The sequence below is a fragment of the Pollicipes pollicipes genome, unplaced genomic scaffold (genome assembly GCF_011947565.3).
Source record: "Pollicipes pollicipes isolate AB1234 unplaced genomic scaffold, Ppol_2.1 Scaffold_4740;HRSCAF=5597_pilon_pilon_pilon, whole genome shotgun sequence".
NCBI classification, from domain to species: domain Eukaryota; kingdom Metazoa; phylum Arthropoda; class Thecostraca; order Pollicipedomorpha; family Pollicipedidae; genus Pollicipes; species Pollicipes pollicipes.
In genome coordinates, this window is record NW_023596545.1 from 40,169,466 (window position 1) to 40,241,554 (window position 72,089).

The 72,089-nt window shown below is 48.4% G+C and overlaps 3 long non-coding RNA genes across 3 annotated transcripts; all 3 read left to right on the plus strand.

Annotated features, from left to right (window-relative positions):
• The first annotated feature begins 6,418 nt into the window (after nucleotides 1-6,418).
• LOC119099344 (uncharacterized) lies at nucleotides 6,419-29,415 on the plus strand. Its single transcript, XR_005094350.1, has 3 exons — nucleotides 6,419-6,525; nucleotides 27,095-27,701; nucleotides 29,253-29,415. It is a non-coding gene; the product is annotated as an uncharacterized LOC119099344 (long non-coding RNA).
• An 8,943-nt stretch (nucleotides 29,416-38,358) lies between these two features.
• Nucleotides 38,359-42,269, plus strand: LOC119098433 (uncharacterized). The gene is made up of 3 exons (XR_005094228.1): nucleotides 38,359-38,528; nucleotides 40,496-40,556; nucleotides 40,850-42,269. It is a non-coding gene; the product is annotated as an uncharacterized LOC119098433 (long non-coding RNA).
• Nucleotides 42,270-55,049: 12,780 nt separating this feature from the next.
• On the plus strand, nucleotides 55,050-58,557 carry LOC119099298 (uncharacterized). Its single transcript, XR_005094336.1, has 3 exons — nucleotides 55,050-55,165; nucleotides 55,702-55,776; nucleotides 58,040-58,557. It is a non-coding gene; the product is annotated as an uncharacterized LOC119099298 (long non-coding RNA).
• Nucleotides 58,558-72,089: the final 13,532 nt, after the last annotated feature.

The window sequence follows — 72,089 nt, forward strand, 5'->3', positions numbered from 1 at the left end:
GAGTCATTTCTGTAGCTTAGCTCACTGTTGCAGGCTGCTCATAAATGCATTAGTGTGGGAGTAGGTAATGTGTTTCTTGGGCTGCACAAAGTAGATGACATGATGCTGGGTGGCATACTGATATGAGTGTGGTAAGTTTGTGAGTGTCATTGGCCAATACAAGAAAATATTGATTTCCTGCCAGCCAAAGTTTCCCGCTAGTAAAAATTTGCATATAACACTGCTTATGTGACAGATTTGGCAGTGCTGACTGCGCAACTCTTGTGTTTCAAGTGTTATGGCTTGTGCTGTAGCTATAAAGCCTATGAGTCCCGCACATATCATTTTTCCAACGGAGTCCATCTTCCTCCTCGCCCTCAAAGCTGTCTCGCGCCCACCATGGCTCGTGACATTCGCCATCCATACGCAGAGTACCTGCTTTTTTCTTCTTGTTTTGTTCAGTTCGCCTCAAAAGCGCAGTTTTCGCCCATAATCCGTTCCTTGATTCGAACTAAGCGGGATCGAACTATCGACCGTTAATCCGACGTAAAGCCGGTTTCGCCCATGTAAACGCCCCTCGCCGAGAGGGTTAACGTCGCATGATCCGTTCCGATCTTAATTCGAATTATCCTCGGCTGCCCATGTAAACCGGGTAAATGTGGAAAGGAAAGAGCGGGAGTGATGCGGATTCATCAAATTGATGAGTTGGAGTTGTGAGTTGGAGTTGGAGCGTGTGTGTATTGAACCACAACTCGCAGGAGTTGTGGTTATGACCACACTCCAGTGTGTCTTGTCATGCCATGCAGGGCCGCCGGCCGGAGCTGTCGGACCATGCAGTATCGTCATCAGCCGCTGTTGAGTGTCAGACCGCGCGTGACGACCGGCACCAAGGCCACTGTCGGCGGGCCTTCATAAGCAGTCGGTTGCGACTAGAGCTGCCACTCTTTGACCTTTCGAACACCCACACCCCCCTGTATCCAAATTTGAAAACCCTCACGCACCCCGCATGGCAAGCCTTCCCCAAAAAGCCCGCAGGCTTGTAGGAAATTTTCATACAAAAAAGAAGCTACTTATCTGCACAAAAAATATATAATAAGATGTCGCATTGATCATTTTTGCTGTAGGTGTGCAATGCATGACATGTCATGAGTAGATAATCCATGACATGACGTAGCTTCAGGAGTAGAATATCATAGCTTAATAAGTTTCCAACGTACGGTTAATATAACTACCCGACTTTACATTCTGAGAGGGTGAAATCTCAACACAATGGTGAGAACCATTCTAAAACAGCCCGGTATTAGAGTTAGATTGTGCCATGGGAAAATTCTGCTATCCAATTAATAGGCTTCAGTTCCAGCCCCAATCAAAAAAGTTTAGCCGCTTGTCCCTGTTTAGCTCAGTGAAAGCAGTTTTGCAAAACTACGCTCATGAATTGTGCATACCATTAATAAAATAAATCACAGATCACAGGCAAACACACACTGGTTTACAGGCATAGGCGTATGAAGAACGTTTGAAAAATTGGGGGGGGGGGGGGCAAGCTCAGGGTGCTTCAGAAACTTTTCTGGAAAGCAAGTCCGATGACCGGGGTGAGGGTAGAGATGCAGTTTGCCATCACTCTTTTTTCAAAGGTCATGGCCGCTATGCTAGGCTAGATTTACATCTAAAGCTGTTTTTACTGGTGCCCATTAGACGCATAACTGTCATTCGGCAAATAAGGCTACCCAGCCTCCCAAAATCATTCGTCCATTTTAACATTGTCGTTTCTGGGGAGGCGAAATCCCTCTAGCGGGTAAGCATTTTGGAGGCATCTGCCTCCACAGAGTGGATGCCAAAACACGACCTGGACATAGGATAGTGGGAATTCGAAGTGAATTGATGGCTCACAACGTGCCAGACTTTTCATGCGCCTTGATTTCGCTGGCTTCTTTCAAAAGATAAGACTTGTGCAGCATTCTAGGCGGAAACAAATTCGGAAGCTTGAAATTGCCAAAAAAATGTGAAAAGACCGTAAAACTGGAGATTCTCTTTTAAGAACCACATAATGAAGGCCTGTCTGTCGTAGGTTTATTATCTGGACCCTGCTTCCGTCCGCCGTCGGCGGCCACTACCCCAGCCCGGTGTCCCCCGCATGACTGACTGTGAACTGATCGCATGGCTGCTTTGTCGCATATTTCTGGATCAGCATTACTATCAATTGGTGTGTGAAGCATTTGTTGGACACCTGTATCAGTATTTTTCCCCCAATTATCTTCCCTCACACCACACCACAGCAGAAAAATAGCCTCCGGGAAGCTGCCTACCTTAGGTATGAATCGGCCCAACGGACATTTAACTGCCCATCATTCAACGTGGACGACTTTATAAACCGATGAAATTCAGAACCTTTGTCAGAATTTTCATCTGGATCCTACAGACATTAAGAACTTCGCGAAAATAAACTAGACCGATATGTCTGATCAAAATTTGAAGATAAAAATTTGATTGCAAATCAAATGGTCCACAACGTGTATTAACAGACCAAGCCATGCTTGCCTGGAAATGTTCACTATTCGGTCAGAATCTATAGCGATACAATTCATGCCACGCGCTTTCAACATGCGCGCCCTCAAATCTAAACAACAAAAACCTCCACACCAGGCGCTGCAGTCTCCATAGTCCACGTGGCGTTAGCCCAGCGGTTTACTTGTAGCCTTGGCCTACTGGTGGACGAAAATGATCACACTTATGAAATAATTACCTTTTAACACATTACCAGATTAGTAATACAAGTTACGTGACGTAAACCGCGGGCGTTGCAGTCTCCGTAGGCTGCGCTGCATCGGCCTAGCAGCTAATACTGAGCCGTGGCTAACGTTTGGACGAAAATGATGACGCCTCTGGAAGCTGTATTCTTGAACGCTTTATGACATCACATCTTACATTTAGAAGGCAGTCTGGGCTCATATTTCACGTGTGCGATTTTTAGACTGATCATAAGAACGGATTGGCCCTTAAAGCACTGCGTAATGCAGCTGGTATCTGGTGGTAGAACTGGAAGAGTAAGGGTAGATTCTCTATTTTTCGTGTATCTGTAACTATTGATCGGTCCAGAAGACAGATTAACATGGCGCCCGCCGTCTGGTGACACAGTGGCCGACGCCGTTCGGTTTTACGGAAGCTGCAACCCAGACCATCGCTGTCCCTGCTCTCGAGGTTGCGGGCGGGCATGTTCAAACCTTTTGATGCACTTTTCACTAATCCATTCCGAAAAAATGAACGTTCTTAGGCAAACATGGGATGGCCTTGTTTGTTTTCTTTAAAATTCATTTCGACCTACTCTATTCAACAATAATGAGACCTACACTGTACTCCTTTTTTATATAATGAGACCCCTTATTTCCCTCCGGGCAAGGGGCCCCTTACGTAGAACACCAGGGGTACATTGCCGTTTCCGATCAAGGACTTAAGAGCCACTCCGCCTAGTCGCGAAGTGTCATCTGGCTGTCGTTCTAGCGACAGGGAGCAGGATCTCCTGGTCCATCCGGAGGCCAGATGAAGGATATATCATCACATTGTTCAGAAGACCCCCTACACAGAAGGCCTTTTGACTCGCGCAGTTGGCCCTGGATCAGCACAGGAACCCTCGCTGACGCAAAAACATCCCTGATCGCAGTAGGTGGTTCAATAATTGTCACATAGACTCCGGTTTCTTGTTTTTGTGTTCTCTGGACATATTGAGGACTCCCTGAACGTAGATTGTCGATAAAATGGGGGCCCAAGTTTGTATTAGCATAGCTAATCCATGCTCGTCTTAAAACGTTTGGAATTCAGTCAGAATTGATCACTATAAAACTATGTACCATGGTTTGAGCATGTGCGCCCACAAGTCAGTGCAACAGCCTCGATACCCGGCGTTGCAGTCTCTTTTGGCCGCGTGGCGTCGGCTCTGTGGCTGTAACACTAAGATGTGGCCAATGGGCAACCGAAAAAGATGACGCATCTTGAGAAGGATGGCTAATCTAGGTTATCTAGTTTTTTACTAGATAAATCGGTTTTAAACTAGATAAATCGGCCCATATGTTGAATGTAGTGCAAAAGTAAGCCTCACACAGCCTTAATCTCAAAGGGGGGGGGGGGGCAGTTAATTCCGCTTGTAACAGCCATTACATGACTACGGCTCATTCTATCCGCTTCGAAGCCATCATTTTGATGTTGCCGATTTATTGTACGTAAAACCTGAATGAAAGTGAAACAATAATAACCCCAAAATACATGCGACCTGGTATGATGACCAATACATCTAATGACCTGAAACAATAATAACGTAACAGTTTAAGCCAATACAGTTACTCACACTTTGCGGACGCGTCCCTGGCGCATCGTGGTCTGGTCACATTCTGAGCGATCGCCACAAGAGCCGCTCACCTTCAAAACGCCCCGCTGCGCTAGGAACGCCAGCACGAGCGCCATCTCCCGCCACCATCTCGCACCACAAACGGCGCCCTTCATGTTGTGCGCCATCTATCACTGAAGTGATGTCGCCTACAAACGGCAGCCACACTGCTGGCTTAACACCTTTAAAAAACACCTCCAAAATTGGGGGTTCATGGCCTCCCTGACTCCCCGCCCTGCTCCTACAACCATGTTTACAGGTACATCTGATGGATACCACTACACAGTACATGTTCAAACAGTGGACACCACTCAATATCTGGATTGAACTGAGAGCTTGGTCCCGTATTGCAAGTCCAATACATGCCTGTGAAATCCACGAAAGCAAACCAGCCCAGTTTTCAGCAGCTTGGGCCATATCCGCGAACTCGTATTGTCACACAGAAATGTTGTCTTTTGTTCGCATTTCGCAAAGGTCTTGCCAACGATTGAGCATGCAAACATACGATATTTTTGTTCGGAGGTGCTTTGAGTACTCTTGACAGTGGAAACAGCAGCTTATGCTCTTTATGACGCTTAAAACATATTTTCATCACTCACGGGCGGTCCTAGGCACCCAAACTGACCCATTGTTGTTGCTGCGCATTTCAGTCTCCCCCGATCGAGTCAAAGAAGATTCTGCACCTCCAGGAAGGATCCAATGTGACGTGTGACAAAATATTTGTCGTCGGGGTCACTGCAAGCACCAAGCGACATGATATGTGGGTATGACGTCATGAGTGACGTCGCCAGCAAAGTTTCTGCGTCGTGCGGGACGCTGCGAATACACCCCAAATACCACGCTTACTTTCTGTTGCTCACCACGTGACATGACAATACTGAGGTCAGTTGGGATTCTGGTGAGCAGCGTCAGACAACAGAGTGCATTGAAAGGAAGCACTACGTGGGGGGGGGGGGGGACGATAAGCTTCCGTCGTAGCCCATCTTTCGCATCCCTTTTCCAGTCGTGGGCAGTGTGTCACGCGGCGCTGTTGATGGCTGCAGACAGGGTCATTTTCATTCCCCAATTCTCACCGATGATTTGCTGTTCTTTCCAGTGTATATGTGTAAAGAAAATCAAATGTGCTCGGGCCAAACACCCTGGCAAACGCACAAAGTTCACACAGTGGTACATGTGGACATTGCCATAAAAAGAACGCTACCGACGTTCCTTTCTCTTCAATTTTACAACACCTTATGTTGTAAACCGTTTGGTAAAAAAGAACGGCACAAGAAATACGTCACAAAAAAGCAAGCAATGGGACTGCTTGAGTTTATAAAACTTTTTGAGAGACAATTTCTGGCGCAGCATTGCGCCATAATTGTAAAGAAACGACAAATTTAACGTCACATATTAACGTCACCCTACCCTGACGTCGACTGCGGCACGACACTCGTGCATTTCGAATGATATTTCAGCCATTTAAGATTGGAAATGAAAGCAAGAATGCTCCAATATTGTCCCCACCATGTTTTAATACAGTCTTTGACATCTCGTTTCTTATGTTCCATTGTAGGGAGAGCATTGGTAAGGCGCCTCCTTACCTTGTACATTACTAGGGCATGTGGGCACGTACGGAAGGCAGCAATAACAAAATAAATGCAGGCCAATTCTTGTCGCCATATGGTGCACCTTTCTTGCCTGCCTCAGTTCCAGAACTGTGCCAACATACTGTCAACACAAAAATGAGCTGACGCAAATATGAATAGGCAGGCTGACTAACGAAAGCAACGCACTTGGTTTGGATAGCATCGTGGAAAGGACCATTCCCAGATGAAACAATGTGCTTGTTTTAAAGTCCGCGCTCAACTTAGAACTAATTGCTTCTTTTCTGGGAATAATGGATTATCGACCAAATGTCATCGGGTGGTGAAGGTTTGGTGTCGATCTGTGCCATAGGCTGGGAACATGGGGTTGTCAACAGGCTTTGTCGATCATTTAGTCCCGGCCCCGCTTGCTCATGCCCACGTGGCGTGGCCTTGGGCTGCATCAGCGCTCGCCAATGCGCAGTTCATTCCAAGGAGAGCGGCTTCAGGGAGTGGACGCTGCCGCGCTGCTGGTGAAGAAGAGCTGAGCGAGCGCCGAGTGACGAGTTGTGGAAGAGCTGGGCCAGCCGCAGAGCAGAGCTGGTATGTACGGGCATCATCCGTGCGTGTGCGGGCCTCGACCTCAGGGGCGTCCGGTCGGGACGGGGCTGCTGAGGCAGGCGCGCCTGAGAACGGGCGCCCGACGGCTGCGGCGCTCCTCGGTGACAGTGCCCAGTGTTTTCTGGTGAAGCCGAAACACTACTTCGTGTCCAGCTTTAGCAGTGGTATTTGTACGACGCCTTGGATGCTGTCAATCAACATGTTCATACACCATGAAGTATATATTTGCGAATTAAAAACTTGTTCCTTTGTCCTATTGACATTGTAAGCGTTCAAGTTATGTGCGGCACGTTTCATTAAGTTCGTTCATGAGCCCAGTTTTTTTGTCCAGGCTTTCACGGCAAACTGAAGCGTTAGTGTGCCAGAGACGGGCGAGCACTTTCTCAGTCTTTTTGCGCAACCAATATGAACAAACGCCGGTGACTTGTTTCGCGCACTCGGAAGAGAGTGCATCCAGACATGCCGCAGCTCCTGTATCTCAGGTGGTTTGGCGTCGGACTCTGGGACCAATCTGTGCCAGATCTGTGTGATCGCGTCTCAACAAGGCGTCGCAACAGGTCACTAGCTGGCAGCTGGCCAAGACCCGCAGCGGCTGAAACAGCGGCCATCGTGCCATGGCACTGCGTAGCGTAAGATATGGTGAAAGTCAGCAGCACACGGAGTCGCGTCCGCCGCCATGAACTCTTAAGACTCCGGCTTAGTGAGTCGATCTGTTGTGTGGATTAACTAGACTTGAACGCAGACCATTGGAAAAGAAAGATCGATTTGGCCTCGACTTGATCTCGAATAAATCCGTCTCCGACTCGGTCTCAAGAAATACGGAAAACTGGAACACGGGCAAAATGGGCGTCTCATTGAAGCTTCAGAATGGCTTAACGGTGCATTTGAATAGCGGACTGCGTGCTGTCTAAGCGGCAGTTTAGTTTGATGTAGAGTTGAGTTGGGTTGAGAGAGCAGAGTTGGGCTGTTTTGATTGGGTTGATCGTTGTTTCACATGGTTACGATAAGGGCTGACTGATTTGGATGGGGCTGAATCACTTTACAATCAGGCGTCATAGCAAAGGGACACAGCCACTAGAGCTTCGTGAAGGTTGTTAGCACGTGCCTGCAATTCGAAAGCTATTCCACTGCTGGCTGGGCGAGACAAGAGGTAGAGGTGCTGCCATCTATGAGGTGCTGCCCCCTATGCCACAATGTAGTGCGTTCAGGTCGGTTTGGGAGTAAGCCTGAAGCTTGCTCCCCGATTTCCCTTTTGGTAATCTCTGTGCCTGCTAATCTGCCATGATAAAGGGCTCTTAGGCCAAAAATAGCAGCCACATCAATAAACCACAGCCTCCGAATTTCCCTAAGATCAATTGAACCACTCTGAGCACTGTTCGGCAAACGGGCGGCAAAGCGTTAAGCAGGCGCTTGCTGAGGATCGGGATCGCTAGCAAGATGAGGAAGTTAGTAAGTAAGCTATCGGATATTAAGGCGCGTCGGCCGCATGTGTGCACAAATGTTCAGTTTTGCCTTTTGGGAAGTCCGGTGCCCATGTAAAAATGAAATATAACGCTACGCGAAAATAAATCATCATCAGTTGCTGGCGGAACGAAAAGATCAGCTATTTTTTCTGGAATGAAACAGTAAGGATACATTCGAATTTCGATCCAAGTATATCAAGCCTACCGTTGAAGCTATTAAATTTGTGAGAGATGCTGCCAGCTTTTCAAAATACGGCGCTGAAGAAGATTTAACGACCGCGGGGCTTAAAATCAGCGCGTTTAGTGCATTTTGGCCGCTGCAAAAGTCCAACTACTAAAAAGTGCGGATGCACCCTTTCAACCAAAGAGGCTCTGCCACATTCATCCAGCGGCAAAGGGTGTCGGTTATCTTGTGCTATTCTTGCATTGTTCATGCCATAGGAAGTTCGTTTTCAAATGTTAAAGAGAATGTTTCACATTTGAAGATATTGAGAAAGCATCAGACATGACGGGGAAAGCTGACTTGTAACCGATGGCAATGTTTCAAGGTTCAAAAACGACCCTAAGCAGCAAAATCTGAAGCCTTAAAAAATTCGTCCCCTTACGTTAACGTTTGATGCCATTGTGGAATCGCTTTGTGGCAACAGTAATACCTGGCAGCATCTGGCAGCCGGACCTAGAGAATATCTCGAAACGCACGAAAAATGACGCCAACCGGCCATTCTCATCGCGAGCGCTGTGTTGGGTGGCGGATTAGTGGATGGGTTGTCTGTGGATTTTTTGTCTTGGTACTGGTCGTAAAAAATGCTTTGGTGGACCGTTTGACATAGATAACGTGGCGTTCGCTAGCTTTTATGGCAGATTATTAATATCAAGGCACGATATACTGTAAAGACTGCCATATAGAGTCATGAAACCCTTACCGGCAAGTGTCAAGGACTGTTGAGGATGTCAGTACTGTATTGGCGACGTATCCCTGCCTGCAGTGCTATAGTCCCGACATTGATATCATGTAAGGTGCACAGTAGTAGTTCTTTATTATTTCTTACGACGTCACTGGTAGAAATGTGAAAATTTTGCTTCCTTTACTTCTCACGACATCACAAGGATTCACAAGCTACTTAAGATGACAACATTGAAAACCAAGCAGGTGTTCGTAATAACACGTGTCCTGCCTCCTGCTGATGACGTCACTTGGACGAATGAATCAGTCATCAGTTGAAAACTTCCAGTGAGACACGTTTTTCGGCTGTGTTTTTTCCGCTGCTCACGACGTTCCGGGAGACTGTTGCGGTGAACGTGCATGTACCCACGTACTTGTGGTTTGCATTCTCATGGTAATGCCATTTGAAAAAAGTATAAGAAATGAGTTGCGTTTTACCTGCTGCTCATGACGTCACGCGACACGAGTTATGGTCTTCGTTTCGTATCACTAGGAACCTCATAATGGCGAAAACCACCTTTCCCAGCAGGCTTCCTTAAGAAACTACTGCAAGGAGGTACGCGTGATCCATGAACAAACCGCATTCAGGCATGTCCACACTGAGTTGCCAATGAGGCCGGAGAAAGGCATGAACTGACCCGACGTTTTCGGCTACTGGCAATATCTGTCTTTAACAAACATTTCAAAATAGTGTCCATCGGTGGAACCACCGACGGACACCATTTTGACACCATTTAGATGGCAATGGTTTCTCGTAGACCTGAAACGCGGGTTCCGTGAGTGTCATGGCACCTCACCATTAGACACTTTCTGAGAATGCAGAGCATTAGCGTTATGGCAATGGATTGGAAGAACCGACTACAATATGACTACGAGCACTCTTGCTCTCTGGAGCGTTCCTCCGCCTATGTTTCGGGTGCCAACGCCAAACCTTGTATTACATTTGTAGCCCAACTCTTCAATTCATCTTCCGGCCGTATGCCACGAACTCTCCAATTTCAATGCGTGACGTTGCTTCGCTGCGTTTGGAAACGACTGTAGGGCGCTTAAAATCATTCCTGAACAAAATGCCTCTTAGGTGAGTTCATTTCGAGTTCATAATATGGTCACTGATGGACATAATCGTAGTTTTTATCTTTCGGCCGTAAGACTTATACACCCATTTCAAACTTGCCGATATAGTGGTCTTTAGTGGTGTTGTTAGTCTGAACAAGATGTCGTTCCATTAAGGCAATCCAGAATTGCCAATAGAGTCGTTTATAGACATAAGCGGACTCTACATTTCGGCCGCCAGCATCATCTCATTTCAAACATGTCTACATTTTCAATAGGTGCTATCATCAGCGAATACCTTTTTAAAAGTGTTTATAAGCAATCAAGATGTGCAATCCTCGGCAGATTTCAACTGCACGTCACCACGGACTACGTGACACATACGCGCAGCGTACATTGAGGCCGCCGCAGTACCTAGTCGTCTGCGAGCATGAACAATTGTTATTTTGCAGCTATAGGCATATATCTCCCATCAAGCGTGTTTATCTGACAAATAAAGGCCAATGGTTGCACATGGTGAAGCAGAGTAATTAAGATATGAAAATGTGCCTAAGGCTCCTATGCTGAGGAAGAATCGTGTGCGACGGTATCCCCGCTTTCTGAGGATGTAGAGCATTGCAGTTATGGAATTTGAAGGGAAGGATCGCCAACAATATTACTAAGGGCACCCTCCATTTCTGAAACGTTCTTCCGTATCTGTTGCGTAAGCCAGCGGAAGACCTTTTATCACATTTGCATCTAAACTCTTCAACTTAACCTACGGACGCCTGCTTCGAAATCTCCATTTGCACTGCATGACATAGCTTCGTTGCATTTGGAGACTACTGCAAGGTGCTCCAAACGATTCCTGAACATTATGCCACTAGCGTGACCTGGGCTATGGGATCCATTTTAGAAATAGGGACATGGCTGGGGCCTGCGACTTACATTGACTGGGGCCCCTTGACTCACCTAGCGGCCTACTGTGTCGGCCAAGAACTCACCGTGACGTACAGTGAGACACCTTTTCATGGTATATGCCTAAAGCCGTATACACACATTGTTGCAGGCTTGCGTGGGAATAGGTGTTGCACCGGCCCAAATACACGCTGTCGTTTTGTGTCTTATAAGCCGTGGCACTCCCCGGCTATAATCGGCCGAGGCTAGAATGTTGTTATTGCCCTGACCACGATGCTCGAGTTTCACATCACCACATACGTCATGGTATCGGCGTATAGCCGCATACAAAGCGTGTTTCAGTCTCGCATACGTTTACATATTGCGTCGGCTTCAACTCACGTTGTTGTGCCCAGTAGGCCGTGGTGCTCCCCGAGCGCGACCTACTAATGATAGAATATTTAAATTTCCCTATTAAACAAAAATGGTTTCCGGTTATGATCGCACTGATAAAACTAAACTGCAGCGTTTGATGTGGACATACCATGCTGGCGGCCGAAACGTAAAGAGCCGTGTTTTAAGCCTATCACCGGCGCTATTGGTAACTCTCGCTCTATTGTGTGGTTGTTGGGATGTGTACCGCTTTTCTGCCTGGCATATATGACCGTTGGATATTATTTTTCAGGTAAACATACTTTTCACGGTATGAGCATTTAGCCGCGTGCGCGCCGTGTTTCACACTCGAGGGCTCGTGTGGGTATTGCGTAGGCCTTAACGCACGCTCTGGCTATGTGCCCAAGGGGCCGTGGTACTGCCTGTGAAAAGCCAACCGGGGCTAGGATATTTCAGATGCCGTTTAAATAGCTTTATAATGATGTCCACTTGCCATTGTACCGATGGAAACTATACTGACACGTTTGAAATGGACAGATTATACTGGCGGCCGAAACGTAAGGAGTTCCCATTACGACTATCATCGGCCCTATTGGTAACCCCGAGTGGGCACACCCGACTGACATTTGTTCAGGAAAGATGGGTCCACTGTCTCCATGATGATAGCGACAATGTATGCATAGTTTTAAAATGGCGTTGCTAGTGATATCATCAATTTTAACTATGCTGCCACGTTTGAAATGGACAGAATGGTAGCGGCCGAAAAGTAAAGAGTCTGCTTATGCCTATCAACGGCCACTATTGATAAAATCGATTGGACTGATTTCAGTGCAAGTTTAGGCATCAATCATTTGGACCTCCATTACTTTCTAAATGTAGCAAAGTTAGGTCATGCAGTCACATTGGACATTTCGTGGCAGGCTGTCGAAATGGAAATGGGTATTGGTTCGAAGTGGTGAGTTGGCGACCGGCGCTACCAGCCGGATATGAACTTTCTTATTCATTCTCCTGTACTGACGTAGCGTTTTCTCCGTTTTGCAATGTGCGACCGACGCGTTTTCTGGTATATACACATCACCGCATACAAGCCTGGTATCAGGCTCGCAGGCGGTTAGGTATTACGTTGGCCTTAACGCACGCTGTGGCTTTGTGCCCAATAGGTCATGGTGGGCCCCCAGAAATAATCTCTCGAGGCTACAATACTTTCAGGGTCCTGACCATAATACATCAACGTTCAGATAAACAAACGTTCTATGGTACATTCTATAGCGAAAACAAGCGAGTTTCGGCTGGCCGGCTGTCAGGTCTGACGTCGGATAACTGGGCACATGGCACGCTGCTCCTGTTTGCCCAGTTAACACCGCTGGTTCCCGGGAATGGCCTGCTAATAAGAATATATGAATTGTCATTTAGACAGTTTTGGAATAGTGTCGGCTAGTGATTTCACTGATGGAAACTGAACTGACACGCTTGAAATCGGCAGATAATGCTGACGGCCGAATCGTAGAGTCCGCTCATAGCTATCACCGGCCCTATTGTTAGCTCTGCTTTTCTTGTGTGCTTGTTGGGATGTGTGCTTCGTTTCAACATGTCATTTGTGACCGTTGAACTTGATTTTTCAGGTAAACATACAGTTCATGGTAAATACGTTTAGCCGCATACACACTGTGTTTCACGCTCGATGGCTTGTGTGGGTATTGCGTAGGCCTTAACGCACGCTCTGGTTATGTGCCCAAGGGGCCGTGGTACTGCCCGTGAAAAGCTAACCGGGGCTAGAATGTTTCAGACGCCATTTAAACAGCTTTAGAATGATGTCCACTAGTCGTTGCACCGATGGAAACTATGCTGACACGTTTGAAATGGGTAGATAGTACTGGCGGCCGAAACGTAAACAGTCCGCTCATGGCTATCACCGGCCCTATTGGTAACTCGGAGTGGACTTAGCTCAATGACGTCGTGTCCAGGAATCATTTGGAGCAACTTGCAGTAGTTTACAAATACTGTTTATAAAACCTATGTCATACAGTGAAATTGGAGGCTGTGCGGGAGACGGCGGGAAGGTAAATGGAAGAGCTTGGCTGGAAAGGCAATATGTGGACTGGCACTGCCTGCCGAGAGCTTGGCAGAGGAACGGCTCAGAAAGAGGTGTCGCCCATACTCATTTTGCATTTATTTTTTTCCACTTGTTTCCATAGGGTATATCTCAACGATGTTGGAAGGGGAGGGGACGGGGTGCCATGAAACGTAGAGATCCCACGGTTCTACGCTTGCAGCCCAAAAGGCTCAACGTGATTGATTTCTCCGTCCCAAATGTGATGGCTTCTCTTTCATGTCATGCGTGACTATTACACTAGATTTTTCAAACAAACACACGTTTCATGACATCCACATATAGCTGAACCTTGTGTCATGCTCACAGGCGGTTAGGTATTGCGTCAGCCTGAACGTACGCTGTGGGTTTGTGCAGTGTTGGTCCGCGGTAATAATCTGCCGCGCGATGCATATTGCATTTGTTCTCTTAGCATTTTTAGATAATTTCATCATCATTCCAGATTTCAGCATCATTAAACTCCGGGAATTAATTTCTCATGTTTATAAATATTTACGGCCACCCATTAAATAATGAAATGTACGTGGATGTTTATCTGCCCATTAGTATAGTATCAGCGTGTAGTGATATACATATATATATATATATATATATATATATATATATATATGTATATATATATGTAAATATATATATATATATATATATATATATATATATATATATATATATGTATATATATATATATATATAAACTTTTCCAAATGGGTCCAAATGATTGGGGGACAGCTTAGTCGACTCTGAATTTCCTCCGGTGCAGTCGTTCGAGGACACCATTTAAAACTGTTTTGGGGTAAATTAGATGTATATATAAAATATAAAAGATACTATGAATAAAATATAAATGTAATATAAATATAATATAAAATAAAATGAATATGAAATAAATATAAAGTGTAAAAAATGATGTATATATGTATATATAAAAAGCACTAAGCAAAAAAACATTTCCAGACGGGTGTGCCACATACTTATGTATGTAAATGCATTTCGTTACTCAATGAACATGTAGCTACGTCATGCATTAAACTTTGCGTCCAGGAGTGGTCTAGTGCTGACCTAAAAGGTCATCGTAGCTCAAGTGAATTAAATTCCGGATAGAAGCGTTCCCGTTAGCGAACGGCGCCATCACTGTGCTCTTGTGAAACTTTTCGAAAATGCCTCTTTTTGCTGTGTCATGCACTTTATGTTATTGCTGCATTACGTATTAGCAATGATGCATCATAACAAGCTAATTGTTATGTTGTTGGTAATTGCAGTCATGGCAGGCGATATATTCGCTTCCCTCCATATTTGCTTGCTCCTTACTTAACCTCACCTAGATCCCGCCTCTAAAGACCAACCCATGCCTCAAGTCGCGATCTGCCCGCGGTCCGGTGCCGACCAAGGCCCTAGAACAGACGGTATAACCGTCCGGTCAAATTCCGCTGCTTCGACTGATGACGTCACAAGTGTAATCGGCACGCAATGGCCAACGGCGGATGCATGCCTTCCGCCGTTTGTTTGGCTTTTTGAAACGGTTCCAAGACTGGTAGGCGTTAAATATCTTTGGTTGGATCATAACAGACTATTTCTTCTCCGAATAGGCCATAATATCGGCTGCAAAGTTTATTAATAATTAATTGGCTGGCGTCCCAGCCGTGCGCTTCGGTCTGGAAAGCCGGGAGACAAAACTCTCACAAAGCTTTTTCGGGAATTCATTGCCTAAGTTGGAAATATATATGCAAACAGAAAGAGTCAATGGGCGTATCTAAAAGACACAACAATTAAAAATCATGCTGACATGAAAGGTCCAGGTCAGGGCAAAGGCCTGCAGACCCCCGTTACGTGTTTTCAGGGGCTGGGTCAATTGAGGCGTTTCATTTCCTCAAGACGTGTATACTCTTTGGCTAAATGAAGATCCTGTGTCACGAACATGCAGATGCACGATGGGGTCAGGTCAAGGTCATTCCATGACTGTGATAATTTGATAATTTACCGCGATAATTTGATGTATTCATGCGATCTATGATTCAACATATTTTCACGTCTATTTTGATCCCGTTATGCAGCTTAAACGTCAGCTACCATTTTTCCAGGTCATAACATAGTCAAGATGTAGGTAGGATGTCAAGATGAGGTCATACGAGGCCAACATGACACGCAGTATGCTAGTAATGTCATGCATGTTTCTGGATTGCTTATCCCACAGAAATCCAATATAACCACTTTTAATCTTGTATCAGGTTATCTTAGTGCCTGAAGAGATAAAAACATGTTGTTTGTTACAGTTTACTCCGGCCTTTGAAAGGCATTCAATAGCCATGTGCAGGTAAGGAAATTGATTTTGAACCTGCTGCCTAAAAAGCTACCACTCTGTTCATGTCTTGTTTGAAATGCAGATTTTATAAGTTGCGAAGGGGTAGCAGTTTCAATTCGCCAGCAATAGAGAAAAGCAAACTTTTTTGTAACAATTAGGCAATGCCTAGTGCACAGCTCACCTTTATGTATGCATGAATAACACACTCCAGCATGATTTCCTCAATACTAGGGGCAGCCATACAATGTCTTTATTCTAAATATCAATGACAATGGTACATAAGTAAAAGACCTGGTCACAGCATCTCTTTTCTATACAGCACGCACAGTTCTCACTATTGGTGGCTTGAGGCACAGATGGTTGCCAATATCATTCAACAGCAACACAGTCTTCTGACAGTTCTTCTCACTGTAGGGACTGCAGACACCCCTCTTTCCGTGTCTCCCTCTTAGGTACCTGTCTCTGAAAATTTCATTGCAGGTCCCTGGCATATCTAAGCAAAAAAGTAGAGTGCTATAGTTACCATCAGCTTTCAAGGGAAGATCTGCTCGTTATGATACCTTTGATATAATTGGAATCACACAGCAAGTTATTAAGCATGCAGTGGAACAGCTGCAAAAATTCCATATCTTTTCATATCTTCTGGTCACTTTCGTGGAAATTATTTCTTCATCACATAATGTGCATACGTGCACTCATATACATAAGAAAGATAATGTGATGATGGAAAATTGACGTGACATGGGACCCAGTCCCCAACAACCATAATATATAATCAGATGGGATTGCAACCCAATCCTATCCATAAATATTCACGGCATTATAATGTCTGCTAGCTGTCATTTATGTTATGCTAATATTTCATGCCTCAAAATGATATCAGACAAGACATAAAAAGAGGCTAGTTATCTGAGCAGTGGCAGGATTAATTGAAGAGATGCATCAGCTTTACAACATAATATCAATAGTATGGTATATTTTGTACCACCAGGTTCATACATGTCTTCACACATGCAGCTATGGAAACACAACACACACAATCGAGCATAGTGCAAGACAGCAGGCAAAGCACTCAACTCCCTGCAACTAGCGGCCCAACGCCGCCTTGCACTAAAATCATGGAGAAAACCCCGTGCCTTTAACATTACCGACAGGTTTACATATGGCTACCCCACACACAAACAGCATCGTGCACAATACCCTTTTTTAGCTTTCGTGCATACCACACAAAACCTTCAAACACATCATAACTAAATCCAACAAGCTCTTCCTCAAACCCCCACAAAACATCAAAAATATGAACTGAGAAATAGCAAGTGGTACGCAGCGACGCGAGTCAAGGTTGGTGAAATTATTTTTCTCTTCCACGCCAGGCATTTAGCACTTAACAAAAAGGAACCTATGGCGATACACAGGGATGACAGGGGGCTGGGTGCCGACTGGATTTGACGCTTTTGAAACTCCTCCCGCCCCACCAATTAGAACATCTTCATCCACGCGCCAAAGTGCACGCACTTGACGACAGGCGAGTTGGCGCGAACGAAAATAGCGCGAACGATCAGCTGATCGGCCAAGGCCATCATTCGCCAGATTATAGCGTAGGCTATAATCTGTATAGCAACAGCAAAAGCAAAAAATCAATAGCATGTACCATATAGCAACAGCATAGGCCAGATTACGGTGAACCCGGCATCGAATGAGACCGAGGGATGTATAACAATGATACAGGAATGTATCATGTGGATGAGATAGCAAAACTTTTGCATAAGCACAGTTCGCTCCACTGTTTTACGAAGTCTTCAGAAATGGAGGAAGCGGCACCGTATGCTCAGGGCAAGGGCAGCAGAGAGAAGTTTTGTGGTACTTATTGCAAATTCTCTTGAAATAGAATGCGCGATAGAGTAGGCCTCAGGCGTCTAGCAGCGGACCGTATGTAGCAACAACGCGTCAAATGCCAGAGTATTATGATACTGTCGGCATTAAGCATGATGCGCCACAAAAGAGGGAGCGCATGGTGCGTGTACGTTCATTTTGAGGAAGCGTGTGCTTAGAGACTGGGTGAGGAGAGGGCAGAGACACCATAGGCCAGTGCACGCATGTCTCGTGCTGAAGAGGCACCAGTTGTCTAAGACGTAGAAATAACACTGGAATATGCAGAGGTGATTTTCAGCCATAGACCCAAACGGTACGCAATCAGATCCGCCCGGAAAAACTTGCATACAGGGGCTCATGCATGGAGGCAAATGACGAATGACGAAAAATGACTAGTTACGCATGGAGGCGGTGAAGCGTGCATTGTCAAGCGACCTCGGATAAAGTTCTTAACCTCAATTTGATTTGTGTTAGGTAATTGCGAGTCCAGATGGCGCGTCACGTGTCTAGTAGCCTATGCACAACCGAGCATCGGAATGACGAAAATGGCTGTACAGCTGAGGTCTGACGAATCGCCAAGTATATGGTATTGCTCGTTGTGTACTGTTGATAAACTTTTATGGTGTTGATAGCCCGTTAATGGCTGGACTGCCGTTATGGAGCATTTTACTTTTCAGCACCTTCTGACTTCCAACGCAACGGCAGCAGAGATGAGGTCAGCCAATTGACAACATTGCGAAGATCATTAGCGTGATGTGTGATGGGGCATACAGAGACGTATGGTCCGTGTTAGGTCCAGAGCAACATGAGAACACCATTGCCACTGACCACTTACAACGCTCAAAACCGTATTGCACCAACGCACTGCGAAGCAAGCGTGCAAGTTCTGCGAGATTCGTCTGTCATAAAAATAACACTTTGGCTAGGTATATAGGCATACGTATATATATTAATGGGTGGCCGCAAATCTTCATAAACATGAGAAATAAATTCACAGAGTTTAATGATGATGAAATCATTAAAAAATGCTTGGAGAACAAATGCAATATGCATCGCTCGCCAGATTACTACCGCGTGCCAACACTGTTTATTGGGCACAAGCCCACAGCGTACGTTCAGGCCGACGCAAAACCTAACCGCCCGTGAGCATGACACAAGGTTCGCACACAGTTATATGGGAATATCATGAAATATGTGTTTTTTTGACAAATATAATGTAATAGTCACGGATGCCATGAAAGAGAAGCCATCACACTTGAGACGGGGAAATCGATCACGTTGTGCCTTTTGGGCTACAAGCGTAGAAACGTGGGATCTCTACGTTTCATGGCACCCCGTCCCCTCCCCTTCCAAGTTCGTTGAGATTTACCCTATGGAAACCAATGGGAAAATTAAATGCAAAATGGGTGTAGGCGACACCTCTTTCTGAGCCGTTCCTCCGCCCACGTCTCGGCAGACAGCGCCAGTCCACATATTGCCTTTCCAGCCAAGCTCTTCCATTCACCCTCCGGCCGTCTCCCGCACAGCCTCCAATTTCACTGTACGTCATAGATTGTATAAAAAAGCATTTGTAAACTACTGCAAGTTGCTCCAAATGATTCCTTGACACAACGTCATTGTGCTAAGTCCACTCCGAAATACCAATATAGTGATAGCCATGAGCGGACTCTTTCGTTTCGGCCGTCAGTACTATCTACCCATTTCAAACGTGTCAGTTTACCTTCCATCGGTGCAACGACTAACGAACATTATTCTAAAGCTGTTTAAATAATATCTGAAACATTCTAGCCCCGGTTAGCTTTTCACGGGCAGTACCACGGCCCCTTGGGCACATAACCAGAGCGTGCGTTAAGGCCTACGCAATACCCACACAAGCCATCGAGCGTGAAACACAGTGTGTATGCGGCTAAACGTATTTACCATGAACTGTATGTTTACCTGAAAAATCAAGTTCAACGGTCACAAATGACATGTTGAAACGAAGCACACATCCCAACAAGCACACAAGAAAAGCAGAGCTAACAATAGGGCCGGTGATAGCTATGAGCGGACTCTACGATTCGGCCGTCAGCATTATCTGCCGATTTCAAGCGTGTCAGCTCAGTTTCCATCAGTGAAATCACTAGTCGACACTATTCCAAAACTGTCTAAACGACAATTCATATATTCTTGTTAGCAGGTCATTCCCGGGGACCAGCGGTGTTAACTGGTCAAATAGGAGCAGCGTGCCATGTGCCCAGTTGTCCGACGTCAGACATAACAGCCTGCCAGCCGAAACGCGCTTGTTTTCGCTGTACAATGTACCATAGAACGTGTGTTTATCTGAACGTTCATGTACCATCGTCACGACCCTGAAAGCATTGTAGCCTCGAGAGATTATTTCTGGGGGCCCACCATGACCTATTGGGCACAAAGCCACAGCGTGCGTTAAGGCCAACGCAATACCTAACCGCCTGCGAGCCTGATACAGGGTTTGTACGCGGTGATGTGTATATACCATAAAATGCATTGGTCGCACATTACAAAACAAAGAAAACGCTACGTCAGTACGGGAAAATGAATAAGAAAATCCCCTTCCAGCTGGCAGCGCCGGTCGCCAACTCACCACTTCGAACCAATACTCATTTCCATTACGACCGCCTGCCATGAAATGTCCAATGTGACTTCATAGCCTAACTTTTCTGCCTTTAGAAAGCAATAGAGGTCCAAATGATTCATGACTAAACTTGCACTTAAATCAGTCCAATCGATGTTGCCAACAGTGGCCGTTGATAGGCATAAGCAGACTCTTTACGTTTCGGCGGCTACCATTGTCTGCCCATTTCGAACGGGCCAATATAGTTTAAATCGATGATATCACTAGCAACACCATTTCAAAACTATGCATATCGTTTTGCTATCATCATGGAGACAATGGACCCATCCTTCCTGAGCAAAATGTCATTCGGGTGTGTCCACTCGGAGTTACCAATGGGGCCAATGGCAGGCGTAAGGCGAACTCCTTACGTTTCGGCCGCCAATATAGTTTGTCCATTTCAAAAGTGTCAACATAGTTTCCACCGGTGCAACGACTGGTGGACATCATTTTAAAGCTGCTTAAACGGCGTCTGAAATATTCTAGCCCCGGCTAGCTTTTCACGGGCAGTACCATGGCCTCTAGAGCACATAGCCAGAGCGTGCGTTAAGGCCTACGCAATACCCACACGCCTTCGAACGTGAAACACGGTGTACATACGGCGAAATGTATATACCATGAAAGGTATGTTTACCTGAAAAATCCAGTCCAACGGTCATATATGACACGCAGAAAAGCGGTATACATCCAACAACCAAGCGGTACACATCCAAGGACGTTTCAGAAAGGAAGGGCGCCCCCAGTCATATTGTTGACGATTCTTCCCATCAAATTCCATAACTTGAATGTTCTGCATTCTCAGAAAGTGGGGATGCCATTGCACTGGAACCTTCCTCGGCATAGGAGCCATAGGCACATTTCATAGGATATCTTAATCCCTCTGCTTCACCATGTGCAGCCATTGCCCTTCATTTGTCAGATAAACACGCTTGATGGGAGATATATGTCTATAGCTGCAAAACAACAATTGTTCATGCTCGCAGGCGATTAGGTTACTGTGTCGGCTTCGATGTACGCTGTGTGTATGTGCCACATAGTCCGTGGTGGTGTGCAGCAGTAATCTGCCGAGGATTGCACATCTTGATTGCTTATAAATACTTTTAAAAGGTATCCGCTGATGATAGCACCGATGAAAAATGTACTGATATGTTTGAAATGATGAGATGATGCTGGCGGCCTAAATGTAGAGTCCGCTTATGCCTATGAACGACTCTATTGGTAATTCGGGATTGGCCTACTCAAATGGCATTTTGCTCAGGAATGCTAAGATCGTTTTCTCTACGATATGAGAGAAAATATCTGCATATTCTTATAATGGTGCTGCTAATGGTTGCATCTATTGCAACTATATTGGCACGTTTGAAATGGTTGGATAAGGTGGACGACCGAAAGATAAAAGTACGGTTTTGCCCATCAACGACCATATCATTGCCCCGAAGCGGACTCACTTAAAAGGCATTTTGTTCAGGAATGATTTTAAACACCTTGCAGTCGTTTCCAATCGCAGCAAAGCAATATTACACACTGAAATTGGAGAGTTCATAGCGGACTACCGGGAGGTAAATTGAAGAGTTGGGCTGCAAATGTAATACAAGATCTGGCGTTGGCACCCGAAACATAGACGGAGGGGCGTCTCAGAAAGTGAGGGTGCTCATAGTCGTGTTGTGGTCGACTCTTCCCATCCATTGCCCTAAAACTAATGCTCTAAATTCTCAAAAAGTGGTTAATGGTGGGGGCGCCATGACACTCACGGAACCTGCGTTTCAAGTCTAGGAGAAACTATTGCCGATTAAATCGTGTGAAAATGGTGTCCGCCAGTGGTTGCACCGATGCACACTATTTTGGAATGTTTGTTAGAGACAGATAATGCCAGTAGCGGAAATCGTTGAGTTAGTTCATGCCTTTCTCCGGCCCGTTTGGCCACTCAGTGTGGACATGCCTGAGTGCGGTTGGTTCATGAATCACTTGGACCTCATTGCAGTAGTTTCTTAAGGAAGCCTGCTGGGAAAAGTGCTTTTTCGCCATTATGAGGTTCCCTAGTGATACGAAACGAAGACCATAACTCGTGTACGTGACGTCATGAGCAGCAGGTAAAACGTAGCTCATTTTTTGCTTCATTTATTTTTCAAATGGCGTCACCATAGGAATATAAGCGACGAGTACGTAGGTAGATGCAAGTACACCGTAGCAGTCTCCCGGAATGCCGTGAGCAGCGGGATAACACAGCCGAAAAACGTTTCCCACTGGAGGTTTCCAACTGATGATTCAGTCATTCGTCTCAGTGACATCGTCAGCAGGATATAGGACACGTGTTGCTACGAGCACCTGCTTGGATTTTAATGTTGTCATCATAAAGAGCTCGCGAGTCCTTGTGATGCCGTGAGAAGTAAAGTAAGCCAGACTTTCACATTTCTTCCAGTAACGTCATGAGGAGCACCAAACTTGTCGTTGGGAAGATTTACCCGGCATGGCAGCGGCGTTTCGTCAACTGATTAGCCGGTCCTCATTACAGACGTGTTGACGCTTTTCCCTCCGCAAAGCATTGTCGGCCGCAAGGTAAAGAGCACGGGGCATTCTCACCGGTGTTAGTAATTTGGCGTTGTTAAATCAGCTGTTACCAGTCATTTATAAATAATAAGCTGCTATCTCATAGGTTTGACATAGAGTAGTCAACCAGTGTGGTACATTGTGTAATGGCACGGGTCAACAGTGTCATCGTGGCACTACTTCAGTGCTGTACTGTGGCATGGTATAATGAACGCTGATATATTTTTGTACTGCAACCCCTGCTGCTTCCATAATAACTTCCATCATGCAAAGATGGGTCAAGTGCGCATTACTGGATTAACTTCGTATTTGACATGACATACCAAATACACATGATACAATTTACAAATCACTTTCAACGGAGCGCACAACCAATATGTGATATCACCTGCTCAGCCTGTTTTAAGAATCCACAAAACTTAAATGATAAATATGCAAACACGACTTCCGCTTCCACAGCCATGCACCATGCTGCAGCCATCAGGCTGCTTCGCTCGAAAATAAAAAGATAAAATTCCATGTATTGAGCTGGCATTGCAAGTCTGCTAATGTTGAACAAGGCTGGAGGCAAGACAAGTGCATGTAGTTATGGTTAGATGGGCAAAACGCAGGGAAGTGATGAAGCTGCCAGTGCACACAAGGCTCATGTTAAAGATATTATTATGTGCTATCCAAGAAACCAACAGCAATACTTTTCCATCTTTCTCAGCACCCAGCATCTTGCAGAAGTTGCAGTGACTATGAAATTGATAACTCACAAGCAATACTTGCCTGCATACAAAATTTGTCGAGACATTAGTATGTGCATCCATAATAATACAACACTATAGTTTCAAGATTTTTAAGGGAAAGACAATTTTGCAAAGCCTTATCATGTGAGCTTTTACCAAGCATGTGCATTAATGAGCCGTGCAGATCACCCCTACTGCCAAAATGAATTGCTAATACAATGACATGCAATGGATCAATTACATGCTGTAATACCTCAATAGGTTCAAAATGTTGGTAAGATCATAATGAAGTAGCAAATTGCGTTTGTACGCCCCTGCACCAAAGGTGCTAATGTTTCTTTCAGTTTGCCCCCATCACTACGTTGTCATGTTCAAACGCAAACATAAAAATGGAGGCAGGTAACGGTATATTGCATTCTATTGGGAGTCAGAAGACTTAAAAAATACCAAAAGAACTGTCAGAAGTACAAACCTCTCGCGTACATTCCCATCATATCAAGATCAATACAAGCCACTGGCACGTACCCCCAGTGATCACACCCATTTCAAGCCTCTGATTCACATTTCGTCATCCAATAATTGTGCTCCCACACCTGCGCAGCTCGCGGGACTATCAAAGTGCAAGATTTCCCACAATTTCCGCACAGGTTTTCGGTTATAACACCGCATTTCACTGTGAGGTCCCTTCAAAACAAAGTCTCGACGGGGTTTCATGGTAATGCAGCCCAATAGATTGTGCTGGTAGGACACAGTTTTTGTGTTCAAGGTTAAACTTTGCCGCACAACACGTGTTAAATAATTAACAAAATATATACCTAAGATAGCTGTAATGTTTTCCTAATTTTACAACGTCATGCTAATCCACAAACCCGTGTAAGGTTCTTTTCTCCGGTGTACAATGCGTCAACCAAGCCGTCTGTAAGAAATACGCCAGTAGAGGAAGAAAAAGCACCAGCAGGAGAAAAAAGACAGATTTTCTGTCGCATCTTCTTTTTTATAACATTCGGGGAGTATGATTTTTTCGGCGCCGTACTTTTTTGCAGACAGTGGCGTTTTTTATAACATTGACCTATCCCTAGAAATAAGGAAAATTAAAAAAATCACGACGAGTGCCGCACAACCCGAAAATGCTCACGCTTACGTCCGCGGCGCACATTCAGGAGCGAAATTTTACTAACTGCCAATCACCTCCCGCGCATTGTATCATACGTGCCGCATTATCGCATTTACGGATGTATAAGCGGCCGTGCTGTTTTGACCATAGGCAGCAAACAGCCTGTAATATAACGGCGACCACATGACGTTTCTATGACGACATCAATGCCATGGCGACTTTCAAATAGTCTCCCAATAAACCTTTTCACACTTTTGCGGGCGAGTAATTCAGGAACTCAAGATGTTGGGTCTTAAAAAGGACATGGCCGTGAATTGCGTCGAGGACTTCAAGATGGCTATTTCAGTTCAAAACCCCATATAAAGAAGGAGCATTCCCTTTAAATATCGTCAAAGGGCACACTTTTTCGTTGAGAGAGGGACCTCCCGTGCGCCCACCCGGCCGTCGCTAGCTCCCCGAATGGGACATTATATATTCGTCAGGCAAATGAGGTAATAATTGTGATTATAGAACGTGCCCGCATCCTGGTAGCCATTTCGATGAAGGCTTACGATTACAGTACCATATATATATATATATATATATATATATATATATATATATATATGTATATAATTTTTGACTTTACAATGGCATTTTGCGGAACCTGCATCACAAGCCGACATTACATGTAACAACAAATTTCCGTAAGTACCGGCTTACGCTCCATGCCTGCGACAGATCTAGGCACGAAACCTGTTTCAGACGAGTTTCTTCTTTCGTCCTGTATACAAAGCATATCAAGTCGACTGCGCTGAAGGAGGGGCAAATAAATGCCCCATGGACAAATTCATGCCTTAGACAGGCAGTTTCCCGAAAGTTTAATTTTTACTGAGTGTGGTGTAAGGGATAATTTCGCAAATAGGAACTGTAGCGGGCACGCCATCTGCTGTACACACCAATAATCAGCGATGCTCGTCCATAAGCTTGCAGTAAAGCAGTCACGCGATTAGTCAGCAGTCAGTTATTCGGGGGACAGCCAGTCTAGGCAGTGCCCGCCGACGGTGGACGGGAGCAGAGCTCGGACGAGGAAAATCCGAAAGGAGTGCGTTCAATCTCTGACTGGTTTTCACAGGCAGAACTCCAGTTATATGGCTTTAAGGCCAAGACGTTTTGGTCACCTTGCCTTTGCCAGGTAGTATTTCAAGATTCCGAATTTGTTTTTACCCAAAATGCTTCGACAAGAACCGGTCTCTTGAAACCAGTCGGCGAAGCCCAGGCACACGGAAACTTTGACGCGCCATAGGCTGTTAATTCGAATTTAAACAAATTATCACCTGCCTTTGACCTGGCCGTATTGCGGTAACTGTGGAGGCTGTCACCTTTCAATTACACAAAATGCCTAACTGCTCGTGGAATTTCACCTGCCCAAGGGAAACGATGTTGAAACGGAGAAATATTTGTTAAAACTGGTTGATCTTATTTGTCGATGGTATAGGTGAGCAGATGGTAATGGTATATACCGATAATGGAGGTGTGTGTGTGTGTGTGTGTGTGTGCGTGCGTGCGTGCGTGCGTGCGTGCGTGCGTGCGTGCGTGCGTGCGTGCGTGTGTGTGTGTTCTTTTTTAAAGGGCCCTGCATGCGTTGGTCATGCACGCAGGTGTTTCCTGAATAGGGATGAGGTCGTTGGTGTGCCGATTCATATATGTCTGGCGTGCGTCCCACTAAACTGATTAATGTTACCTTACCTATCCTATCAATTTAACCTGATTAGTTAATAAACTAGAAATGCGATATGGCTGTTTTCTACCCACGTCTAAATTGAACCTTAACTGATCTTTTCACAGAAACAAGGTGGCATGCTACAGTCGGTCAGGCGCCATTCTGAGATCCAAGCCCAAGTGTTTCCGTTTGCAGCGTGTGTAGTGCGGCCGCTGTGTCTGCATTTGGAGAAAACCCTTCTTATAGCAGCGTCGGGACAAAAACTCACAAAAGAAAACTAAACAAGAAAAAACTCCAAGCTTTAGACAAAACTCTTTTACGTTTAATTGTATTTGTAAAACCCGTCCTTCTACCTTTTTACGTATAAGTGGGAGACCAAAAGGCAACAAGTTGCCTTTTTCTCTATTGTTCACCTAGTCTTTTACCTTTTTGTCTTTCACCCCTGTGGCATTTTCAATTTGACTTGTATGTTTTCGACTTTTTGCACTCCACTTTATCATAGTTGACTGTTTGTCCTCTTAGTTCTTGACTTGAAGTTTTTTGTCCGCTAGTCATCCTCCCTCCGGTCGCCTGGCTTACCTCCCAGGAAATATTCCTCAAGTATGCTCTGACCCTGTCCTAACCCCCACTTTCTGAAGCGTTCCCACGTCATTGATGCTTACCGCTGACTAAATCCGCTTGACAAAGGAACATAAACTGAGGTGTCTGTTACCACATCTGCCTCTCACCCTTCATTCTTCTGTCATGATCCTATGCACATATGCAACGTGTTTTGTATTTTGTCCGCAATGAGCATGACATCCTTCGTTTCAGAACCCTTACCATGGCTGCCTCATCAGATATGACGCCGCTGGATCAACACATCGAGCCGTTCGACCCTGACTCGAGCTCGTGGGCAGAGTGGGAGGAACGCCTGGAACTGTTCTTCGAGTACAGTGGCATCACTGACGAGAGGAAGAAAAAAGTCGCATTCCTAACGGCATGTGGCAGAAAGGCATACGCTGTTCTTCGCTGTCTGATTGCACCTCAGAAGCCGATGGACGTACCTCTTGCAGAGTTGCTTCTGGTTATGCAATGTCAGGAGGATTCCACCCTTTCAGTCACCAACAGCCGGCGCAAGTTCGGCTCGTGTGTCCGTCGCGCTGGCCAACAAGTCGCTGACTACGCTGCTGTTCTCCGCCAAAATGCTGGCGACTGCTGTTTTGGAGATACCCTCGGGGACAGGTTGCTGGAACAGCTCATTTTCGGAATAGCAGATGATCAAATGCAGAGAAGACTGCTGTCTGAGAAGAATCTAAGTTTCAGCAGCGCCGTTGCCATTTGCCGCACTATGGAGGCGTCGAACTCAGATGACCAAGTGACGATCAGTGACCATTCATCCGAGATCGCAACTTGGCCAGACTCGGAGAGCACCAACTGGGTAAGCTAACCCTGTTGACGCAGCACGTGGTCGCACCATCAGTGCTGCCGTTGTCAGTGAAAGAAAATACTATTTTTCATTTCTTTATGTCCGAACCTTCTCAATGAACGTAATTCTGAGATCAGAACCTATGCTCAGCAGCGCGTGTAACCATGATCTCACCAGCCGGTGGAAAAATTTAGGGTCAACGGCATAATTTGGTGGCGAAGTTCAACGTGCCACTACACTGCGTACGTTCCGTCCTGTGGCCTCTTGTGCGGCTGTTTTCACAAGCCGAGGGCAATCCAAGTCAGTGACAAATAGCAAACGTGTAAAGCGACCCGACCCCACCCCACCATGGGTCGGTGAGTCAAACCGTAGGCGCTCAAGCCAACTGAGCAGTCGCCACGGACTTTTAATGTTTGTTATACTGCTCATCATATGCTGTACTTTTACAGCTGTAAGCTGAAGTCAAATCAGACCGTTGAACTCAGTTTAAAGGCTCTACTGGCTGAGAACCAATGAATCGGCGTTTCGCAGCATATGATTAGCTTTATGGGCTCGGGATTTGCGTGTAGAGTGCATTTCCAAGGCATGAAGAGGCTTTACGCTAAGCATTCCTATTGCTGACAACACCCTCGTTGGCATGCCAGGCAACGATTGTTTTAGGTTGAGTCCTAAAAATTAAATGAAACCCACCTTCCAGCGCCATTAACTGCAATAACCGTTATGCTAATGGTGGTACAAGTGTCATTCAAGACCGTGCCAGGTTATGTTTCCAAAACTGCCTTGTATTTAGAGTACGATTATCCACGATGCTGAGTATGGTAGGGAAATCTTGGCTGGTATTGACCTGAGCCGCTGAGAATGCGGGTATGGATGCGTCATTATTGCTTCATATATCCGTCCTGGGACCTGGGCATGGATGGCCCACTTCACGCCAGTGAAAAATATGTTCAACTTCGCCATGGTGGCTCATTTCCAACGCACCACTATGCCCTTACGATGAACATCTCATGGTGACTGGCTGCTCAGCACTTTGTACCATCTCGAGGATTAGGAGTTCTCAGAAACAACCTTTCAATCGGTGGATTACGTACCAGGCCAACCATAGGTAGGGCAAAAATAGGCGACGAGTTTTTTCGGAACGTTGTGAAATTCGGGGTTCCATCGGTGGTACATTCCCTTCGCACAGACTGAATCTACGTAAGACATTAAACATTAACTCTTCGTGATCAACATCGCCGAGCATCGCCAAAATGTGACCCACAAGGTTGCTGTTATTTCACACTGGAAAGAAGCTAATGTGGCCGTTCATTGCATTGGCATTGTAGTGGCATTCACAGTGGTATGCTTTGAATGAAACTTTTCGAGGGTGTTCGGACCAAATCTTCAACAATTCTTAACGTTTAATTTCATACACGAGTCAAAGGACTCGCTGAAATTTGTGGAGAAGTGGACGATATGTGCAAGTAGGGAAGCCTTAAGACATCTTATCAACACAAATTGGATGATAACTTCGGGCTGCTCCTCTGCAAACGCAGCAAATTATATTTATCTATTGCATTGCAGACATGTGATGAGGGCGAGATGGGGATGGAGGGCCTGTCAGCCGAGCTGGACGCCTCGAGGAAGGCGTGTGCCAACTACAGTACTGAGTTACTCTGGGTGAAGGCTGCATATGAGGAGTCACAGCAGCAGCTCAACTGCATCCGCCGCGAGAACATGGTCCTGTCCGGCAAGAACGAGGTAGACTCGCCGACTCACAGACTGATGTTGTCTGGTGTTCAAAACCTCTGGATCTGGTGAAGGCTTCCGCTGCCCATTTTCTCCCGTGTCTCTGGCGAAGCAAATATTGTCTGACACATGAGAACACCTGTCCTGATTTTGCTAACTGTGATCTGCTGTAGCTGTGTGTCGGGAAGCTATTATCAGCCATCACGACATGCCGTTGGAGGCAATATGCTGGTCTGCCGTTATGCTGCCGTTCTCTGCTGTTAACTATAACTTTCGGAAGCTCAACTTTGGCTCTATTGACGACAACCATCTTTAGCTAGAACGGCCAGAAGTCGTATAACCTCGGCAATTGAAGTCAATTTGAAACGATGGCACGCGCTGAGCCGCAACGAAATAATTTTATCTTGTTGACTTACATCGGGCTTCTTTGCTTACCCTCTCAATCCTCGGATTGTCGGAAAACAGGAGGCGGTCCAGCGCTACCAGGCCGAGATCGGCGAAACAGCGGCGCGCCTGGAGGAGGAGGTCCGGGTGAAGACCGAGCTCCAGGCGCAGTTGGACGCCTCAGAGCGAGCCAGGGACGCTCTTGGCGTCCAGCTAGAGGAGAGCAGAGCTCTGCTGGAGCGGGCCGAAAGCAGCCGGCACCAGGTAGGCACGAGGCCGCGGGTCAGAGTGAGTTCACAGGAGATCAGTGAATATTGACCGATAAATCTGCGCGACGTCGCCAGAAGATAAACCTAGGTGCTTGAAAACATCAGTTGTTAGTGGGCAGAACCAACTGCTCTGCAGGCAAGCAAGAAGTTAAATGAGGACGTGTTTTGGTACGTAGAGAAAATAGTTCACTGCTGTGGAATTCCAGTATAATGTTGTGGAAGCTCAGAAAGGCTCATCGGTGTAAGTGTGCTAGCTGTCATTTGTGTAATGGTTTTTCAGTTCAATTGCTTGATCTGGACCTAGTTTCATAAACCTCCGTAAAAACGGCCTAACGAATGTCGACCAACTTTGGGCACGGAACGCGAGGGCGGGGCCACACTGGTGAGACTTCTATGAGGCAAGCTACTTCTACTAACGAAAGCTACTGGGCGATTGTGCAGGACAAACTTCTCAAGAGTTAGGGGTGCATCTGACATGTGCCCTTCCCCTAAGAAAAATGAGGGCTATGGCTGCTTTCCAAAAACCCAAATTGTCTCCCAAATCTTAAAATTTATCTTCCCAGCGACTACGATTCTCAGCAGCGTGACGACCTAGACGCATGAATAGCGTTAGTGAAACTTAGGAGTCGGTTCATTAGTGATGATGGGGACGATGATGACGATGGAGTTTCAGGGCGCGCCGACTACTGAGGACATTTCGCGCCCACAATCTGTTCACTGTTTGGCATTAATAAATCCACTAATTGCACAGGAACCCCAGTTCGACTATCGGGTTCGCGGCTGAAACAGGACGAAGGGCCCCGTTCGGCATTTGGGTCATTCCGTTTTCACTTATTGACCCGTTTGATTTGCGTGTCACGTATCGCTTTTCGTTGCCAGACGCCCCGACCAACGCAAGAGGTCTTCTGATATTCGCAGTTTCGTTCCACTTCCTGTTCTGTAAATGTGCCCCCGGCTGCATCGGGATTGCTTACCGACAAAGGATGCCCTGGTAGGCGCTGTCCGCCCTGACCGATACCACTGGCCCTTAATTCTTTCCGGATCCCCGATTAATGCAAGAGGCCTTCACTGACATTCGCGCGTCCCGATGTTGTTTGGCTTCACTTCTGTTCCCTGGCGAAGCTGGATCTGGCCGGTGATCTGGACACGCCAAATGAGACTTGTGACGTCACTGCCATCCCTGGATGAAGATGGACTTGGCTTTTGCTAAAGACACCCCGGCTGATAAATGTGACGTCACTGCTGTGTTTAGAAAGCATGTGCATTCGCTGCGAAGAAATGTCTTATTGATTTTCACAAACTATTATTTTGTAACCTCCATTTTCCTCGTGGCATGCACGTTTTTTAAACTTGTGGTTTCAGAATGAAACATTCAGGTCAGATGGTTTTCTCGACTTCAATTTAAGCTCATCCAATCGTGATTTGTACCCCGCCCCCTTCCCAATCCCAGAAAATTGATAGCACCCATTCTATGCGGATCTGTACCAGACCAGAAGGCGGGAAAAATAATCGTTATGACATATGATGATATGCCATTGATGACGTCATTACTTCCCATGTGGAATTGGACTTGACTGGCAATAAAGGCGCGCTGACCGTTATATATGTGACGTCACTACTGTGTCCAGTTTAAGGTGGGCCTCGCCAGTAGTAAGAACAAGACCACCTCACCTGAGGAGTGTAAAGTCAGTGCTGTCACCAGATGGAGCCGATCCCCTTCAGTATAAGGACACGCTCTCGGAGATGTGTGACGTCACGGTTGCCCCCAGGCGGAGCTGGACCTGGCCAGTAGCAAGGGCGAGCTATCTGCGATGCAGGCCACCAGCCACGCAGCCAGTATCGCCAGGCAGGAGCTTGAGAGTGAGGTGCAGTCACTCCGAGCTGAGCTCGAAAGAGCTCTGCGCCGGGCGGCTGAAAGCAGGGACGCGGTGGATCAAGCCGAGGCCACTGCTGCAAGGTCGGTTGCTATGCAGCGAAATGGTAGCCGTGGTAACGTCCTAGTTGATGTGAGCGACCGTATCGCCAGTTCTCGAGCACTTCCTGGAAGCAGTTTTATGCTTACGGAAGACGCTACGGCCGATAGATTGTGGGTTAACATGTGTGAGGCCCACTTGCTTGAGAGCTTCAAGCCTGTATGGTGATTTATGCCTGCATTATAATGTTAATTGCCTGGTCGTGCTGATTTGACCTTCTTGCTTTATTTCTGACGTGTGAGGCCATGAGACAAGTTAGAGTTTTAGGTGTTGTAGTTTTGCGTCGTGGTGATAAACACCAGAAGGTCAAGCGCCGTATGGTCTGGGCTCGACCAGCTTTGCATGTCAGTGCACTTGATGCGGTCTGGTTAGTGTGATGAGCGATCGCCGCCAAAAAACCCGAATCAAGCACATGAGCGCTGACAGGCTTCAAAACATTTTACACATTGTCACCGAGATCAACCGCCGTGAAAGATCTGCGATATCAAGCCAGCAGTCTATCAATTCCTGAGCAAATTATCGTACCAGTTTCAACGGAATGTCGCGTGGTCTTGCACGCACCCGTAGTGGCGAGTTGGCATCTGGCATCTGCGTAAGCGACATCTGAGCATTCATTCGTGACGTCACCTGCGCATGCGTGTCTCCGCCCGGCTTGGCGCTGTCAAAGAAATTCAGGGGCGTGCTCGGGACGGTCAGCCATCGGGCAATGGGCGGTCGCGCGGGTACGAGTGGATGTGGTATCACGGTAGGTTTCCATGAGCGATGGCTGTTTCGAGATCAAGACGGCATCGGTCGGGCCGAAATAAGCCGTTTGTTGCGGAGGGTGGTGCACGAGCAGAAGTTCAAAAGTGGGTCTCACTTGGGAATGCAGATGCTCGTGTAACTTCACTGTGAATGAGCGACGTGCGGCCCAAGAAAGCGGTGGGTTATATGAAACAGGTCTGGAACGAAACGTGGATATCAGTGGTAGCCATTGCTATCATCAGTCGGTGCTGGAAATGTAAACAAGAAGTGAAATAATGCGAACACGAAGGAGAAAGGCGTACTAGTATGGACTTAATACTAAGGAAAAGGAAACTCTAAATTACCCCCGCTGTCACGGTACAGGTGGCAGAGCTACTTAAGTCGGCTGACCGGTCAGCCATCACACGCTTCATCGGGGATGCCACGCCCATATGCTTAGTGAGGAGGGTACTTGACATCACTTCAATGTAGCTCAATGCTTTCCAGTTTAGCGGGAATTTTGGGAAGTGGTGGGCAACCGGCCAGTCGTCACCGCCGATGTGATACATATCATGTAACAGCACTTGTAACTGAACTGATCTGGAGCCGATCTGAAGTCAGTGCGTATCGAATGACCTGAATGAGTGCAAAGCGTAAGTGCTATGGCGTTCCTTGCATACAGCCCGAATCAACCAGACCAGCCATGTGATGGCATGACAGTGGCGAGATAGCAATGTTCCTTTCGGCACGTTCACCAGGCAAGAAATTGTCCTCGACTTCAACCATCAAAGGGACTGTTTGCAAACCTAACTCCAGCCATGTGGTCTTCAACCAGCTTTGCCTCGTTAAATGCATTTGGGTTGCAGCATAAAGCGTGGTCGATATGCAGTGGTCAATTGCCGACGACATATTCGGCGTAAGACGTGATATTTGTTGAGCTCCAGAGGTGCATTCGAATACCAAAAGTCTAAATCTGCGTTTTGCTCTATGTTTAACAGCTGCGCGTACTGCATTTTAAATTTCAAACGAACGCAATGTAATGTGCAAAGAATATACAACACGATAGATTCTCGCTCGTTGCTGCGACATATGATGCATCTCTTTGATGCACACAACTTCTGGATATTTGCTTTTCCTGTCAATGAAACTGGTCCATTTTAGACAACTGCTAGTATAAGATGCATGCATCAAGCTTAAGCATTTTGCTGACGGGGCATGTGCGCTATGATGGTGTGCTATTGTGAATCATGATTGGTCACTCTGCATCTGAACATCGTCGTAGTGCTTTGTCTCACCACCCGACATCATTACGTCACATGGTATGTTGTGACGTCACTACAGGCTGGCTGACGAGCAGCGCATCGAGCGGAAGCGATCTTTGGGCCTTACGAAGCGGTGGAAGTTCCTGGTGGCGCAGGCCATGATGCAGGTAGGTGTCTCCGACGGCCTCTGTTGTAAAGAGACTCGGATCAAACTGACACCAGGTCAGCATTCCGGTGAGGTCAGTAAGGAACAGTGATACTTTGGGTCGGTTATCGATAAGCAATGGCTATGGTTATGAACGGTTATCAACAAGCAAGTAAATGGTTTGATGGTCATCATGGTTATGGTCATGGCTATCAATAAGCAAGCAAACTTGCACAGGCGGTGTGACCTTGAATAAAGTGTGGCTGTCGTATGCACGGGCAAACTATTGAATTGACCGCAAATCATGACACGTGAGGTGAAAGCATCAAATCGCCTGCCAGTGATGTTGAAAAGCCATTTGAATACTGACAGGTTTGCGTCATTGTATGGGAGAAATGGGACGTCCCAGGAACATGACACAAATTGTGCGGGGACTGACTTTTAGCACGTGAGGAGCCAGGAAGAAGACGAAAGTATCCAAGTAGGCTGCGACGAAATCGCTATGTAGCCGACATTTTGCTACCATTACATTAAATTTGCATGACGTTGCGCACACCTGGACTTCATGATACGTGGACCCGGGATCGATTGCCGCGTCGGCCATCTTTCCGTTGAGTGGAGGGAAATCGTTTTACCTTTGTAGTTTCACTGAAACTCGGACTGGATTTGGGTCAACGAACCGCAGTTTCAGATCTACGTCAAGTCAGCGAGCTGGTTGTTCAGTTTGCATAATAATGTTAGCACAGAGATGTCTACATGGTTAGGCAGCTGAGCGAGAATGTTCCACAGTTGAAGATGTTGAAGCAAGCGTCACATATGATGAAATTACTCACTTATAACTATTGGTGTACTTTTGAGCGAAAAAGACTGCTGTAGACAACACAAGTTCCATTTTCAGTAAATATGTTCGGTGGTGCGTCATTGTTTGATTGTGCAATGGGGCGTTTGTGTGACGTTTAGATAATGCCAAACTAGCCGTGCGAAAATTTCACTTACTTGTAGTACTTACTCGTCGAGAAATAGCAGCACGGGCTGGAAGTGTTTGCTGAGCCAAATATTGCCACGTGTTCTTGTCTTGGCCCCCTGTCCTGATGTTCTTGTTTACTTAGTCGCGGATTTAAGATGTTTGCTTGCATTCACACACTCAGTGATGGCGTTATTTGTTTACTTGTATCCAAACACTCGATTATAGCGTTACTCTTAAGTTACTCGATTACAAGTCCCATTCTCTGTGCTAACTACTAAGTGGAAAAGCTGTGTCGGACTTCTTATATGATGTGGCACAAAACTCGTTTCGTGACTAAAGCTTGCACTGCTTACTAAGCATTGTCGAAGAGCCCCTTGATTTTTGAGTTATTTGGAAACCGCACTCACGGACGCCAGATGTGAACGGCTGGGTGATAAAATTCTTCTTTGCCTTGAACGCCGCCTGGCCTGTGGGGTGCCAGGACCTGAACGATGTTCTCACGGCGTCAAGCATGCCTCCATGACGTTGAAATACTCTGCACATCTTCGCGTTTGTGTAGCTCTGAAATTAGATGGCTTTAGGTCTTAACATAGTCAGGGTTATGAACTTCACCAAGTGCTCTGCAAATTGGCTATTTCAGTTCAAAACCCCATACAAATGTGGAACACTCCCTTTAAATTCACACTAGATGAGCCGCAAGCATAGATAGCCGTGTTTTTGTTGGAACACGTACCCTGTTTAGCATGTTATGAATACGATGCTTTCAAGAGCTGGTTATTCGCTATACGCTACATCGGAATCCAGCCATCGGAGTCAATTCTGTACTTGAGCCGTACCTTCTTGAATCGAATCCTAGTCGACTCAAGCTTCCACTGAGCTGCTCAAAGTCAGAGTGAGAACCAACACCATGCGTTGAGGGTGGCGTGGGTCACAACCGGCAATGATCCTGCTGAAAATGTGTCAAGCACAATGCTTAGGTAAAGAAATTGCCCTCGTCGTATATGTGTTGCATCAACTGGACCGTGCTGATGATTCGAATGACTGAATTTGTGTGGGCATCTCGAGTTGACTGCATGAAACGTTTCCAGGCAACACCGTGCACCAGCTTTGAACAGCTGCCGGCGAAAACGCAGGACCTCATCCTACAACACCTCACGCCCGCACAGTTACTGGGGATCCGCGGAGGTAGGGAGCAGATGCGACGGGTTACTGTGTGGCGTTGACACCTAAACTTCCTCCGCACACATTCTAGTACAGTTGTGATCTGTGTGTTACTAAAATAGCTTAGTTAAGAAAAATTCAGCCTTGATATCTGTATGCAATTTGCGTGAATGCACTTGAGCACACAATGTTCAGACCTGGTGTCAGGTTGTCAAAGACTGTGATGGAATTACTATCACCTTAAAGTGCTTTCATGTGTTCATGGTATTGTATTATTTACTTAGAAATTTGTGTTCATGCCTTTTAAGCATCTGGCTGGTAGATGCTGCAAAAGATGCTGCCAGGCATTGCTGTCGTCACAAGACCATTCCATGGCGCCATCAAATAATGACGTAATGGACGCATTTTTACCAACTTTGAAATTTAGTTGCGTAGGGTGGTTTTTGAAGCTTGAACGCTTACCGATAGCTACAAGTGAGCTTTTCCCGTTGTATCTGATGCTTATCTCAATATCTTCAAATGTGAAACATCCCTTTCAAGCCATGCATAAAACACCGCACGGACACATGCCAAAGTGAACCTAAAAGGATAAGTACTGAGATCAAGCAACATCGTCATGTCCAGTACGCACAGACATCAGCATTTGACCGCTGGAAAATCGAAAACTGACCTTTTCACGCGATCGTTTCGATCTGTCAGGCAAAGGATCCCTCAGCCCCTCCATTGGCTCCGAGTCAGGTGCGTATTGCATTGGTAGCGACATCTGGTGGTCTCAAAGGCCATCAGCGGTGATAGCGGTAGATGTCGACATTTATGAGCGTTTCGAAGCGGCGGGCCCCTCTACTGGTGCTAGCGGAGGTGGATCCAGGATTTCGTCAAGGGGGGGGGGGGGGCACGCAACATCGTGGGGCCCCCTGGAGTTTGGGGGCCCCATCCAAAAAAACATCTTTGCATTTTGGTCGTTTCGTTTTAAGGCAAGTCTTATGTCGCATGTAATATATATATATATATATATATATATATATATATATATATATATATATATATGTGTGTGTGTGTGTGTGTGTGTGTGTGTGTGTGTGTGTGTGTGTGTGTGTGTGTGTGTGTGTGTGTGTGTGTGTGTGTGTGTGTGTGTGTGTGGTGTGTGTGTGTGTGTGTGTGTGTGTGTGTGTGTGTGTGTGTGTGTGTGTGTGTGTGTGTGTGTGTGTGTGTGTGTGTGTGTGTGTGTGTGTGTGTGTGTGTGTGTGTGTGTGTGTGTGTGTGTGTGTGTGTGTGTGTGTGTGTGTGTGTGTGTGTGTGTGTGTGTGTGTGTGTGTGTGTGTGTGTGTGTGTGTGTGTGTGTGTGTGTGTGTGTGTGTGTGTGTGTGTGTGTGTGGTGTGTGTGTGTGTGTGTGTGTGTGTGTGTGTGTGTGTGTGTGTGTGTGTGTGTGTGTGTGTGTGTGTGTGTGTGTGTGTGTGTGTGTGTGTGTGTGTGTGTGTGTGTGTGTGTGGTGTGTGTGTGTGTGTGTGTGTGTGTGTGTGTGTGTGTGTGTGTGTGGTGTGTGTGTGTGTGTGTGTGTACTTGTCTTTGCGGCGAAGTCGGGACAAACGCCCGCTAAACGTACGCCAAGTGGGGACCGTTCCGAAGTCGGGACCGAAAAATCGGTCCCCACTTTGTTGACCATTGGGTGATGCTTCTCAACTCATCAGACGACGCTCCTATCAATCTCAGACCGGTCCCCAGGAAGTGGGGTTTAATCAACTTGTGTTTATCCGCTGGTCACGTGACCACCCCTCGCTTTACACAAATCCGCCGGCCGCTACGGGAAGATTCCCGCGGAAATGTGCGACGTCATTGTGTAGCGCGCGCTAATTGGCTGAACGCAGTAGTATCAACCAATCAGGAGCCGTAATCATGTGATGGACAAAGCAATGTTTGGTTATGTTGTAAGTATCATTTGTAAAGATGGCATACTTCGATTTTTCATAATAATTTAAATTAAGATCAAAGGAACTTTATTTAGAAGGTCATATTCTGTTCCTTGGTTGTTAAAAAACCATTCGCTGGCCGGTGCTGCTATCAGACAGATTATGTAAGTACCAGATCAGTTACCTTGCCTGGTGCCGTTCGTTCAAGGCCATCCCTATTCCCACGAACCGACTTCCGCGTTATCGTGACCGGTACGGGAAGGAAGTGCGATTAAGAAATAGCGATCCGTGGAGTGAGGAACCGGTTGACAAACTCTAGGTGAGTATGAATTCATATTTGTTGTAAGAAACGAGGCTCGCACAGTTTATATAATAGAAGAGGTGGCTCTTTTGTAGGTTATGTGGCAAGCCAGCAGTTTGGTTGTGAAGCGATTAGTCGCAGCTTCTGTCGTCATTGCAATTCAATAGGCATAGATTATAGTAAGCTCATTGAATCCATGCACAGGCAGATCCAAAAGTTTGTTTATGGGTTATCAGCAGTCTGGGGGACAGTGTATCAATACTGCATGGTTTTTGAAACTCAGATTTTGGTGATTATGCCTCTCTAGCCAAGTTAAAATGGTATTGGTATAGATGTGTACCTTTTTCTGATTTATCTTTAACTTTAATATGTTACTCATGTTATTCTGTCATGGTTAACATTACTATGATGATCAATTTGATTGCAAACCAATTATTAAGTTATTTTCCCATACCCCATCTGATATGAGAAAGCAGTGCTATGTTGTGCCATGTTTGGTTAGATTGTATATTGTTTGGTTTGAGTTGTTAGATGAGGTTAGGTTAAAAATGCCCAAAGTAATTGTCAAACCCACTTTTCTTTGAAAATGGAGAAGGGTGTGGGGTATTCTCCAGGACTTTTGCCGCTAATGCAAACACTGAAAGTTTCTTAAATTTTCTCCTATTCATAAACGTGTGCCAATTTTGCACCAATTTCAGTCATTTTTCTAAAGCACAGACTGTCCCCCTTGGGGTCCACAAGTGGGTATTTTAAATGGAATATGGCTGTGTCTTTGAATATACACATGCTATTAAATAAAGACTCATGTTTATTACTTCAGGGGTTGACGGAATCACCTCCTCCCCCTTGCATGCACCAGTTTCCCATTATTAAACCAACTAAATAGTGTCTGTGTCAATACCAAAAATTAGCTGCACCTTTGTGGCCCCTTGTCTGTGTAATTCATAATCACTAACAATCATTGTGGACATTACTTGCTATTGCAGCATCAAGTCTGTGACAGGTTAAAGTGTCCATATACAGTGTGATTTCATATTCCTATTGAGCCAGTAAGAAAGCTTGAAGAAATTAATTAACCTTCAACCTGGGGAATAGAACTGAGATAGTCACCTTGTAGACAGTGTTAGCCCCCCACCCTGCTGCTCTGGTTGAAAGCACTTTCCAGCCAAAGAGCTTTGAACTTGAGAACTTGAAATGAAGTTCACATGAAAGAGTGCAGGGAAATTGTGCTTATAGGCCCATCAGCAGACACTACATAATCAGCCAATCCTGGGCAGAATAACAGCCTATTAGCTCATCAGCCAATCAAATTGATGCTTCTCCACCACTTTCAGCATTGATTGGATGAGCCACAGTGTTGGAACTTGGATCATTTTCTGCTCTCTAAGAGGACCAAAAGATTTTGCTCCCTTCAAAAAATTACCTTTTTTGGTGAAGTTAAGACATGTGTTAAGAATATTTCTTAGGGTGAACTATTTCCTTTTAAGGGAACAAAGTTGCCTGATTTGTTAGCAAGATTTATCTAACATGTGCACACATGTCTGACATTTTATTGTGAAAATCAGTCTCTGCGAGGTCGTGTTTCTTTTTTTAAACCTCTGAAATGGGGTATTTTGTTTTTGCATTTTAGTTGTTCTGGTATTGCTTTAAAAACACTTCTTCAGAAATGAAAGGAACTATATCATATTACCCATTAAGATAATTGTATATGAATATGGAACCAGATAGGAGTGACTGAAATGCTTGTTCAATTTTCACTGCTAAATATGCTGCAACTGTGGGATCCTAATGGATCTTGGATCTGTAGGATGTGTATTGCCTTGGGATTCTGTGAATGTATTTGCATGAGATCCTGTGCATCTTGTGTCTTGAAATTTTGGTTTGTAGTAGCATCTTGCATATCCCAGATCCCGATTTTTGCCACCGCACAAGTCTGGTGGGAACTCAGAGGGTCCCTTGAAATTGCAGTGTTCTTTGTGTTCCAGAACCATGCGACGGAGGAAATTCTTTTTTACTCGTGTACAGAAGAGGAAACGCAATTATCAGGTAAGGCTAGTGGGGTCAACAAACATATTTGACCTGCAAAGGCTGTACTGTTTCATGCCACTTCAGGTCGCTATATAACCAATTACAGTAGGCGAGGGCTATCCCTTACATAGCTCTCAGTTTCAGACCCAATTGGGAGTATATCCCCTCGCTTAGATGAGTGTCAAAAATTGATTCAGCCAGCTTAGTTCTTGAATCAGTTCCTTGCTGCCAGTGGAGGAACATTCCAAAAGATGCATAGGTACGACTTTCGTGGAACTGTACAAATCTGACTGGAACGTGATGGTTTTCAGCCGCGCGCTTGGCACCCTGCATGAGAGGCGGTGGAACAAGGTTGAAAAACTGCCAAAAAATGACGATGCACTGCGCCTGCAACTGGAAATAGACGGTGCCATGGAGAAAGTGAGGGATAGCTTGCAAGAAACAACCAGTCTGGTCAACTGCGACAAGCTGGCTCAAGCTGCGCTCACTTCGCTGATCTTGTTTAATCGGCGGAGGCCTGGTGAAACAGAACGACTGACGGTGGATGATTATCGGGCGAAAACCTACGAAGTTAATAAGGATATTACTGATGATTTGTCTGTGCTCGAACGCGAACTATGTACAACCCTAGGTCACGTAAAGATACGCAGAAAGCGAGGAAGAGAGGTCCCAATGCTCCTGAAAGGCAGGATAACCGAGGTCCCTGACCTTCTGGTTGCCTCCAGAGAGGCTTCTGGCATTCATGAAAGCAGTCCGTACGTTTTCATTGGTGATGCAGCCAAGGACGCCCGGCCACTGAGTGGGAGCAAGTGTATTTCTCAGTTTGCTGAGCTTGCAGAAGTTGTGAATGTGACAGCTACATCTATGCGAAAGCATATCGCAACAATGATACAACTTTTGCATTTGAGCGAAACGGAACTGGACGTTGTCGCGAGGTTCATGGGTCATGACATCAGGGCTCATCGGGAATATTACCGCTTGCCCGAGCGGACGGTGTATGGCGCTTAAGTCAGCGAGCTGCTCCTGGCAATGAAGAAGCCTGGCAGTGCATACGTTGGTAAGGCGTTGGAAAAACTCGACCCCTGCACAAGTGATGAAGACAAGAGCGTGGTTGAAGACCTAGGTGAGAGCTACGACAATGAGGCGAAAGGACCAAAACGACAAATGGAAGAAAGTGAAGAGGAAAAAGGAAAACGTAAACGGCAGAAGACAGAATGTGATGTGATGCCTGAAAGTGGTGGACGTGATGATCAGGGCTCACCTTCCACTAGACATTCCACTAACCGCCTTCCTGTCCCCGAGAGAAAGATACGAAAGATCTCATGGACCGTTCGTGAAATGCAAGCAATTGAAAGTCAGATGTCCAGGTCTATGAGCGACTTGACCTGTCCCGGTATGGCCGATTGCATCGCCGCTTTGCACGCCGAGCCAGATTTGTGTCGTCGCTCCTGGACCGACGTGAAGTACTGTACATATAACCTCGTCGTAAAACATAGGCGTAGCCTGAATCTGTGAGACTAGTTTCACCATGCTGCAGTAATATGCAAACAGTCAAGGGCAGCCACCCGTTGAGGCCGTTCTTTGACCTGTGCTCAAGGTTTTACCAGCTGCATTGTTCAGATCAGACTAGACCAACTTAAGCGTTGGTGGCATGTGGAAAAGTTCTTGACATAAGCTGTCTTGTGTTGGTGAACTCGAGAGCCGCTACGTAATATACCAGTATATTACCAGTATGCTGTCGTTTTTCTCGATACCTGGGGCCACACGGATTTGTGCTTCAATGTGAATAATGGAAGTGAGCGCAGCACGGGCCAATATAACTATAACATTCAAATAACAATTTAAATTTGCACTGCGCTAGTTTCGAAGCGAGGTAGTTTGCGTTGGTTATGCTGTTTTCTCAATGCCTTCTGCAGCACCATGAAATGTGAAACATAATATTGAATCGTCTGGCTATAAATGAAGCAGCGCTCATTTTTGGTGTTCAGGGATATTCACTGAAAACTAGATATCCAAATACATTTAAGTTAGTAGAACTTTAACTTTAATGTTGAATGACAGAGTGAAGGGAGTTCATTGCATTCTTCTGCGGCACGCGATGTGAAAGAGCAAACGCCCCGCGCATGTAACATGGTTTTAAAATAGTCGTAGTACGGACATTTAAAATGTCTGTTTGAATACCATAGTTGTCTGCACCCATTGTAAACATGACCATGTCGTGTATACCTTCATCTTCTCTGGAGCAAGCGTATTGTGAAGTATGCGTCGTTTAACGCGCTCACCGATACTGGAAAATACATGTTTCGCTGTCTGACATTTTTGAATGCGTAATTTTTTCTGGACACTGCAACAGAAAAATGACCCTGGGCGCGGCGTACGATACTACATTATTGTGCTCCGTTTATCGCAATAAAGAACGGAATTAAAGTGCTGCCAACGATTTTGCACGGTTTTTTTGCGCGTGGGTCATTATTCGAGTGTGCTGTAGCCCAAAAATTACCGGTGTCATGACCGGCGTCATTTTGGTGTTGCGGTAATGTTTCACGCGGTGAAAAGTTTTTATATTGTTTTACTTGTATATTTCATTGTCTTTTTATATCTTTGATATGTTTTAGTACTTACTTACCAAAGAATGAAAAATCTAATCTAGCGTCTGGAAGGATTCTTGGGGCTCAAAGCAGGGAAATTGTTTATAATGTGTATCAACATTTTGTCGAAGACTGGGACATGAAGTTGAAGGCGGAAGACGACGACGCCGTCCGGGAGAGTCCATTATTAAGAACTGCAGCTGTAACGGGCGTTGGGAAGACTACAGTCCACCGCATACAACGTGAAGCCCAGAATGGTGCCAGAATGAAATCTCCAAGCCGATCCCGACCAGCTGCAGCAAGACCAAGGGTGGATCTAGATCCGTTCGATGTTTGCGCGATGATGAGAATGGTGCAGCAAATGTACATCGATGGAAAACATGTTACTCTGGACGCCATCACGGATGCTCTTCACGAACAGCTCGGCGTCACCATGTCTAGATCCACCGCAAGAAAACACCTACTCGCGAACGGATTTAAGTACGGAAGGATCGACAAGTGCGAGATCCTGATCGAGAAACCTCATATTGCAGCAACGAGATGCCAGTTCTTGCGGGAGATGAGGCGGCTGCGTAGAGAAGCTCCCGATAGCAAAATCATTTATACCGACGAGACGTGGTATAATCAGTACGATATGGAGAACTTGGCGTGGCTGGACGGCAATCAAATTAACGGACGGAAGAACGCCATTGGAAAAGGAGAACGTTTTATCATAGTTCGTGCCGGCCCTTCAGAAGGATTTATACCGGGCGCATTTCTCCACCTCAGGACCGATGGCAAGAACGCCAACTATCATACGTCGATGCACGCCGACTGCTACGCTACGAGAACTGCTACGAGAAGTGGTCACCGAGTGCCTGCTTCCGAACGTGCCCGAGCACTCTGTGATCATCACAGATAATGCCTGATATCACTCCCGTTTGTGCCCAAAAGTGCCAACTTCTAGCTGGCGTAAAGCGGAAATCCAGGAGTGGTTGCAGCAGGCAGGTGTGACCATGCACGAGGAGATGCGGAAGGTGGAGCTGCTGGAGCTAGTCAAGTCCCAGAACCGGAAGAAGGAATATTTTCTGGACAACCTTGCTAGAAATCATGGTCATCGGATCGTTCGCCTGCCGCCGTATCACTGCGACTTGAACCCCATGGAGTTAGTGTGAGCACAGATGAAGCGCGTGATAAGACGGGGGAACTTGACGGGGCGGGTGGAGGAGGTGGAACGGCTGGTGGAGGCAAGTGTCGCAGCCGTCTCTCCAGAGGACTGGAGTAAGTGCTGTGGGCACGTCAAAAGGCTGGAGCAGCAGTACTGGACGAATGGCGGGCTGCTAGAAGATCTCCCACTGGTTGTCGTAACAACCGATGATAGCAGCGACTCCGGCACCGACTCTGGCAGCGACAACGATGAATGAGAACAGTATGACACATCGATCATGACAAGTGTTTCCGTTTCGTTCATTTCAACTGACTTCGTAGCGTTTACGTGGATGTGGCATGTAGTTACGTGTGGGGTGTTTGAGCTGGATGTATTGTACATATATCCGCAGCTGAATACTCAGCGTTTTGTGGAATATCTTCAACAAAACTGAGCGAATTAATTTTCTGTTTGGGATTTTCCCATGTTATTCATGTAACAGCACCAGTTTGGAGCAATTACCGAATGAAAGTATAGCACAACTTGCTTCAAAGGTAGGCAATGAATTTAGAACGTAAAAATAATTGCCAACGAAAATAACCCCAGTGCCAGTATATATGCATATATATATATATATATATATATATTTATATATATATATGCATATATATATATATATATATATATATAAATCGATCAGCCATATGAACATGAAGTTGCCGCAAGCAATGCAAACATCCAAAACTGCTATTGCTTCGAGAGATCCGCAGTGCTGTCCTGCAGGCCTTCCGACCAATTTTGAGTTTGAAAAAAATTCAGCGTGATGCTCGTGACCAATTGATTGACCAGCTTTAATTCCGTTCTTTCTTGCGATAAGCAGAGCATAGTAGTGCTCCCAGGGCCTCGTTTGTCTTCTCCCAATGCTTGTCAGTTTTGGTTTGGATTAATAACAAAACCTGGGTGGTTCAATGCTATGAATGTATAACTCAGATTCGGAAACCCCCAGAGAGAATCGCGACGACGGTGTAACTGGCTGAGTACCCCAGCGCGGCACGGGGTGCAAGGTTAAGCGATCGATATATATATATATATATATATATATATATATATATAACACCGCTAAATGATAAAAACTATAAGATGTCGGATACACCAAGCAAAATAGGAGCCGGTCCCTACATTGCGGTTTGTGTAAACCGTGACGTCATTGTGACGTCATGCCAATTGGTCCCTACTTCACTGCATTACACGGGTTCGTTTCCGTCGTGCGCAGCCCTTTAATATGTTTGCCATCGCAACCTACTCGTCTCCCGGGTATCAATGAACTTATTCCCATCGTCCTGCGACCAATGTAAAGGGGCATCGAACCGGTCCTCGCTTCGCCACATTTCGATGGGGTCCCGACTTCGCCCCGCAAACCCGTATAGGTGTGTGTGTGTGTGTGTGTGTGTGTGTGTGTGTGTGTGTGTGTGTGTGTGTGTGTGTGTGTGTGTGTGTGTGTGTGTGTGTGTGTGTGTGTGTGTGTGTGTGTGTGTGTGTGTGTGTGTGTGTGGTGTGTGTGTGTGTGTGTGTGTGTGTGTGTGTGTGTGTGTGTGTGTGTGTGTGTGTGTGTGTGTGTGTGTGTGTGTGTGTGTGTGTGTGTGTGTGTGTGTGTGTGTGTGTGTGTGTGTGTGTGTGTGTGTGTGTGTGTGTGTGTGTGTGTGTGTGTGTGTGTGTGTGTGTGTGTGTGTGTGTGTGTGTGTGTGTGTGTGTGTGTGTGTGTGTGTGTGTGTGTGTGTGTGTGTGTGTGTGTGTGTGTGTGTGTGTGTGTGTGTGTGTGTGTGTGTGGTGTGTGTGTGTGTGTGTGTGTGTGTGTGTGTGTGTGTGTGTGTGTGTGTGTGTGTGTGTGTGTGTGTGTGTGTGTGTGTGTGTGTGTGTGTGTGTGTGTGTGTGTGTGTGTGTGTATTTACTTATTCAGTTAGCTAACAAATACGGAAACCCATCTTACCGTGCACAGCTTTAAAAATCTAGGCGTGCTGCGCATTAATACACATAAAGCTCATTCATTTCCTACAGGCCATTTTAGTGCTGTGATTTTGAGGCTAAGTGTTTCGTAGCAGCAGGCAAAACAAACTTGTGTTGGCTAACAACCACCAACACCAAGCATGGACTTAGTCCCTAGCTTAAGTATTTACGAGCAGTCGGTTGTGCGATGTTATCAGCTGGTGGCTGATGACTAATGCAGAATATTTCCTTTGTTATAAAGGAGTACAACATATCCTAGCGTTCAAAATATTTCGAGAACGTGATGCACTAGTAAAATTAGTGGCACGCACTTTATAGCCAATGAAAATGACACATACGACGTCTGTGGTAGGTAAACTATGTTCGGCAATAGCGCGTAAAAATTCATCGGCGCATATTCGACTGCTGCTCTCAGACGAAGGCACCAAGGCCAATAGGGACGGAACATGAGCGATCATGGGCGCCGCAGTAGGCCAACAAAAAAGCTCCCGTCAACAAGTATAGGGTCCTCAAAGCAAGCAAAAAGAACCCAAGAACAACGTGGTGGGCCCCTAAACGATCGGTAGTGCTTCGGCAGGCTGACATATAGGGCCCCGGCCATAGCACAGGACCCTTTCAGCAAATAGGAATTATCCAAACCCTAAATTAATACTCCTGTGCGATCGAGCGTGCACGGGCGGGTTAACAACACGAGCATCGATAGGAATGAAGAGTCTTCTGCAAATGAGAGCAAACGAGAGAGCCCCCGATCAAAGTAGGCGGCCCCTGAGCATCGAGTGTTCCCGTGCCTTACGTTATAAGAGCCCTAGCAACAGCACAAGGCCCTCCAAGCAAGTAGAAAGAATCCGAGACTTATATGAAGCGCCCCTGGGAGTGTGCGCTGGCATATGTTGCCCCCGGAAAAAGTGTATGGAGCCTTTCGGGCGAATGGGAAGAATCCGTGGAGGAGAACCTGGTCGATTAACAGTGCTCAGGCTCAGGCGCAGGATCAGATAGCGTCCCAGCAGCACATTTAGCCCTATGAGAAAATGCAAAAGGGTCAAGGGCAGCGTGGAAAGCTCCTTAGCGATCATATCGACCCGGCAAGTGGACATATAGGGCCAGGCAACCAGCAGCGTGATGCCTCTAGATAGCGCAATGAGACCCTAAATTTTTCCAAAAAACACTTTCTCAATCAGCGAAAAATACACTTTGCTTGCTTATGAACCCTTTAGTTTTGCTAACAACGGTTCTTGGTCGCCTGTAGGCCTAACAGCATCCATCCGCCACCGGCCCGAGCAGCTGACTAGTTCTGGCCCGCCAAGAACATGGGGCCATCTATATAGATAAGAAATACTCACGACGCAAAAAGTGGGGCTCTGAACGATCGAGCGCGCCCAAGCAGGTTAACATATCGGGCCCCTGTCAAGAGCGTGGGGCCCTCCATTCAAACAGGAAGTAGCCGAGACCCGATGTAGACGGCTCCTGAATGATCGAGTGCGCCAGAAGAGGTAAACAGATAGATTCCCAAAAAGAGCGTACGGCCCTCCATTCGAATAGTAAGTATTCAAGATCTAATGCAGGGGACCCCCGAACGATCCAGTGCGTCAGAGCAGGTTAACATATAGGGCCCCCGTCAAGAGCGTAGGACTCTCCATTCAAATAGGAGGTACCCAAGACCCAGTATAGAGGGCCGCCGAATGATCGAGTGTGCCCGAGCGGGTTAACAAATAGGGTTCGTAACAAGAGCGTAGGGCCCTCCATTCGAACGGAAAGCACCGAAGACCCTATGTAAATGGCCCCAGAATTATGGAATATGCCCGCGCAGCTTATCAGAATGGGCCCAACAAGAGCGTAGGGCCCTCCATTGAAATAAGAAGTACCCAAAACTCAGTGCGGAGGGCCCCCGAGAGATGGAGCATACCCGAGCAGATTATCAGGTGGCCCAGACAGGAGTGTAGGGCCCTGAATTCAAATACCACGACCCAATATACAGGGCCCTCGAACAATCCAGTGTGGTCGAAGCGGTGGACAGATTGGGTCCCGATAAGTGCGTAGGGCCCTCCATTGAGATGGGAAGTACCCATGACACAATGTCAAGCGCTCCCGGATATTCGAGTGGGTCGCAGCAGGTTAACAGATGGGGCCCCGGCAACAGCGTAGGGCCCTCCATTGAAAAAGGAAGGACACAAAACCCGATGCAGAGGGCTCCTGAATGATCGAGTGTGCTAGAACAGGTTAACAGATCAGGTTCCCAAAAAGAGCGTACGGTCCTCCATTCAAATAGTAAGTATTCAAGATCTAATGCAAAGGACCCCCGAACGATCCAGTGCGTCAGAGCAGGTTAACATCAAAGATGAAGTACTCACGACACGATGTAGATGCCCCGAATAATCGACTGCGTCAGAGCAGGTTGACAGATAGGGCCCCCGAAAAGAGCATAGGGCCCTCCATTGAAAAAGGGACACAAGACCCGATGCAGAGGTCTCCCATTATCGAATGGGCCTGAGGATGTTATAAGAAGGGGTTCGGACCGCAGCGTGAGGTCCTCCATTCAAATAAGAAGTACCCAAAAACCCGGTGCGGAGAGCTCCCGAAAGATGGAGTGTACCCGAACAGATTATCAGATGACCCCGATAGGAGCAGAGGGCCCTAAATTCAAACCCCAAGAAACAATGTGCAGGCTCCCCCCCCCCTTCCCCGAGCCATCCAGTATGGCCGAGGAGGCAAACAGAAGGAGCCACCGACAAGTGCGTAGGGCCCCATTCAAATAGCACATGCCCAAGGCCCAATATAGGGGGCCCCCGAACGAGCCAATGTGCCCGAGCAGGCTATCAAATGGACTCCACAAGAGCGTAGCCCCCCCCCCCCCCCATTCAGAAAAGAAGTACCCAGGAGTCTTTCTGGCAAATGGAAAGAATCTGTGTAACGGCCCATGATTGACAAGACTGCCCAGGCACGCTAACAGGAAGGGTCCCAACAACAGTGCAGGGCCTTCCGAGAAAACGCAAAGAGATGAAGGGCAACGTGGAACGCTGCTTAACGATCGGAATGATCCTGCAAGTGGGCGTATAAACACCCGCAAACAGCATGGGCCTCTAGATAATATAACAAGGCTTAAAACCTCCAGTTAACAACTTTTCCAGTCATTGGATGATTTTTTTTAACTTCTCATAGTCCCTGCACTTTTGCTCACAATAGTTCTTGGTCGCCTGAAAGTCCAGAAATACCCAGTTTGGTTGCGCTTTGTGTTTCGAAAACTGCACCTGTTAGGCTGGCCGTGGGGCCTCATCGGAGCCAATTGGCCCCTTCGGGGCCCAAGGGGGGGGCCCGTGGCCCCCCTCCGGATCCGCCCCTGAGTGCTAGGGCCGTATAACTGAGTGCTGTCTCTCTCCCACCCCTGCCCACCTGTCAGGGGTTAAACCCATGGTTGGTATGATGGTCTCGCACGTGCATTGCAGGCTCTTCCACTCACGCTAAGTTCTGATCACACGACCTGATTTCACTGACAGCCTCACTTATCTTGGGCTCCCAGGGGTGTCACTCTTTCTAAGTGACTAGGGGGAGGGGCTTGATGACCCAATAGCCTAATTTCTACCTGAAGTTTTGTTTCCCAACTGACTGATCCTGCTTTATTTTGACAAATGCCTTATTGTATTGCTGTGGCCAGCTGCGCTCCTCCCCCTCCGCTTTGGGGAACGGTCAACATTAGCTCTCCTGGCAACAAACCAAACACTAACCATTAACTAAGATGCATTGATGTACCTGTCTCAATGTGATGCAGTAATTGCGACGGCTCACTAATGTAACGGTCGCATACTCCTACAAAACAAAGAGAATAGGGACATCCCGGGCCATTATGATGAAAACTGCAAGGCATTTTAAGCTGTCGTGCCTGTCCAGTCACATGTCACTTCCATGAAATCGACCCTCTACCAAGAGCTGGCAGAACGTTGGCCACAAGCCTTATGGATTACGATTACTGTGATGAGCCTTGTGAGGTTCGCGGTGAGCCTGCGCTACCTCTTCGAAAGATCAGGGGGGCAGATTGGAAGCGTTTCTCTTTAGCGGCGACGACCAGCGTTGCGTGAGAAACTATGGTTCGGCTGGAGCTGGCATTGTAGATCCTCCTGGCTCTTCTTTACGTACGATGTCTGCCTATGTTATCGGTCATGGCAGTTTGTAGACTGGTTAGCCGGCTATCGACTACTTCGTCAACTGTAAGACACATGACTTCATGTAGTGCCATGGATGTGATATTGATTCTCTTTTCTGTAGTCGTGTGCTGGCACTTTCCTGAAACATTATGCAACATGAATTTGTAAGAATAATTAGCATCCGCAGATGGCAGTATCGAGTCCCAAGAAGCTTACCTTGGTAATTCAAGAGTCCTGAGCGGGCGCTTCATGAGAGGCGGGGAACAGGACTGTACGTCACTAGTACCCAATCCCACCCCACCGGCCACAACCTCTCCAACCTCTCCCTTCATATCCAAGGTGACCACCACTGCCAGTGTTGTTTATCTCAAAGCACATGGACGGTAGATCCGACCACCGGACTTTCTCGTCTAGTCATGAGCACACGACAGTCGTGGCTGTCACGGCGACTAGGGGTGCAGCCGGAATCTTCGTAAGGGGAAATAGTGCAGGGTCGACATAAGGTCCCTGGTTATAAAATGTCATCCCCCTAAAAAGCATAACTGATTTTTGCCTTCACCCATATGTAAAAAAAAAACACATAGGTAAGCCACCGCAAGATGTTCTTCTCGTTGCGTTTTGAAGTGAATAAACTGAAAAACAGGATTTAATGACTAAATGGAATAAGCCACGGACGCTATTCATGTTGCAATGGTTCAGTGGACTCTTTCTGAACTAAGAGCAGCGGGAGGTGCCTAACGCCCAGGTCCCTTGTCGGTGTTTTTTTTTCTGGATTCTACAGAGATATGGAGGGCCCGTGAACGGAGATTGTAGATCACAACGAGGTCGAAAGTTTCCATTGGCATGCTCTGCTGTTGTTCAACAGTCATTGAGAACCGAGTAGTCCTGCGTGATGTACCATATTTTTGAATATGCGCGCTCGCATGTGAAACACCCGGACGCCCGGCGTTCCAGTCTCCTTAGGCCTCACTGCGTTTACCCCGTGACAAATGCCAGGCGACGGACAACGTCCAGACGGAAGGTCACGTTGGTCCGAGAGTGTCAACGCAATAGGCCCTGTGACATTCGAGGTCCCGTCCCTGTCCAAGTTCAGTAAACGTTCCCCTGTCTGACTCAAGGCCCTTTGTCAGCACCGAAGACACTGTGGGCCCCTGACCGACACGGGATCCCCTATTATTTCAGCGGCTCCTACCAGCGCCAATCTCGGGCCCGGGCCTCTTGCTTGCTTGAAAAATATGTCCCTCGGGCCCAGACTGACACGCATCCAACCGTTCTGCGTTGGTGGTCTGGATAAAACAGACGACCGCATTGTCGCAAGGGGTCTACAGTCGGTGCAATAGGCCCACTGACTGACATTTGAGGACCTTGTTCTTGGAGCCGGGGTCCTTAATGTGACCTGCAACAAGCACTTGTGCCCTCCGGGCCCTCCATTCGCGCCCTTACACCCTATGAGCCGTGTGGGCTCCTTGAACACTGGCCGTGGCCGTATAGTGGCCTTTGCCCGACAAAAGACGCACTTTTAGGTTCTGTAGGCCCCGAGCCGACACTGGAAGGCCTTCATTGGCTCAGGGGCCCCGACCCATGTAAATCGCGGGCCGCGGACTTCTTCCTGCAAAGGAAATGGGCCCGCACGTCCCGATCAACACGGAACCGACTGTTCAATGCTGCCAGACAATTGCCCCTCACCCTCCCGCACATTCCCTTCTCCCCCTCCCCCCCCTCCTCAAGTCTTCAAGACCAAGCCCTCGAGACCACCCAAAGTAATGTTAGTGTGGGCCGTGTTTGATATTTTGCCATCACACGCCCCGTCCTTGAAGAAGACCAAGCCTACAGCAAGCGCGACACTAAAGCGCGTGGCGTGTTGTTAAAAATTGTGCTGGCAAATGTCAGAGAAATAGGAGGCAGTTTGAGAAAGGCGGTGGGGAAGGAGAGGCAGAGCGTTCAGCTTGTACTCGAAATATGTTGTAAATGTCATCTTTAAACGTGAATGCATTTTGTGCAAGTCGTGATGAATAGTGTAAAAGTGCTGCTTAGAATGCAGACGTAAGTTTTTCACGTTGTTCAAGTGTGTAAAAATTAAGTCCAACGTATAATTTCTAAAGAAGTCGAAAAAAGATATGCCGAAGATAACCCTCTTACCCTCCAGGTCGTGCAACGTCAAGGTAATGATCACGCTGAATGGTGGCATGGTTGACTGGTGTCAGCTTCAGTTTGAGATAATTTGTTGTACTATTTTCTCGGGCCCCATTTGTATTACGTACTGCTTTGTCGTCGCAAGGGTCCAGACTTAAAGCTCTCCAGTGCTCGAATTGTTATGTTATTTGTCTACGGGGCTGCTTGATGCGGATTGCTTGCGCCGGTCTTCCGAGCAGGAATGCCATCACCAACTGCCAGCGACCTGGCCGCCAGCCGCCGCCAGCGTAAGATCTCCTACTCTCGCAGCGAAATGGCAGTGACGTGTGTTTTCAACTCACTGTCACGCTTGCGCGACAAACGTTGTCACTGGTTTGGTGTGCTGACCGGCGGAAATGTTTTTGTCGCACATGAACGTCGTCTGCGCCGCTGCGGTCCGCTGTACGGTGTGTTCTGTCGGTACCGGCAGTGTCGCGTCGCTGGCGCCAGGCAGTGGACGACAGCCTGGGGCGCCGCCACCACCTACACCTTACCAAGGGCGACATGCGGCACGCCAACAATGAGCGCCTGTGGCGGCTGTTACGCCGCATGCCGTCCCTGCGGCGGCTCACAACCCAATATGGCACCGAGTCGCCGCGGCCTCCGTTATCCGTTGACGTCGTCTGTAAGTGTTTGGTGCGTTGTGTCAGTGTGAGTGCGACAGACGCCTCTAAAGCGTTATCATTTAATGGCGCATGTCTCAGTCGTGGTGTTATTGGAAGGAGTATGGGAGCGAGGGCAAAGGCTGCAGGACGCAGCGCTGTCTGAAACTGAAACCCGTGTGTCGTTCCAGCCCGGCTCTTAAGACACCTGGTAGAAGTGAACTTGCTTCACTTCGGCGCGGACCCACAGTCCCTGGAGGAGCTGTGGACCAGGTGTCCCCAGCTAGAGGCCGTCACGCTGCCTCGCGGGTCCGCCGAGCGGTGCGTGCAGGTGCTGCTTCGCCGCCTGCCGTCCCTGCGGCGGCTTGACGTGGCGCGGAGTACCGTGCGGGGAGAGTGCTTGTCGCTGCTCCCCGAGTCATTGGAGGCCCTCTCGATGGCCTGGTGTCAACATCTACAGTCGGCCTGCCTGCGTCAGCTGACCCGCTGTCCTCGGCTGCGGCAGCTGAACGTGTCATATGTGAAGGGGCTGCAGGCGGCAGACCTGGCAGCGGGGCTGGCCGGCTGTCCACAGCTGGAGCGGCTGACGGCCGTGGTTGCTGGAGCCGGTCGTTGGAGCTCTGCCTGCCGCCGGCCGGCCTCCCCTCCCTCCGACCACTGGACGTGGCGTACTCCCGTGGAGTCACCGATGCCACGTTGCAGCGGCTGCCCGACCTGCTGCCAGGCTTGCACACACTCGAGATACGCGGTGAGCATATTCCACATCGCGCAGTTTCCGTATATGCCGTAGTGGCAACGCGGTGATGGTGCAGCTGAAGTGACGCATTAAAACCAGCTGTTCCATATCAATAGGACACGCTCCCGACCCCACACACCGTGGCTCTGCCATGGGGTTGCGACAGGCGGTGTTGTTTTCAGCACCAGCGGTTCAGCCGCTGTTAATGTTCTGACGTCATCTGGTGATCACGTGACAGTGCTGATACATTGGAATCGGTCCGGCTTCTTGTGTGTTTCAGTGTGTGACGGGGTGACGGCTGTTGGCCTGGACTGCCTGCCGCGGCTCAGGCAGCTGCGTGCGCTGGACCTGTCCTGGCTGGACACTGTGGCGGACGCCACACTGGACCGGCTACACGGGCCCCGCTTAAGGATGCTGAACCTGTCCGGATGCCGGTCTTGTTCAACAGATGGTGTCACACAGTGAGCTCACCTGTGGAGGACGTGGCGAAGGCAGTTAGATGAGGAGCATTGCAAACTGGCGGCGATTCACTTGGCCTGGACACCCTGGGAGTCTCCTTGTTGCTGTTTAGCTCTCGGCGTGTTTCCTGCCCACCCGAGCCCAGCCGAGGCAGCTGATATGTGACCTCGATCAGTAGTTTAAGCCTGGCCAAAGACGGGCCAGTGCTGAACGGCCAGTGAACTGCAGCCTTAATGAACCAGGCTGTGCCCTTCCCTGCGGTGTGCTCGTCCTGTCCCCTCCTCGTCGCCATCCCCTCGTAGGTGTGACCCTGTGCCGGCCCATACCGGTGGCCGTAGAGTCCGCTCCTCTGCAGCTGAGCTCACCACGAGACAGCACTGTACGTCCGGCTCTTAGGGCCGTCACGTGGTGCAAGCCCCATGTGCCCGGGGCGTTACGGCCGGGACGGGGTCTGACGTCACACCGGGCTCCCCACCGCGTCATCCGTCCAGTCAGAGCCGCCTGCAGGGGGCGGCATCCGCTGTTACGGCGGCGGAAGCCTCGCAGGCTAACGTCTGCTGACGCTGGCGAACAGTTGATGGGGCGCGTGACGCGCCACGGAGCACGTAGGTGGCGTGCCCTTTGTTCCGCCGTGTGCCGGTGTTCTGGGCGTGACCTGTGCTGTGCTCTGTTGCAGGCTGGTGCTCGGCTGTCCGTCGCTGACGGTACTGTGGTGGTTGTCTGACCTACGCCGGACCAGGTCCCTGGTATACAGCCTGTTGCGTCAGCTGTCCCCGGATCGTGACGTCACACTCGAGGTCGACGGTAGGTGGATGTCGTACCCGCTCCCCTCTGTGTCGACGGATGGAGCGAACTGAGCGTCCGTCGCTCCGTCAGTGGGATCGTTGATTATGCGCCCCAGGCTATTTATCGGAGGCTGGAATTGTCGCACCAAGTCTGGTCCGACGGCTGAGCTCGGAGTCAGCTAACTAAGCAGTGACTGCACGTTGAAAGTGCATCGCACCGTATCCTCGCCGGGGACATTTGAGCCGGCACCGCTTGCGTTAGACGTGCCTCCAAAGGCGGCTATTCTTAACCCCGCTATTTTGACCCACCGCCCTCTGTTACCCTCGGCGATGTTGGACCGCTGTTGGTGACGTCATATAACGTTGCACCGTCTGGATGACCGTGTTACCTTCCATTGCTGCACTGCACCCCCGGCGGTCGCTTGTTCACGTGGCGCCTGGGTTGCCGCGGTAAGAAGACGGAGCGCACGACCCAGTGCTGCGGTGACCGGTGTTTGTGTGAGCCAGCCGCCGTGAGCGTTCGGTGGCTGATGTCGACCCACGCTCTGCCGGCAGGTCGGTATCTGCAGGACCTGCTGCCGCTGCCGCCCGGCCCGCTCCGTCTGAGGGAATGGGAAAAGGGAATATGAGGTGAGCCTGCCACAGTGAGCATCACACAGGCCACAGTGCTGCGGCCCTGCCCAGTCAGGTGCGCCGCCACCGTCCCGCACGCCACAGCCACGTGTCACCGACCCACCGACGTACGCACCCCACTGGCGACGCCGCGTGTCGCCACGTGCCTGTACGTGCCTGCCGCAGTGCCGAGAGAGACGGCCGTGCTGTGTCGGCGCGTGCGGCAGCCGTGTGCTGCGAGTGGCAGCTGGCTGGGGAGAGGCATGTTGAGCAGCGTGTTGAGCAGCCGGAGCTGTGCGGCAGTCAGTTGCTGACAGGCGGCTCGTTGGCGAGGCCTGACTGCGTCCCAGCTGGCCGCCGGTGGAGCGTCTGCACTGGGCCGCCCCCGGTTGGCGGGCGAGCCTGTGGCCGGCCGGTGCTTGGTCCGGACGCTCGTGTCACCGACCCGTCCGCAGACAGTGGTCTGCTGTCGCCTGTGCTGGTCTGCGGGCCGCCCGTTAGTCGCACGCGCACGGAAAGTGTAACGTCCCTTGGCCGCACATCACCGAACACCGCACACCTACGTCCCGTCCGACCGCTGGCGGCCCGACGCCACTGGTGCAGCCGTCGCACACATCTGACAATGCTGCAGTCACGACTACACGGCGATAGTGAACACACGGCAATGCTGCAGCAGCGGCGAGACGAACCCGAGACCCGCAGCGCGTTAACTGGCCTCCCCGAGGCTGTTGACCAATGGCCGCCGTGCTGCGGATCGCTGACGCCATGCTGTCTTGTCATTGGCTAAACTGCCAACGACGCCGGCCGTCAAGCTTGATCTCATTAGTTAGCGGTTAATAGCCGGTCTTTTATTAGCTAGCCCTATACATTTGGGCGGAGCCGCCGTACGTCTGCAGTGTCGGTCTGTGACCGCGGCAATGGGTTCCCTGGCTGATCATGGCGGCCAACGCATAGTGCGTCCTATTCCGTGAGAACCAACAACGCCTCCCAGCGCCTGCGCACGGAATGTGTACGGGCAAAGTAACAATAGCAGTCACTTGCCATTTTATCTCGGTAATATGTTACACAAATAAGTATGTAAATTGTACGACCAGCGACCAGCCGCTCGTTTCAGTCAGCAGACGTGCCAGAATGTCGACAAAGTGTCCCATCTGAGAAGGGACACCATCATCAGGCACATATTTACATCACCACGGGATCGGATGGCCCTGACTTGCGTAGGCACCTCCTGAAGAACACAGTAACTGCTCTTCTATTTAATACAACGTGAATTACACTGAATAGCACCGAATCGATGGTGTACTGAGCTAGGCAGTGCTGGCTCTCACTGGGTCCTTTTGTGCGATGAATTATAACAACAAACACGCAAAGAGTCAGTCTCATTTTAAAAAGAGCAGCCCAGGTGGCTGGAGATCTTTTTTTGCGACCAAATTTTTCCGCAGGCTTAAAGGCAGGTGGACGAAGACATGTAGACGCAAATTAAAGCAAGCAGATTTGACGTTCCCCATAAAAACCTGCATTTAGCACATCGAGATGCACATAAGTGCATCTCGAGCGTTCCCGCACCTTGATTTTGCGTCGACGTCGTGACGTCACGTTCGTCTGCAGTTCAACTGTTCACGAAATTAATCCATCTCCGGAATAGTTACGACACATTCATGATACGCATGTGTTAATGCCGAGTAGATGAAAAAAGACCGAACAGGATTTGAATAGTCAAACGTACGATAACCACCCGAGCACCACGGGGCAGACCCAGCTTACAGCGGTACCCAACAGGAAGAATGAAACACCGGCGTTGTCAGGACGATTAATCAGTCATGGCTGTTACTTGTGGCAAAGTTGGCGCGAAAAATGATAAGGCAATAATGAGAGCTGCCATGGAGTATGTCAGTTAATTAACCAACTGAACGCATTCAGACATCCATGCCAATTCAGTATACACAACCCGCCGATGCTCCTGCCACCAGCGGCGGAAGGTGTAACTCATTGGTATGGGTGGCGCTTGCTGCCACCAAGCGAATGGAGTTTGAATTGAAAGGTTGGGTTGCTGTATGTTGCGTGACGTCATTGTATTGTTGCGGTCTGGTTTCCCGCTAGTGCCGTCATTAGTTGGCGCTGCCTGAGTGCGGCAGCTGTTGTGGCGTTGGTCATTGACAAAAACATTCCTAAAGTAATCTTTTGCGCTTTCCTGTGCATCGGCGAACGGTTTGTGTGCCTTCTTTCGCCGCTGGCACCGGGCTTCCCCGCTTTATGGAGCTTTGCTCTGCTCTTGTTCCAGAGAGGCTTGAATGAACAACGAAAGAGATTAGCGGCGGCGGCGAATACAGTGGTGCATGCTGAAGTATTACTGCCGGGCCGCTGCAGTGGGGCAGCAAGCGGCATCGAGTGCGGCGAGCAGCCGACCAAGCCGTGACGGCGGCCCGGCTGCCCGCCGCTGTCGCCTGCCGGCCGCCGGCCTGATTCGGCTGTCAGCATTGAAGCAGTCGGGTCTGGCGAGAACTCCCGTGCATCAAGAGCCACTGATGCCGGTCGGGCCATGACGGGCTGATTCGGAGCGCGGTGTCGCTGGTGGAGGCGGCCTCGCTCTCGGCCAAGCCGTACACCTCGTGCCGTATGCTGAACGACTTCGTGCGGCTGAAGGACGGCGACGTCGTGACACGGCACGGCGCCAACAGTGAGGTCGGCCAGGCTACAGCCGTGTCGGGTGTGCAGTAGCCGGTTGGTAGACGTGGTGCGGGTGCGGGATGACCTGGACGAGCTGCGCCAGTATCTGACGGGCCCGGGTGGCACAGTCGCCGGCTCCACGCCGAGACGGCCGAAACAGTGCAGACGAGAGCCGGCAGAGGGCGCGATGCCGCCGTCATCCGCAGGACACAGTTCGTCCATTGGACGGCAGCCACAGCCGAGAGGCGCGCACCGCTCGGCGTGACGGACCACGATGAGGAAGAGCAGGACGTGCCCAAGAACCAGACGTGCTCTTCGGGGGAGGGGGAGGGAAGTGGCTTCTCCTCGATAATGAGCAGACTGCGAATCTCATGTCGTTGGCATTGGCTGGTGTTCGCTGCCGGTAGTCAGGTGCTGCGGCATCTCGGCCAGCCCCAGCTGCTGCAGCTGGGTCGTGGGCCCGGCCGGCACCGGGACCGGCATGAGCGTGTCCAGCGTAGCAGGGGTGGATCGGGCGAGGGCGGCGCCTGGTGCACAGCCGACGCCTGCACAGCCGACACCGGAGGCGCAGCAGCAGCCGCCGGCAACGGAGCCACGCCAACACTGCCACCACAGTCAGACCTTCGAACTGGTGTACGCCCGTGTCCCAGGGCGGAAGTGCGGCACTCCACGGAACCCAGCCGAGACGAGGCGCGCGTTTCGGAGAAGGCAATGACCCCACTTAAATAAATCGTCATTGCTTCGTGCTCACACTCTATGTTTGTCTAAGCGTGAAATCTCCCACCTAAAAGCCTCCAGATAACCCGACGACGGGACACGTGCGCCACTTCTCCAGAGTGATCTTTGAACTGCCACCACGTGGAGTTATATGTCGCACCGGTCCGGAAACGTTAAGTTAAAGTTGTAATACCGTTGCAATGCGTAGTCCTCCGGGCGGGATCGGAACCTGCCGATCATTACTTCGGACCTGCACCCACTGTTACTTACCACTGCGTCGGGCGTCCCGCGGGAGCTGCGGTCGCTGAGAGATGGCTCCCTTCTGCCAGTGGGTTCACCGCTAGTGAAGGTGAGACCCCATGTGGTTGGGGACTGACCGCTGTTGGCCACAACGAGGACCGACGGGCCGAGTGTAGTGGTTGTGCCCGAGTGGAGTCATATCACTGCGCTGATGGTGGACGACGGGCATCGTCGATGTTTCCAGCAGGGCGTCCGTGTCACCCTTGCTCCTTTTTCTGCAGAGTATTTTATTCAAAGGAGGACCATGCACAGGGTCGTCGGCACATGCGGTAGGTGTCGGTGCCACAACGGACTCCCCCATCGGTAGGTGCAGAGCCTTCTGCCACCATTACAGGTCAGAGCCATGCCGGCCCTTCTGGATGTTGGTGATCGACTATTCCGCTCCCATGTATGCTGACGAAGACACTAAGATCCAGACACTGATGATCACGTGTGTGTTACGTTTCGTGTCATTCACCCCGAGCGGGTGCGAAGCCAGAGTACTGAAATGATTCTGCCACGTTAGACAGGGCCTGTAGAAGCCGTGGATGTGTGTCGGGTTGCCTGATCCGACACTGGCTGACTTAATGCCTGCAGGTGCTGCGAAGTTAGAGCAGCCCGGGGGCCGCCCCACCCGTCTGCCGGCGGTTGGCGAGGGTCATCCTGGTCCACCGCAGAGGCCCTCGCGGCTGTACGGCTGTCTGGAAGTACAACAACTAAGATCTGAGCTTTGGATATTACTCTGCTTGTTTTGGACTGCATTTATTGCGTGACTCGTTTCAACAGTCCGTCCATTGTTCAATGTTGTGAATCACCAAATATATTGGCAATGCAAACATATCAGTCACGTTACGTTTCTTTACTGCACCAAGCGACAGTCACCCTCGAGATACGAAAAAAGGTTCCATGACATTTATGACACGGGAAAAATTCCTACCGGCAGGAGTGCTTCTATATAACGGATACTGCCAGTACGTATACGCGACGTTAATACTACTCCGCAAAAGTCAAGCCTTAAAAATTAATACCCGTAATTACATATATTGTAACATGTCATACAATTGCTACCTTTACTTAAAGACATTGTTCGACCTTAGTATGGGATTTTGAATTGAAATAGCCATCGTGAAAACCTTTCTGTGTAGTTCACAGCCCATCCCTCTTAAAATCTAAGCTCTTCTAGTTTCTGGGCACAGGCCCGCAAAAATGGGGAGAGTGTTTCGGGGAGGGTATTTCAACCTCACCTTGGCATTCATGGCGTAAAGCCATACAGCGATCAAGGCCGAGAAAAATATGTTGGTCGAATAGCTCATATTTGGCGTTCCCCAAGACATAACGGCCATCAATTGACTCTCTCAACGTTGTGGAAGATACGATGACGTAGCCAAACAGTGACGCATTGAGGATATTCACTACCGCCCTGTGGACGAGTGTGCGCTTTGGTGTGCTGCGCGTGCCTGCCTCGCGCCACGCCATAATGTATGCCAGAGGGTAGAGACTCTGCGCTATCCTCCGAGCTGCTTCCTGACATTGCTATCGTGGTCTTTGTCTTCATTTTTTCCGCAATCCTCTTTTCTGTTCTGTGCCCAAACTCAGCGCTGTCCCCTGTGCAATCCTGTAGTCTGACCCCTTTCTTGTTAATTGTTTGTTGGGAGGCACCGACCGCCGAGGTTATATTACGCCCCAGTGTGGCCTAGATTCCATCTTCTGTCCAGCCATCTGTGATTACGACTTGGTCTGTCCCTGATACTATCCTCAGCTATCCTTCCGTGATGTCTTCGAGCCTGTCCTCTGTCCCGCGCGGGTCCATTCTTCTCTGCTGACATCTCCCTCGGTACCACAATACCGGAGAGAGTATAGAGTAGTAAGATAGGGCGGCGCATCGCTGCTCTATCTTGTCCCATCTTGGAAACGGTACTCCAGGATCTTTTGTGGTAGAAGTTATAACCGGCACACATGTGAGTTTTGAAGTATGCATTTCGCCATGTGTCGCGTTTTTAACGCTTATAGGTACTTTATTTATTAGAGAGGGTATTTACTGCTACTTTATCTTTTACTCGGTGAAGTAAATAAGAAGTAAGTAATTAAGCGTACCTAAACATGAATCAAGAATACAACAGCAAGCAAACCGTCGACCTAACAACACGATCATATTAAAGTTCTTTCAGCTGCATTTCTTGAACAGTTCTTGAGTGATCACACACGCATTGCGCTTATTTTCTCTCTGTTCGGATGCGCCGATGCCGTTCAGCACTAGTTTGGTGCTGATTGAGACATAACATCAATTCTGTGTGCGATCAGTTCATCATCATGAATTCACCATTTCTATGTGCAACTATATTATAGCGTCACATTCTACCTCAATCAAAGCTGACTGCGCAAAAGTCACGTGCACAGCACATTATCCGATAACACTAGAGCACAGGAGGTAGTCATGGAGTTTACGGTAAGTTTCACTGACATAATTTGGGAGGATTTACCAGCTTCGTTCGTAGCTCAGTTTCGATTAGCTCGAGGAGCCTGACGCGAAATTCGCTAGCGCCCACCACGAAGGTCGGACAGTTCCGACCGGGATAGATTGGAAATAGAAAAGTCTGCTCTGGAGGAAGAGCCCATTATTCGGTATTAGGAATCTGACCGTCACTGTTCCAACCGGGGAAACGTGCCCATGTCTTGTTGAAAGTGGGTCGCCTCTCCCTCCCTCACCCGTTCCATCGCGGAAAGGGATTTTTTCCTTAATTTTAAGCCATTCAAATACCTGGTACGGGCGACGTAGTAACTTCAAGTCGCATCCTACCAACCAGAATACCCAAAACGTCGCAACACCAATGGCTGGCACTGTAGTCTATGTGAGAATGGGCACGGCTTTTTCAAGGTAACATAATAAATGAAGAGAGACCGCGAGTCGCTGACAGACGGCAGTGCAAACCGGCTGCTTACACTGCTATTCCATATCACTATTTCATGGCTGAACATTCAAAACACTTGTGTTGGAAGCAGTTCTCTCACCTGCACCGGATCCTTCCGTGGCCACCAGTGCTCGCTTCTAGTCACGGTCCAACAAACAAGCCCCCAACTGCAACGAGCTAATTTCAAGTCTCCTCTGTCTTTTTATATTAGGCCAATGACCTGTTTATCGTTAGAAGGTCACAAAGATAGACAGCATCGCACACCCCCCCCGCAAAGGGTACACACACCACACACACCCACACACACACACACACACACACACACACACACACACACACACACACACCACACACACACACACACACACACACACACACCACAGCACACACACACACACACACACACACACACACACACACACACACACACACCACACACATACACACACACACACACACACACACACACACACACACACACACACACACACACACACACACACACACACACACACACACACACACAGCACACACACACACACACACACCACACACACACACACACACACACACCACACCACACACACACACACCACACACACATACACACACACCACACATACACACACCCACACACACACACACACACACATACACAACACACACACACACACACATTGCACGAAGCAAATGGGCACCCGTTCTGCGAATCCGTGCTCCTCGATTCTCATTTTCGAGGCCGGTTGGCGTCTTGGTAGTGTGACAGGGGCAACTGTGGATCATTCGTCAGGGAGGGCAAAGTCTGGGTCAGCTGAGGGACCAGGTGAGGCGGGGCGTCACGTCTCTTCCTATGACGTCACTGCAGACTGACAGTCGGCCCGGGGCGGCGAACGCCTGTGTCAGGAGTGCGACTGGGGGATGAGTAGAGTCAGGGAAGGAGTAGCGGAGTCAAGAGACCTTCAACACGTTACTCTTTGATGTCTCTTCGTCATCGAAATGCAGATTTCTAAGCGAATGTCGCTGCTAACCACCGGCTCTGCTATCCGATATCTTGTATAGAAAGACCGCTTACCATCAATATTCTAAAACAGCTTGTAGCGTTCGTTATGATTCCGGTCTACGAGGAGATGACCATTCATGCCTGGCTCCAAAATACCTGCCCCACGATTACCGTAGGGTATCCAAGTGCGATGTTTGCAAAAATAACTAAACTAAAAAGCTAAAGCTATGCACGTTTGGTTCAACACTAGGACTACGCCATTTCTTCTAAAAGATAGCAAGTAACAGACGAGCCCAAACCTGGGCTGCATGCCATCCTGCGAACAGGCACGGAGTGTGGCGCAGCACTAGTCCCCCACCTGTCCTGCGAACAGGCACGGAGTGTGGCGCAGCACTACTCCCCCACCAGCGTGCCGTCCTACGAACAGGCACGGAGTGTGGCGCAGCACTAGTCCCCCACATGTCAGAGTGAATGGTCTGGACACAGAGTGTGACACAGCACTAGTCCCTCTCTTGTCACAGTGAATGGTCAGGACACAGAGTGTGACGCAGCACTAGTCCCTCGCTTGTCAGAGTAAATGGTCAGGATACAGAGTGTGACGCAGCACTAGTCCCTCTCTTGTCACAGTGAATGGTCAGGACACAGCGTGCGACGCAGCACTAGACCCTCTCTTGTCACAGTGAATGGCCAGGGTTCGAGCGCTCTCGCAGACCCATGTCCAGTGAAGCGGAAGGAGTCAGGTGCAGGACCACGTCTAAAGGGAGACCACGTGGGTATCGGAATGATGAAATGCCAGAATTTGTCCTTGTTCAGGCTTGGTTTTCTGGAAATTGAAGATTAGTTAAAGCGTGGTTGCTGTTAAGAGTACATGCTGGGCTCATCCTTGTCGGCGTGTTCTTCTTACCCACTATGTTCAGAAAAGGCTGGTGGCAGTCAGAGGGGCTGCCCATAAATTAGGGAGGAATTTTTATCATTGAAATCCTCCCTCCCCTTGGTCACGCACTGGCTATGCTGGGCAAAAACCCACCTCCCGTGGTTACGCTGTGTTAAGCGTAGCGTCCCAAGGAAGCAGTGTTTGTTTGGTCCCCGATTGAGCTAGAAATGTAGAGCAAATGACGAGCGTGTTCCCTGTCATGTAATGAAGCCAACATTTGACTTTGGGGTTTTAAGCCGTTGTTTAAAGATTTCAACGTAATTTAACGTCACACCTGGGCTTAACGTTACACTGTAAGAGACCTCCCCATCCCTCCTTGTTACGCTTTTTTGCCCACTATCAATCCCCTCCTTTTCCAATGGTAATATAATTTACGGACGGCCACTGAGGGCACGGGCTGACTCGAACTAAATGTTCCACACGAGCACGATAAAATTTGGCAGTGCCTGCCGTGCGTACACATAGGCAAAAGTCAATTAAAATGAGATGAAGACGCTCCGCGCTGAAAAATTGTATTGCACTGTTCAGACGAAGACCCTAAGTGCGTAATTTGTTAACTTCGTAATTTTGTAATTCGCTCACGTCGCTAAATATACTTCACTTGTTTTGTTTTCGGTGGCAGACTTGCTGTCGCCCCGCACACCTGAAACGGTTTTCTTATGCCGCAGGCTGGCTGTTGCCCAGCACACCTGAAGTGGTTTTCTTACGTCGTAGGCTGACTACTGCCCAGCACACCTCAAGTAGCTTTCTTACGTCGTAGGCTGACTGTTGCCCAGCACACCTCAAGTAGTTCTCTTACGCCGCAGGCTGGTTGTTGCCCAACACACCTCAAGTAGTTCTCTTACGTCGTAGGCTGACTGTTGCCCAGCACACCTCAAGTAGTTCTCTTACACCGCAGGCTGGTTGTTGCCCAGCACACCTCAAGTAGTTTTCTTACGTCGTAGGCTGACTGTTGCCCAGCACACCTCAAGTAGTTCTCCTACGCCGCAGGCTGGTTGTTGCCCAACACACCTCAAGCGATTCTCTTGCGCCGTAGGCTGGCGGTTGCCCGGCACATCTGAAGTGGTTCTCTTACGTCGTAGGCTGGCGGTTGCCCGGCACATCTGAAGTGGTTCTCTTACGCGACAGACCGGCCACGCTCAGCATCGGAGTCAGTGCAGTCACTGGAAATGCAGCACTGCAAAATTTGCCGTATTATTTTTTCTTCTGAAAGCGTACTTTGTACAAAAAATGTATTAGGATTTTTCCGATTCTTGGAAACACACATCTTTGCATTGCGTGCATTACGTTTTTTACATTTCTTGATTTAATGCGGCCCGAAATAAGTTTGGTGTCAGTCAAGTAATTACAGATGAAGCTGGGCCCAAAAATACACGTTTAAACGAAAGTTATGATGAGTTTTGAAACCAAAATTGAGGAAAGAAGTTAGCTAAGCACATCTGCCCGATCTGACACCCTTGTGCGATAGGTGACGACTACGAGTATTATCCCGCGACTACAGTTACCGCGGCTTCCAGGCACCGTCCAGGTACTACAGCGGCTCTAACAGCCACGCTGATCACACGTGACACATCTGGTCGGTTTGTCGAGACCTGGCTGTACTCTGAGTACGCTCCACATCGGTACACACATGATGTGGCGATCCGATCGTGAAAGATGGCCGTCGATCACGTCCCCTGCAGCAACCGCACGCGTCGCTACGCAAATTGCCGTGACCAAGGCGGTGCCCATGCTCAGCCGTTGCGCTCATCAGTAGTGCTGATTTGGGTAAGCAAATTGTGAAGAAACCACGGGAAGCGGGGCTCCAACGAGGCACACAGCACGCATGGACAACGGAACACAAAGCACACACGGTATCCACATACATACAGTAGCTTTACCAGAGTGCGACTGGCAACGCCACACTAGTATAGGAACTCTGGCATTTGCATTACAACGCACGGTAGAATCTGACCATTCCCCAAGATTTGTCGGGAGATTTAGGAAACCAACGAGCGGAACGAGCACAAATAACAAATATAGCCACAAATGAACCATCAACCATGTTTCATCTCAAAGAAGAGTTAACACTTGTAGCGAATAACACATAAAGCTGGAAAGCTTGCTCCATTGCCTTTTCGAAAGCGATACCCTTGAAAACGTTACTTTGGACTTTCAGCTCAACGTGACGTTATGTAACACTTTGACAGGGACGCGCAGTACATGGTACATGCGACCAATGTCACTACAAATCAATAAAAAGTATGTATCAATGTGCAAGTATGACGCAACCAACGTTAAAGAGCCCGTTTTTTTGCGAATCGACGGCACCAAACACCATAAGTGGTCCTGCGATCCACTAAACTGGTCAGCTTGGCTGCATTTGCTTCCCTCGAAAATCTCGTCACGGCTTAACTTGCTGGCCGTTGTGGGAATGAAATACAAACCCGCCAGAAGACTACGGGAAGAACGTCTTGTTTGCAGCTTCGAAAACCTGAAAGTAACAGAAGTCAAGTTATTGTGCCCACTGTCGATCAGATGTTGATTGCAGTGCGCCTCGGTAGTGCTGGAGCTAGGTTTTTAGCCAACGTCGACTTTAAACTCAAATAGCTTTAAAACCGTAAATCGACTAAACCAGCCAGAAAAAGCTTTGTGGCCATATTTCGCTCACCGGAGAAAGCCATCGGATCAAGTCCGTCGAAATTGGTCGCTGGCACGCGAAGCCTTCCATAAGTCCGAGGTTAAAACATCGGGCACTTTGGGGACGAGCAAGACCACGAGTGTGACAAGCTGCAGCCGGTGGGATCGACCACGAGTGTGATGAGCTGCACCCAGGGGACAGCCAGGGTGCTGATCGACCACGAGTGTGACAAGCTGCAGCCAGTGGGATCGACCACGAGTGTGATGAGCTGCACCCAGGGGACAGCCAGGGTGCTGATGGATCACGAGCGTGACGAGCTGCACCCAGCGGACAGCCAGGGTGCTGATGGATCACGAGCGTGACGAGCTGCACCCGGCGGACAGCCAGGGTGCTGATGGATCACGAGCGTGACGAGCTGCACCCGGCGGACAGCCACGGTGCTGATGGATCACGAGCGTGACGAGCTGCACCCGGCGGACAGCCAGGGTGCTGATAATCACGAGTGTAACGAGCTGCACCCGGCCGACAGCCAGAGTAATGCTAGACGACCCCAGCACGATTGACTCGCTGACAGATTAGGCCGGAGGACCCAGCGTTTGGAATCTTCTGTTTTCAGTTCGCCACCTATCCACAAACGATGTCCAACCACTTCCCATTCGCTATCAGTTATAATGCGTATATTGCCACGTCTTTCCATCTGTGATACATTCTTTAACCATCTCTTTATTTTCATTAATGGTAATGGTTTTATATGATACGACGTATTGAAAACGCAATACACTGTGGTATGGATCCTTCATTTGAATAGCATCTGCGGAAAACAAATCTCAAAAAAGAAGGCGAAAAGAAGCCCTATTCTAAGAAATACCAACCTAAAAAACCCAAACCAAGAAACCCCAGTCAAAGAAACTCCAACCTAAACGGCCCCACCCTAAGAAAACCCAACCTACGGGAGGCAATCAATGCTTTTGTTTTAGATACTGGCGCCGCCTTGCTCAAGACAAGCGTAGTTTTTTAATGCTTGCATTTGTGGGAACAGTTTGCGCGGCATCACTTTTCTCCAATCTACTGACAGTCAGAGAAAATCGTGTATAGTACAGAAGCAAAGCGAATTTGTCTTCTTCTTTCACGCTACACTGGCTGCGGCTGTTAGGTGTAACATGGTAGCATGGGTTAACAAGCGCTGTTTGGCGCTTAACGAATGGCGTTCAGGCTCCCGAGCTCATCATCAGGCCCACGGGCATACGTCTGGTGTGCGCTGTCAGCTGTCTCTAGCTGCCCACGATGCGCTAACGGTGGAACGGAGTTCAGCAAAGGTAGGGATGGGAGAGAGTTTTGCCGACACGCCGGTGATGCCCTTTAAATGGATTGGCAGACCGTTACGCCGTATACGCATGCCATTCTGATACAGGGATACTTATGGTGCTTCTCACGTTAGGCTGTTATCGCACGGCTGCCAAAGTGGCGCAGCACACGGGATTACGATAATGGCCTCGCTCAGATGGACCCAACAGCGGCGGTACAACACCGATACAGCCAATATTGTTGTTCAGTGTGCCCGGACCGATCAATCAGTGCTGACCGGCAGAGGCGCCAGACCAGAGTCAAATCAGCGGCGCTCACTGGCGCAGCAGACCGTTCCGTCTTGGAACGCTGTAGCCGCCAATGGCATTGGCCCAGTGGTAGGTGACCGCTAACTTCGCCCAGCCGCGGTCGGCGACGGCCGCCCGCCTCCGGTCGGGACGAGGCCGGTGGCGTGCGGGGAGCGGCCGTCGGTGCTGAGCGGTGAGGCGGCCTGCCTCGGGTCGCGCCCGACGTCGGCCGCCAGCCTCGGCTCCGGCCCCGCACAGCGACAGACTGACTGACCGGAGTCGGAGCGCGCCTGGAGCCACGGTGACAGACTGACCGAGCGGGGCCGGAGCGCGCCTGGAGCCACGGTGACAGACTGACCGAGCGGGGCCGGAGCGCGCCTGGAGCCACGGTGACAGACTGCCCGAGCGGGGTCGGAGCGCGCCTGGAGCCACGGTGACAGACTGACCGAGCGAAGCCGGAGCGCGCCTGAAGCCACGGCGACAGACTGACCGAGCGGGGCCGGAGCGCGCTTGGAGCCACGGTGACAGACTGACCGAGCGGGGCCAGAGCACGCCTGAAGCCACGGCGACAGACTGACCGAGCGGGACCAGAGCGCGACTGGAGCTACGGTGACAGACTAACCGAGCGGCCAGAGTGCGCCTGGAGCCACGGTGACAGACTGACCGAGCGGGACCAGAGCGCGCCTGGAGCCGCGGTGACAGGCCGACCGAGCGGGGCCAGAGCGCGCCTGGAGCCACGGTGACAGGCCGACCGAGCGGAGCCGGACCGCGCCTGGGGCCCTGACCCGACCGGCGCCAGGTTACGCGTCGGCAGAGCGGCTCGCCGCGCGCGGCGGAGCGTGTTGCACGCTTCTCTGGAGTCAATCCGGATGTCCTTGGGTTAGGAATCTACCACGCAGCCCAGTGACGTCAAACTGCAGCAGCCGTCCTAGTGTCGTAAATGACATCAAATATATGCCGGAAGGCGCTCCAAACCCTGCTGACACTGTGACCGCGAGCGGACTGTTGCACCTGGCCCCTGCTCGCGAGCGACGAGTGACAGTTGCTGCAATCCGGTCGGCTAGACCCTGAAAACAATTTCCTACACCTCCAAATAAATTCATCGCCAGCTTAATCCAAAGAGCGCGGTCAATCTGGACCGAAGTCATTTGAAGCTGGGCAATCTATCCGAGGGATTACGATAGGACAGTTCCATGGTCCGAGAATGAAAGCCAATAGACCGCCCGAATGATGACGGGATCGAGGCTAACTGTTAGCCTCGAGGCCGAGGCCTCGAGGCCTCATCGAAAGAATTGACGCCTGTGGTGATTGTCAGGTGTCAGGTGTCAGGTGTCGCAGGTGCGGAGTACAGATAATATAGTGATGATTAAGGTTTTATGGCGTCACTCAACCGCACTTACAGACGTGCTTAATAATTTTTACGGTTAAGTGTGTTGCCACAAACTTAAATGTAGGTGGCATGTCTACGTTGCTACCAAGGTTACATGACACACCGAATTTGTTTTTGATTGTTGGTTTTTCACATAATTTTTCCCAAGTTTAAGATTTATGACATTGATTAGTAAGCTATTCTCAAGATTCACGAAAATGCTGAGGCATTTATAGAATGTTTTCAAAACTAAACATGAGATAAGTACTTCGTTCGATTTATTTTGATCAGGAAAGCGATGATAAAACTCAGGCAGAATCAACACTCTACCATTTATCAGTTTTCATGCTTAATTTGATTTCATCCATTGAGACTTATCATTAAATTCCGATCTGTTGAGGTAGCGCCTTTTATGGCTGACGATTGACGATGGCGATTTACGGCCCCGGGCCCCACAATTCTGTCCCAAACTCGTCCCGTCCCTTACATTTAGCCTCTCGTCCTTACATCCTATCCAAACCCATCCTGCCATCCTTTAATCTTTGCTTCCTAATCAGCAAGCGGTTTTACCACCTCGATGTGCTGATAGACACCAATACCAGTGGATATGCCGGCACGTAACACACAACACCATACAATGCGGTTTTCTCTTTCTTGGAAAACAAACATTTGCTATAGTCAGTTTATATATAATATATATATATAATATATATATATATATATTATAATATAATATATATACACACACACACACACACACACACACACACACACACACACACACACACACATAATATATTATATAATATATATATATATATATAATAACATCTATATCTATATCTATATCTATCTATATCTATATCTATCTATCTATCTATATATAATATATATTATATATATATATATATATATATTAATATATAATATACCAAAGTTAGAAGGGGGTGCTACTTATATACGTTAATTTGCTCTGTCTCTGCTGCATCCAGCTTGTGTCTATCCTGAACATTTCTGGATTCAATCTGTGATTTCCAGTGCTGTCCGAATCTGTCTGAAGTCAAGTTTCAATCCTTCCACGAAGCTTCCTGCAGACAGCTACACGTGATGTGGCGTTCAGAGTTGGTCAATGTGTCGAAATCACCTTAGTAAAACGTGCCATGGAGAACAAAGTGCCTTTGCGTAACCCCGACGGAGACCGAAATCAACAAGTTTAAGATATCCGTAAATGGAAGGCCGAAATTGCGAAAAGAAACCAAAACCGGGGCCCAAAATCCTCCGCAAAGGCTATCATTTTCCACCCACAATACTGAATTTTGACAAACTGGCAATAGCCGGACTAAAACATTTTCTCACTCATTCTCAACACCGCAGTCTTATAAACCACTTGTGCCGCCTAATATCTCGATGAGCTGTGCAGGGATCGCTCGCACTAAAAAAACAACATTTTTTGGCAGCCTCGAATGCCATTAAGTTTTAATTACCAGTTGACTGGGGGGAAAACTATCACAGACTTGGTGTAATTTCAGTCTTCTGCACAATTGGTAAATCATACTGAGCCATTTCAAGCCTGCAACAATGCCGTTTTTTGACACCTACGACGAACTAGAAACGAAAGGTTTCCCCCAACTAGTAATCCCAGCTATTTTAACGAGTGCTGCAACAAAAACAGCCAAGTGAATGTTTCGAAATTGGTCTTAAGCGGCGTAAAAACATTAAAATCAGTTACATACGAATTCCTCGTGCGGTCCTTATCGCCAGTTCTTGGCAATTTTAGCCACAAATCTGGGTGTCATTTCGGTCTCCCGTTTCCCTTCGGTTTTGGAAGGTGGAAACAGGAAAAACCTCTCCATGGAAGCGTACGAAGTCTCAAATTTACGACCGATTTCTGGTGAAGTTTTTCTGTGAGCTCTGGCCAGAAAAAAGGAATGAATAGTCTCGGTACTTTGTTTCGCTAAAGAACATAATATGTTATTTCCATATTAAGAAAGGAATCATGGGTTGGTATAGAACTGTCCTTTTTATAACGAAGAGGAATTTGTGGCAACGTTGACGTCATGCATCTATTCTATGAGGAAACCGAAATTGCGAAAGGGATAAACAACTAAGAGCCTGAAATCGCGCTTAAAATTTGTCATTCTCTGCCCAAAATCCAGATTTATGACGCTCTGGAGATAGCTGGGAGGTGGTTACTTCCAGTACGCTGGTTGGCCGGGCGGCGCGGTCGTGACCGGCTGCGGCCTC